The sequence below is a fragment of the Notechis scutatus genome, chromosome 2 (assembly GCF_049901735.1).
Source record: "Notechis scutatus isolate UNSWTSFEM ecotype Mainland chromosome 2, rNotScu1.2, whole genome shotgun sequence".
Lineage (NCBI taxonomy): Eukaryota > Metazoa > Chordata > Lepidosauria > Squamata > Elapidae > Notechis > Notechis scutatus.
In genome coordinates this window covers 11,517,337-11,580,782 of record NC_142010.1, presented here as the reverse complement: position 1 = coordinate 11,580,782, position 63,446 = coordinate 11,517,337, and the positions used below count along the sequence as shown (strand labels likewise).

At 43.8% G+C, this 63,446-nt stretch overlaps 2 protein-coding genes across 2 annotated transcripts; both read left to right on the top strand.

Moving 5' to 3' along the window:
• The first annotated feature begins 19,391 nt into the window (after positions 1 to 19,391).
• Positions 19,392 to 34,946, top strand: LOC113425112 (uncharacterized). Its single transcript, XM_087958830.1, is given in 7 exon segments — positions 19,392 to 19,717; positions 22,138 to 22,758; positions 25,828 to 25,976; positions 27,341 to 27,423; positions 29,699 to 29,825; positions 31,808 to 32,600; positions 32,824 to 34,946. Coding segments are annotated over 6 exon segments (2,025 nt in total). The 5' UTR covers positions 19,392 to 19,717; positions 22,138 to 22,258; the 3' UTR covers positions 33,197 to 34,946.
• A 2,729-nt stretch (positions 34,947 to 37,675) lies between these two features.
• Positions 37,676 to 48,946, top strand: LOC148131751 (uncharacterized). The gene is made up of 4 exons (XM_087953061.1): positions 37,676 to 37,801; positions 39,233 to 40,094; positions 42,024 to 42,141; positions 44,345 to 48,946. The coding sequence occupies exons 2-4, from the start codon at positions 39,360 to 39,362 to the stop codon at positions 45,283 to 45,285; spliced, it is 1,794 nt and encodes a 597-aa protein (XP_087809187.1). The 5' UTR covers positions 37,676 to 37,801; positions 39,233 to 39,359; the 3' UTR covers positions 45,286 to 48,946.
• Positions 48,947 to 63,446: the final 14,500 nt, after the last annotated feature.

The window sequence follows — 63,446 nt, the reverse complement described above, 5'->3', positions numbered from 1 at the left end:
AGAAAAAAAGGGCCGTCTTCCTGACACACTGCGGGCCCACAGTGTTTAAAATGGCGAAAGCCCTCGCGAAACCTGAGGACGTGAAGGCGATGGACTGGACCGACCTCGAACCACTGCTACGAAGCCACTATGCTCCCGCCGTGCCCACCCTCATCAGACGGCACGACTTCTACTGGCGTGACCAGAAACTGGGCGAGAGCATCAGCGATTTCGTGGCAGACCTGCGAAATCTGGGAGGCATGTGCGGCTTCACGGACATGGACGAGGCGTTACGAGATCGCATCGTCCTCGGGCTCAGGGATCCTGTCCTACAAAGCCGGCTGATGGCTAAGGGCGACATCTCCCTCACCGACGCCCTTGCCGAGGCCACCGCAGCCGAGGCAACCCAAAAGTCAGCGGCCCGAATGCGGAGACCAGACACCAGGGACCGAGCCGCAACCTCCGAGGCGACCCCGACGGCCGAGACGCACCCAGAAGCAAGCCGCCGAGCGACCACCACCACCCACCACGGCAACCTCGACTCCGCCTCCAACACCACGGACGAAGAGGAGGACATCCATCGACTCCAAACAGAATGAGACCGGCGCGAGCGGCGGAGTCGTAAGTCGGGACTCCAATGTGCCGGGTGCGGGGGCGACCATCCTCGATCGGAGTGCCGGTTTTTCGACGCGATCTGCCGGCAATGCGACAAGAGAGGCCACATCGCCCGAGTCTGCCGACTAAAGAGAGCCTACAGCCCTCGACGACGAGACAACAGCGGCCGGAGATGGGACGGCACCCCCCCCAGGGCAAGGGACCGCCAAACCGAGAGTCGTTGGAACCGGGACGGACGGGGCCGACGGAACGGCGAGAACCGACAGAGAGAGGAGACCCACCAGACGGTCGTCATCGGCCATTCATCTAGCGCTGACGCCCGAAAGGTATATGTGGAAGTGGGCATCGAGGGCAAGCCATGCAAGATGGAGGTGGACTCCGGGTCCTACCTCTCCATGGTTGCATGGCGGGAAATCAAGCGCCTGGTGCCCGCCATCCACAAGAGGGGGCTGGAAAGCCAGAAGTTAATCCTAAAGGACTACCAGGGGAACCGCATCCCTGTAGTCAGAACAGGACACTTTGAAGTGACATTCAAGGGGCGCACAGCAAGGCTTCCCCTGACAGTCATGGACAGGGACCGACCCAGCCTTTTGGGACTACAGTGGTTCGTGCCGCTCGGGATCGAAGTAACGGGCATCGACCACGTCGCAGAGGCAGACTGGGAGGAACAACTCACGAGGGACTTCCAGTAAGTGTTCGACGGCACCCTAGGCAAGTACCGAGGGCCCCCTATTTCCTTCAGTTTAGACCCCAGCGTCCCCCCGATACGCCTAAAACCACGGCGGGTACCTTTCGCACTCCGGCCCAAGATCGACGAGCAGATAGACAAGCTCATCAAATAGGGGGTCCTAGAGCCAACCGATCACGCCCGGTGGGAAACCCCCATAGTCACCCCAGTCAAGCCCGATGGGTCGGTGAGAATCTGTGGGGACTATAAGGCCACCCTAAACTGCGCCTTACAACAAAGCGCCTACCCCGTTCCAGTAGTGCAGCACCTTCTACACTCACTGGGGGGAGGCAAGGTTTTCGTGAAACTCGACCTGGCGCAAGCCTACCAACAACTACCGGTCAATGTGGAAACCGCCGAGGCGCAGACCATAGTAACCCACCGGGGGGCTTTTCGCTGCAAGAGGCTCCAGTTTGGAGTCAGCGTAGCACTGGGAATTTTCCAGAGCCTCATGGAGAGACTCCTGCAAGGAATCAAGGGGGTGGTGCCCTACTTCGACGACGTGTTGGTGTCAGCGGCCAACCAAAAAGAACTGGAGGGTCGCCTGAGGGAGGTACTACAAAAATTCAAAGACGCAGAGCTAAAAGTCAAAAAAGAAAAATGCCAGTTGCATACCGAGAGGGTCGAGTTCCTAGGATATCTCCTAAACCGGCACGGAATTCACCCAACCGAAAAAAAACCCAGAGCCATCAAAGAAGCCCCCAGGCCAAGGAATAAAACGGAACTGCAGGCATTTCTCGGGCTGATTAACTTCTATAATGTTTTCCTACCCCAAAAGGCGACCACGGCGGAACCGCTGCATAGGCTGCTGGATAAAACAGCCACCTGGACCTGGGGGAAATGAGAGGAAGCCGCTTTCAACCAAACCAAGGACCTGCTCACATCGGATGCCGTCCTCATCCAATACAACGAGACCCTCCCATTGACAGTCACGTGCGACGCATCACCGTTCGGGATCGGGGCGATCCTCAGCCACACACTCCCGAACGGAAATGAAGCACCCATCGCCTTTTACTCGAGAACCCTATCAAAGCCGGAAAGGAACTATAGCCAACTCGACAAGGAAGCCCTGGCAATCATTGCCGCCGTCAAAAGGTTCCACGAGTACCTCTACGGCAGGACATTCACCATCATCACAGACCACAAACCGCTGTTGGGCATCCTGGCAGGAAACTAGGCCACCCCGAACATTCTATCTCCAAGAATGACAAGGTGGTCTGAATTCCTCGCCGCCTACAGTTACCGGCTGACCCATTGACCCGGCAAAACAATCGCACACGCAGACGCCTTGAGCCGCACCCCGCTACCCGACCTGGACGCCGACCCAGCACCCACAGCATCCACCCTGAGCATCGAGGCCATACCCAACCTCCCCCTAACCGCGTCAGACATTGCCCACGAAACAAATAAAGACAAACGTCTGGTGCGGGTGTTGCAAAGGACGGAGAAAGGGTGGCCGGAAAAAGACAACGACGAGACATTCAAGACTTTCAGGAACAAACAAATGGAACTTTCCACACAAAAGGGTTGTATACTGTGGGGGGACAGGGTTGTCATCCCAGAAAAATTACAAAAAAGGTTCTTGGACTTGTTACACGAGGGGCACCCGGGCATCGTCAGGTCAAAAGCCCTGGCCAGAAGCTACGCATGGTGGCCAGGGATGGACAAACAAATCGAAGCCTGGGTGGCAAACTGTAAGCAATGCCAAGAATCCAGGCCAAGCCCACCCGCCGCCCCAATCCTGGAATGGGAAACCCCCAGGGGACCATGGTCCAGGATACACATAGATTTTGCCGGACCCACAAAAGGACCCACATTCCTCATAACGGTAGACGCTTACTCCAATTGGCTGGAGGTAAGCGACATGAGAACGACCACCACCGAGGCCATCATCAAAGAACTAAACAGACTATTCTCAACCCACGGCCTCCCAGATGTAATTGTGTCAGATAATGGGCCACAGTTCACCGCACTGGAATTCAAAAAATTCCTAGTGGAACGGGGAATACGGCACGCCCTGACAGCGCCGGCACATCCGGCGGCGAACGGTAGGGCGGAACGAATGGTCCAATTCACCAAAAAAACAATTCAAAAAATCAAAACCGGGGACATGCAAAAGAAAATAAATAAACTACTTTTTATCCAACACGTAACACCAAACACAACGACCAACAAGAGCCCCGCAGAGCTACTAATGGGGAGGAAACTAAGATCCCCCCTAGATAGGCTGCACCCCACGTACAACCCCGAAAAACCCACCGACTCATCAAGCAGGTACCGAACATTTACACCAGGAGATGCAGTATACGCAAAAAACCTTAGAGGGGACCCCCTCTGGATACCGGCAACGATAACCCAGGCAACAGGTCCCCGCTCGTACCGGCTACAAACAACCGATGGACGAGCATGGAAACGACACATCGATCAAATAAGATCGAGAACAACCACGGGAAACACAACCGACACGTAAACAGACAGAGAATTAAACCCTGAAATGGAAAAGAACCACCCCAGCACCGACCAAGAGGGGAGGGAAAGCCCCGGGAACCAACCCCAACCAGAAAGAAACCAGGAATACTCACCAACCGAAGCAGAAATAGACAGCCAGCTCGAAGCCTCGCCAGGAAGAAACAGCCAAGCCAGCTCAACCAGCCCGGAAAGACCGGGCAGGAGCGGCAACACCAGCAGCTCGACCAGCCCGGGTAGACCGGGAGGAAGCTGCGACGAAAGGCCCGGTTCACCCTTCCAGGCGGTTCCATCTACGAGGCAGAGAGCAGCACAGAACCCGCCCGAACCGCCCGAAGGCCAGACATCAACTAACCTGCGCAGGTCAAGTAGGCAAGTACGGAGCCCCGCCTACTTACGGGACTACGTCACGTAGGACCGTACCAAGAGGGGAGGGGTGTTCTGTACGATCCATTAACATACTTGTAAACACCGCACCCTGATTGGCCAGGGCGCACGGCGACCTGATTGGCCGAGCGAGCCGCACTGATTGGCCCGCCGTGAATCCCCGCGATTGGTGGAAACTAATCGCGGAAGATTCAAAGCGGTGCCATTGGCCGCGGCCGCCGCGGCCAGGGAATATAAGCCGCCGCCGATCTCCTGAACCCCGAGTCGATCTCGGGACTAATAAAGAGCTGAAAACTGGTCACTGACTCCCGAGGCTTCTTCCAACGGCGAATATAACAAAGACAGAGGCAAAGAATGAGTTAAGCAGTTCTGCTTTCTCTCTGTTGCCTGTTACTTCCTTGCCATCTTCTCTCTTTAGTGGACTGGCTCCTTGATTTTTTTCTTGTTATTTATATATTGGAAGAAACTTTTTTTTATTATCTTTGACTTTTGTTGCAAGTCTTTGTTCGTTCTGAGCCTTTGCTATCCTGACTTCGTCTTTGCAGATTCTGGCTATCTGCTGATATTCTGCCTTAGTTGTATGTCCTTCTTTCCATTTTTTTGTACTTGTCCTTTTTTTCTTTCGATTTGCCAAAGAGATCTTTGTGTAGCCATGCTGGTTTCTTCTTGGATGTCTTGTTTTTCTTTCTCAGTGGTATTGTGCTGGTCTGGGCTTCTATGATCATACTTTTTAGAGTTTCCCAAGATTCTTGAATTGTTTTCCCCTTTAGGATTTTCACCCATGGAATCTTTCCCAAGTTCCCTCTGAGTTTATTAAAATCAGCTCTTTTAAAATCCAAGACTCTGGTGTCATTATGTTCTATTGCTTGTGTTTGTGTTATGTTGAATTCTAGTATGACATGGTCACTCTCACCCAAGGTTGCTGCAGTTTCAACTCCCTCCAAATACAAACCAAATTCAAGCAGAAAAAAATGAAAGAAATAACAGAAAAAGCTAAAAGTGCAATAAGAAAAATAGAAAAAAAAAGTAGTAAAAGAAAAATACATAAAGAAAGATATTAAGGTATAAAAATCCTATTATTGACAGAAGTTACAGAACAAATATATTTTAATCTCTCTTTCTCCCTCTTTCTCTCCTCCTTTCTACAATTTAGCTGCCTAATCGGCAAAACCATAAATCACAAGGTTTTTTTTTCATTTTTACACAAAACATCCATAAATGGTTTCCAATCACCAATAAATACAGATATTGTGCTTCTCTAGTCAAAGAAATTAATGTATCCATTTCGGCAAAAACATCAGTCATTTCTCCATAGTGGATAGTGTCAGATCTTTCCACCTCTGTGCATACAGCAAACTCATAGCAGTAATCATATATTGAAATAATCTTCCATGGCTTTTTTCCCCCCGTTTAGCCATCAATCCTAAAAGGAAAAGTCCTGGCTTCGCGGGCAACCAGAATCCTGAGCTATTTCATCACGCTTTCTGCCCTTTTTTTTTCCCCTCCCTGATTTCTTCTTCCTTTTCCCCAAAAAGCCACTGCATCGTCCCTTATTTGCTTCACTTCTATCTATCCAATTGGGAATTTTGCTTTCTTTTCCCCCCATGCCCTTTGCACGGAAAGACCCTTTCCCAAGCAAAAGTCCTGCATGCAGCGCCTGGGCGCCTCCTCCGAACAGCTGACGCTGCTTGGCTTCCTGAGGGTTAAAACCACCGAGCAGATGATTCCCTAGAGGAGATGGGATTGGGAAGGAAGCGGGAAAGCCTCCGCAGGAAATGCGCTTCCCCATCAATGACTCCCCCCCTCTCCCTCTTGCGCCAAAGAGGGTTCCTCCTTCCTCGCTTCTGCCTTGCATTGGTTGCTCCCCTTTTTTTGGAAGGACTGTTGAGCCCCACTGCCTGGCCCCATAGGGTGGGTTCCCGAGGCTGCAGGAGGAGGGGAAGGGCACATCAAGATTAAGGCGAAGGGATGCTGGGCAGAGGGAGCTGGAAAGCTCAAAGGGACCATAAGGAGACACAGACGATTTGGTCCTGTCCTGCCCAGCGACATATAAAGTTACATTTAGGTCTGTTTTGTGGAGGTTAACGTTGGCTGAAATGGCTTACCTATTTCAAAGATAAAACACCTCACTAATGTTGTAGCAATATATTAATCAGTATTCAACTAGAGGGGATAATAATCTCTCTCTAAAGAAAAGCGAAATACCACTCACGCATCATCACAAAATCTCCAGAACCATAAAAGCCTACAAACTTGAAATTTGGCACATATATTCCTCTTGGCTTCTAGGTGCTCACTAAGAAAGGATTTTTCGAAATGACCATGAGAGCATTAGTATTTCCTATATTATCAACACGCTCTGATGCTAAGGAGTTCTACTCCCTCTCCCCACCTGAACAGAATGCAAAACACAAGCAGAACAGAGGAGTTTCAGTTTTAGTTTCACAGCACCAAGCAGCTTTAGTACAGAACAGTTGAGCTAAGCCACGCCCAGGCTCCATCCTGTCTCCTTGCTCACACAGCAGATACTGTTTCAGTTTCCAAACAGCCCTCAACTCTCTCACACTGACAAGACACTAGCCAGATGAATACTGATGGATGCTGGTAGGCAGAGGCAGAATTTTTTTCTCCTTTATTTTCCTCCCCAAAAACTAAGCCCAATCACATAGTTTTATAGCGAAGCTCGGGGATAAGAGCTAGTATATATAGTTACATTTAGGTCTGCTTTCTGGAGGTTAACACTGGCTGAAATGGCTTGCCTATTTCAAAGATAAAACACCTCACTAATGTAGCAATATATTAATCAGTATTCAGCTAGTGGGGATAATGTATGGGGTTTCTTATGCACCTTTAAAAAAATGTTTTGATTGTTTTATGTTTTGTGTAGGAAGCCCCACCTCCTAGATAATGAAATATTTTGGGGAATAGTAAAAGAGGTTTGTCTGCCTGTCTGTCTGTCTGTCTGTCTGTCTATCTATCTATCTATCTATCTGTCTATCATATATAATCTGTCTATATCTCTATCATCTATTATCTGTCTTTCTGTCATCTATTTTCTGCCTATATCTATTTTTTATTTATTTATTTGATTTGATTTGATTTGCCAATCGTTTACAAGATAATAGGTATAAGTATATACATAGTTATGAATACATGAAATGGGTACATATAAGAAAAATAAAAGAACAGAAATAAAAATAAAAGTAAACAAAAATAAAAGAATAAAAGGACAGGGACGGTAGGCACGTTGGTGCACTTATGCACGCATCTATCTATCTATCTATCTATCTTATCTTATCTTATCTTATCTTATCTTATCTTATCTTATCTTATCTGAACATACACCACAATATAGTAATCCAATTTAGTATGAACAACGTTTAAACTTCCCTCCATTCATTCATTTCTCTGTTTCCTCTCCTTTTTTCCATTTTCCTTCCCCCCTTCTAGCAGGGTCTTTTGATTTCTGGAAGAAAATTGGTATTAAAGCTATCGATGCATATCAATTAACAGTTATAAACAGTTGCTTCCCCCTTTCTCCCATGTTGCATTTAGCAAAGAAACCCTTCTTATTTTTATACTGGTGTCAAACTTAATACTGGTGTAAATTTAAAAAAACACAGAAAATTTAAAATAATCTTAAATATATAGTTGGATATAAGCTGGATGGTATGTTAATATTGTTAGAAAAATGTGAACAAATTGTTTGAAATCCCTTTTCCTTGTTCTTGCTGATATTTTCCAGTAAGGCAACTCCGGAGTACAATGGATTTGCATTTTACTCAGAAATAAAGTAGCTTTAAAAAAAAACACCTGCTACAATTCTACTTCCTCCTTCCTGGGTTTTAAGACAATAGTAAAAATCCAGCATTTTTATATAACCTAGGAGGAAGTTATGTTTTGAATGTTAGAATGTATTGGTGGGCACTTTGATTTTTTTTTTTAAAATAAACTGCTTACGATGCTGAGATTTTTGTTGTTTTCAATGGGTTTAATTTTATTGAGGGCTTTTATGACATTTCTGAAGGGGAGCTCACATTTTAATCAGAATAGAGCTGGAAGGACCTTGAAGGTCTTCTAGTCTAACCCCCTGCTCAAGCCGGAGACCCTATACCCGTGATGGCGAATCTATAGCACACATGCCACAGGTGGCACGCAGAGCCATTTGTACCGGCACGTGAGCTTCAGGCGAATTTACCTCACTGCGTATGCACGTGCCTCGCAGGTGATTTTTGGCCGGTTTGAGGCCTTTTTCGGCCTCCCAAAGGCTTGAGGAAGGCTTCTGCAGGCTTCTGCAGGTTTTGCAGGCCGAAAACTAGCCCCGTTTCGTCACTTCCTGTTTTTCTGAAAATACCGGAAGTGATGAAATGGGGCTAGTTTTTGGCCTGCAAAGCTTGCAGAAGCCTGCAGAAGCCTTCCTAAAGCCTCTGGGAGGCCGAAAAGGCCCCAAATGCTGAAAATCAGCATGCTGCAGGCACGCTGCAGCGGCAGCGGCAGGGGTGGGTGGGGATTGCGCATGCATGAGTAGTGGGCATGGGGGGGGCACGCATTGCCTTATGGGTGCTGGCATGTGAGCGTGCAAGCGTGCGCACAGTTTTTGGCACAGGAGCCCCAAAAGGTTAGCCACCACTGCCCTATACCATTTCAGACAAGGGGCTGTCCAGTCTCTTCTTAAAAACCTCCAGTGGTTTTAAAGAAAAGACTGGATAATAGCCACATGTCTGAAATGGTGTAGGTCAAGGGTCTTCAAACTTGGCAAGTTTAAGACTTGGGGACTTCAACTCCCAGATTTCCTGAGCTAACATGACTGGAGGAGGAATTCTGGGAGTTGAAGTCCACAAGTCTTAAAGCTGTCAATTTTGAAGACCCCTGGTATAGGGTCTCCTGCTTGATGCACTAGACTAAAAGACCTCCAAGAGCTGCTCAGACCTTTATAGATGAGCAGCATACGGATATAATAAATAAGTAGCTATGGGTTCTTCTGAGTGTTACATGTCATACCTAAATGAATTTCTTTGAGAAATCCAGCTTGGAGATTGAATTAAATACCTAACTTTGAGAAGTAACTGTCCCTACTTGGTTATGTGTCCCCAAGGGAGTTAGTTATGACCTGACACTTCTCAAAGAGTGGAAGATAAATTGAGCTATGCAAGTTATCATAGAATAACAAGAGTTGGAAGGGACCTTGGAGGTCATCTAGTCCAACCCCCTGCTTTTTTGAACGATCCTTATTTCTCCAAGCCTTTGAATCCACTTGCTTTTATTTCCAGAAAAAGCTCTTCTTGCTAATGATAGCATGATTTTTCAATGAAAGTGTTTTTTGTTTTTGTTTTTTTGTATTGCGGTTTCTCTGTTGCCTTGAAATGGAATTGGATAGGAGAGAGGGGCATTTTGTTAGCATCGCTGATGTTTCCTTTGGTGGGAAATCCAGAAATGAACACACAAGCCAATACATGGTCCTAAAGGAATAAGACTGCCAATTGTCTCAAGACTAGGGACCACATTTGTAAAAGGGCAGGGCAGAAGGTGAATACACTTCCTGAGTCATGACCCCAGAGCAATCAAAATTCCAGCAGTATCTGATCAATTTCCCAAGCATCTATGATAGAATATCATATTACCAATATATATATATATATAAAACCATTGAGAGAAAAGAATTATAAGTTACTCTTTTATAATGGAATTTTTATGTAGTTAGACCAGAAGATTCTTCTTTGCTCTTTCTGATGCTTTTCTGTTAGCTTCCTCTTTTTCTTTTTCTGTACAAAACCTCCACCCTAAAACCTAAAATGTATTTAGTACAAGTACATCATACATTTTATTTATTCATTTTTATTTATTTGATTGATTTGATTTGTCAATCGCTTACAAAATAATAGGTATAAGTACTGTATAAACATGAGTAAGAATACAGAAAATAGGTACGGTTAAATGGGGACAACAGGACAGGGACAGGAGGCACAATGGTGCACTTATGCACGCCCCTTACAGACCTCTTAGGAATGGGGTGAGGTCAATAGTGGATAGTTTGATGTTAAAGGAGTGGGGGTTTGAGGATATAACTACAGAGTCAGGTAGTGCATGCCAGGCATTGACCACTCTGTTGCTGAAGTCGTACTTTCTGCAATCAAGTTTGGAGCGGTTAACATTGAGTTTGTATCTGTTGTATGCTCTTGTATTATTGCGATTGAAGCTGAAGTAGTCATTGACTGGTAGGACGTGGTAGCAGATAATTTTGTGTACTATGCTTAAATCCAACTGTTGGCGGCGTAGTTCAGGATTGTCCAAGCCCAAAATTTCAAGTCTGGTGATGTAGGGTATTCTGTTGCGAGCAGAGGAGTGTAGTACTCTTCTTGTGAAATACTTCTGGACTCACTCAATTGTATTTGTGTCTGATATACAGTGCAGATTCCAGACAGATGAGCTGTATTCGAGTATTGGTCTAGCAAAGGTTTTGTATGCCCTGGTTAGCAATTCAATATTTCCAGAGGACAAGCTTCGTAAGATTAGATTTACAACTCTTAATGCCTTTTTGGCAATGCTGTTACAGTGAGCTCGTTGTTATGAGGGACATCCTCCCCAGGTAAAGCCCAGCTGTAAAACAAGATAAGACACTGAAACACAGAAAACAATGTAACGCTGACTCTCGAGCTTATAGTTTATCTCATTTTAGAATATAGAGAATAATGGGTGTTTGGGGAGGGCTTCTTAGGCATGGCGTGTTCTGTGCAGGGGTATAAAATGTGTTGTTTGAATATGGAAGCTTGCTCTTCTTGTACCCAATCCACTTTGGAAGGGACTTGAAGGCCCGTTTGCAAACGCTTATTTTCTTTAATCAACCTTTGAATTGTGAACCAGACCTGTTCATGTGTTGTGAGTATTGAATGATTTGGTTCTTACATCTCACACCATCATGATTTGTCTCTTTCTCTTCTGAAAGGGCATTAGTGGCCCAAACACTTATTTTCTGATTTTTTTTCCTTAGATATTTTCCAAGATATTTGATTTCCCCCCACCCCCAGATATTTTCTGATAACAAATTGCCAAGTGAATTTTTGTGGCTGGAGAATTGCTTTTTTTATTTCTCAACTGGAGTTTCCAAGTGTGGGAAGAAATATCCATCTGGTTCCATTCCGAGCCGGGAGAAAGGCACTGGAGACAAAATGGAATTTGGAGACCGATTTGGAAAGAGGGTCCATCTCAGAGGTGGGTATTCAGCAGGTTCTGACCAGATCTGGAGAACAGGTAGCGGAAATTTTGAGTAATTCGGAGAACCGGCAAATACCACCTGTGACTGGAGACCTTACAGTATCCTTCCCTTGCCACGTCCACCAAGCCACGCCCACAGAACTGGTAGTAAAAAAAATTGAATCCCACCACTAATCCATTTATTGATGAACAGAACCATCAAACACCTGGTTCTGGTGCAGATGACAAAATGGAGTTGAGAGTGAGGGTTTTTTATATCTTCTCTTGGGCTTTGCACTTGAACTTCCTCTTCCTGTGCAAGAACGTGTATTCTGTTGGCTGTTGTCAGACTCCCATGGGGCCATAGGGGTTATAGCTGGCTCTATAGGCAAAGTGCAAATCCTAGGTGTTTGTGTGAGCTCCCAGGTTTGGTTGACGTTTGGACTGCTCTGAGATGATGCAATGAAGGGGTTTGTGTTTTGAAAGGGTGTTGGGCAACTCCTATTGTGGCTTAATGGCTTTGCCCTTTGTCGGATCTTGAGTGACAGCTAATCCTACCATTCTGCCTTTGTCTCAAAATATCCTGTCTTGAAAGGATTACCAAATCTGCATTTCTAAAAGCTGCCCTCAGTATCTGCTGGGGGCAGGGAGATTGAGTCTGCTTCCTGTCTTTTAAGAGCATGTTTTTCCATTTCTCCTTTTGGGAAATATAATAATCTGCCCTTTTTAAAAAAAAAATTCCTTAATTTAATTTTTTTAATTTCTCAAAATATTTCATTCTTCTAGGAGGGCGTGGCTTCCTACAATAGCATTGAGTTCTGTTTGGTAGATTTGGAATTGTATAATTCGTCAGGGGGAACACCTTTCAAATCCTCTTTCTCAACTTTGTTCAGATTTATACGTCATTTTCAAACATTTTTCTTTTTTTCCCTAAGCTAAGAAAAGCTCTAAAGATGAAAAGCTCTTCAGAAGGAAATTATAGATAGACATCATCAGGCTTAATGGACATGTAAACATGCTAAAAATGATTTCAAATACATACTTTGATACAGAGGATTTTGAAGATCAGTAGTCAGTTGAAGGCATAACTTTCCCTTTTTGGATTAATGGATAAACAGATTGACTTTTAAATATGTAATCTGGAATGATCCAAATCTGTTTTGGTGTTTTACAGTAGGGTTCATATTCCAAAATTTGCAACATTTGTAAAAGGAAAGCTGTATACCTGACAAAAGGCTTTCCCAGCTGTCTGAATAGATATAAAATCTGGAAAGATCTGTAAAGTCTGGCTTTAATTTAAGATGACAATGTGCCAAAAATGAACTTAAGCAGAGGCTTTGAAGAACAAAATCTAACTTTAATTGATCAATAACATTAGGGTAAGACCTATCCTCACATACACACAGGGGTGGGATTCTACCAGTTCGCACCTATTCGCTAGAACCGGTTGTTAACATTCTAAGCAGTCAGGAGAACCGGTTGTTACAAGGAATTACTGGCCTAATCCTGTAAGGAAGGCAGGAAGGAAACATTCTGGTGTTGCTTACAGAAACTGCCTCTCCATTAACCCTTATTACATTCTTGGCAGGACTAGACTTCCTGTCTCAGGAACCTCTCTGGAGTTTTTCCCCCCTCCTTTGCTGGTACTTTGCTTGTGTGGAGTGACCATTGAAAAAAGTGACTTATGACCGTTTTTTACACTTGTGACTGTTGCAGCATCCCCACACTCACGAGAGGCCAGGCGAGGAGATGCGTGCCTCTATGTGAGTGATGTTGAGTTGGCCACGCCCAGCCAGTCACATGACCACCAAGCCATGCCCACTAACTAAGCCACGCCCACAGAACTGGTTGTTAAAAAATTGAATCCCACCACTGCATACACACAAGATGTGAGGAAGGCTACAAAGCATATAGAGCAAGCAGAATCTTCTTATACCTTTAAGATCCTTTAGAAGTAGAGTAACTTCCGCTTCTCACACACACACTCTAACTCTCTTACTTAGATTTGCATCTTTCCTTCAAAAGACAAATGTCCTTCTGGCAGTTTACCTTTCTTTATCCCTTCTCCTATTGTCCTGCTAATTGATCACAATTGACCACTTAAGGAGGCTATTAACAGCATACTTCAAAGGTGTGGATTCCTCCGAATGGAGGTACAATACATTCCCAGGGGGTGATGTTGGGGTGAAATATATCAATCCAGGAAAACAGGTGGCTTGAGATTGATTTAGATAGGACAATCATGTGCCTTAACGGGAGAGAGATGTAACTGATTGCAGGCATGTATTATAATGGTTTTATAACAAATGAAAGGTTAAGGAAACCTTTTCTATAACAGCAAGATAAGAAATGCCGATAGAGTGATAAATGCTGAACAGAAATACTTCTACATATACAAGGAAACAAATGCCTATAGAGTAACTCTCTACTTAATGCTATAATATATTCCACTACATTTATTTATTTATTAACCTTCAGATGAAAAGCTGTTTGCTTGAGTCCCAGTTATTTCTTATTTCTGCCTCTCTGGGAATAATATTGACATGTCCCACTGTTGGCAAGCCATAAGCTTTGGGCTGAACAAGATACATTTTTTTCACGCATCATCTCTCTTTTAATCTTTATGTAGTATCAACCAGGGTTTACATTTTCTTACACAAAGAGGATTATTATTTTTAATTACACTAAAGCATTTAACCCAAAGAAGAAACTGCTGTGTATATTAGGTGAAATGAAAGTAGAAACAGTGCCCGGTTTTTAGAGGCACACCACACAACTGGGTTTTGTATTTAACTTTAATTAAATGATTAAGTAGCATCGAGTCAGTGTGTTAGGCATTCCGGAAAACCTCAACTCCAATAAATAACTCCGAGACAGAAATTTTCTCAAAGTTTCCTTTTATTAGAGTAGTAAACTGGCACACTTGGGAAATCCCGAATCTGAAAGTTCCAGGTTTCCCTCCAGTAAGTAAAAAAATTACAAATCCACCCCTTGCGCCCATCATTCATCACATGCCCCAATCACCATCCGTCCCAACTTGAGATGTCCCCTCAACCACTCCTCACCCAGGTGCAGAAATAACATGACCTTGACTTTGAAGAAGAATGCTATTATGTCTAACCACATACTTCCACAAAATTCCCCCTTCCCATTTTCCCAGGCTCAAGAATGTAGCAGTGTGGAAAGATCTTGTGTCAATATGGCTTCCAAAGCTTAGCGACACTCTTCAACGTGATTTTCAATGGTGCTGTCTTCATTGCTAGCCTAATGAAATCCATGGACCTCATCTTTCCCTTTTTCCTTCCATTTTTCCAAGTATTACGGACTTCTCAAAGAAATCGAGTTTCCATACAGTGACAGAAATATGCCAGCCTGATGGTCCTTAATGCTTCAAATCGCAATTTGGGTTCAATGGGTCCTAGTGATCCACTGAACAATTGAGGGCAAAAGTGTTCTGACCCAGGCTTCATTCAAATTAAGAAAACACACGCGGTGTGTAAAAGCAAACCTTTTTTAGGGCAACACTGGGAATTATTTGCATTCCCAGCCAAAACTTATTAAACACAATTGTCTGAGATAAGAGCATGCCTTTCAGGGTTGTAATAGGCTGGCAAGAAACAGGTGTTCACTTCATTAGCAGATAAACCGACAGAAAGTTCCAGCAAAGACAAACCAGAGTTCGCAGGGCTGCGATGAGGAATCGGAATCTAATGAACTTCTTTGCTTCCTGCAAAGCTTTTTATCATCTTTTCACCTCCCAGCCTTACTCCCGCAGTCATCTCTGCTTCAGCTCTCTCTCCTACGAACCACAAAAAAAAAGAAGAAGAAGAAGAAGAAGAAGGGGCAGCCAGAGAATGAGGTGGCTGGATGGAGTCAGTGAAACTGTCGGCATGGACTCCAGAAGATGGTAGAGGACAGGAAGGCCTGGAGGAACATTGTCCATGGGGTCACGATGGGTCCGACACGACTTCGCAACTAACAACAACAAAGTGATCCATTATTTGTTTTTCTGGTTTTCTTGTGAGATCTTTAAAAGCCTTCTCCAGCAGCAACATTCAAAGGGGCTGCTACAGAACCTTATAGAAACAATAAAGAGTTATCGCCACTTTATTCACACAGAGTAATGTTCATTAATTTTGCACACACGTCCCCACAGGGGTGGGATTCAATTTTTTTTAAGCTGCCGGTTCTGTGGGCCTGGCTTGGTGGGCGTGGCAGGGGAAGAATACTGTAAAATATCCATTCCCACCCACTCCTGGGGAAAAGTTACTGCAAAATCCCCATTCCCTTCCCACCCCATTAACCTGCTTTCCAGCTCCATTCTCCTGTGCAGGGCAACCAAAAAAGACCCAGCCGATCAGCTGGGACTCGGAAGGCAGAGAATAGATGGGGGCGGAGCCAGTCAGAGGTGGGATTTGCCGGTTCTCCGAACTACTCAAAATGTCCGCTACAGGTTCTCCAGAACTGGTCAGAACCTGCTGAATTACCACCTCTGCCTCCCCTGCACTTCCATGCTACTAAGAATGAATTCTCACAGGTCAGGGCAGGGGTCTTCAAATTTGGCAACGTTCAGACTTGTGGACTTCAACTCCCAGAATTCCTCAGCAAGCCATGCTGGTTGAAATTGAAGTCCACAAGTCTTTTAATCATATCTGATATCTGATATTAACACAGTGGAGAAAGTCCAGAAATATTTCACCAGAAGAGTTCTCCACTCCTCTACTCGTTGCAGAATATCTTATGCCACCAGACTTGAAATTCTAGACCTAGAAAACCTAGGACTACTCCGCCTTGGGTCCGATCTAAGTATAGTATATAAAATTATATATTGCAATGTCCTACTTGTCAACGAATACTTCAGCTTCAACCACAACAATACAAGAGCACACAATAGATACAAACTCAAAGTAAACCGCACCAAACTTGATTGCAGGAAATACGACTTCAGCAACAGAGTGGTCAATGTCTGGAATACTCTACCTGACTCTGTGGTTTCTTTCCCAAACCCCAAAAACTTTAACCTTAGACTGTCTACTATTGACCTCACCCCTTTCCTAAGAGGTCTGTAGGGGGCGTGCATAAGCGCACCAATGTGCCTACCGTCCCTGTCCTATTCTTTCTTTTATTTTTCTTATATGTATCCATGTATTCATAACTATGTTTATACTTATACCTATTATCTTATAATCGCTTGACAAAATAAAATAAAATAAAATAAATAAATAAAGTTTGGAGACCCCAGTCATAAGGGAATAATCCTACAAATTCAGGGCATGTTGAAAACAGGTTTAAAAAAAAAATCACTTTCCTTTGCAATTCAGTCACTATCCCTAAAGGATTCTCTGCAGAATCATCTTATTGCACGGCAGGTGATCCTAGACATACAACAGTTCGTTTAGTGGCCATTCAAAGTTGCGACGGCACCGAAAAAAGGGACTTAGAACCGTTTTTGCAGCATTCCCCACGGCCACATGATTAAAATTCAGAGGCTTGGCCACTGGTTCATATTTATGACGGTTGCAGTGTCCCGCGGGTCGTGTGATCCCCTTTTGTGACCTTCCGACGAGCAAAGTCAGAATCACATCACCACCGTGTTGCTACCTGTTAAGCCTGGATTCCCCAACGGGTGTTAAGGAAAACAAATTAAACAGGGCGTGCAGCGAAGACAGGTAAATGTGTGAGATAAGTTTTCTAGTTAACACGCAGTTATGCTTGTGCTATCAAAAATATTGTTTATTCCATTTAAGAATTATAGCATAGTCAAAATAACGGTCCATTAGTCATATATCAATTTCAGTCTAATCTTGTCGGGATACTCTTTTTGCAAAGTCCGTGTTAAATAGCCAATGTCAGTTCACTTACAATAAATCAGTCCAATCTTTATCTTCTCTCTGTTGAGAAAATCAACACTCCCTTTTCTCTCCCGTTTCAGCAAGAACGCGCAGTCATCAATCCATCCAGTAATTAGGGATCAGTAAGCCAGAGAGAGAGCTGCAATTGCCTCGCTTATATAGTGCTTTTACAACCACACCCTTAATTACATTCTTGCAGTTAAAGTTACACACACTTTAACTAACAAACCATGATACCATATTTATTATTTTTACCCAAACCAGTTAGGGTAAACAATATTATCCCTAACACTACCAATCAACTAATCAGAATAGACTTGGAAAAGGACCTTGGAGGTCATCTAGTCCAACCCCTTGCTCAAGCAGGAAGTAAGCAGTGGGGTCCACAACGTTCTGTTAGGGTAATAAATAAAAGAAAGAAATAAAAAAAAATATTATAGAGAGAGTGGAGAGTTACTCTATAGGCATATTTTATCTTGATGTTAGGCAGTTGTTTTCCTATGTATATAGAAGTACAGTATTTATCTCTATAGGCATTTCTTATCTTATCCTGTTGTGGAAAATATTTCTCTAACCTTTCACGTGTTGTAAAACTAGCCTGCAATTAGTTACATCTTTCTCCTATGAAGACACATGGTTATCCCATCTGAATCCATCTGGTTTAAATCTAAATTAGAGTGTTTTACAATGCAGTTACTCTACTTCTAAAAGAATCTTAAGGTATAAGAAGAGTTACTTTCGTCTGTGTGCTTTGCAACTTTCCTCACATATCTGTGTGTATGAGAGGAGAGCTCTTACCCTTTTATTGATCAATAAAAGTTAGATTTTGTTCTTCAAAGCCTCTGCTTAAGTTCATTTTTGGCACAGCGTGATCTTAAGTTATAGCCGAACTTTACAGTTCCGTCTTAGGCCCAGTATTCTTCATTAATGACTTAGATGAGGGAATAGAAGGGGAACTTACCAAATTTGCAGATGATACTAAGCTGTCAGGAATAGCTTAACACCCAAGAAGATAGGCTGAGATCCAGATGGATCTTGACAGACTAGAACACTGGGCCATATCTAATAAAATGAAATTCAATGTAGAGAAAAGTAAAGTCTTACACTTAGGCAAGAAAAACCAAAAGTACACATATAGACTGGGTGAAACCAGGCTCAATAGCAGTAACTGTGACAGGGATCTTGGAGTCTTAGTGGACAACCAGCTAAATATGAGCCAGCAGTGTGCAGCAGCCTCCAAAAAAAGCTAATGCATCCCTAAGTTGCATTAACAGAGGGATACAATCAAGATCAAGTGAGGTACTAATACCACGCCTTAGCAAGACCACACCTAGAGTACTGCATCCAGTTTTGATCACCACATTATAAAAATGATGTTGAGACTCTAGAAAAAGTACAGAGAAGAGCAACCAAGATGATTAGGGGACTGGAGGCTAAAACATACAACGAACGGTTGCAGGAACTGGGTTTGGCTAGTCTAGTGAAGAGAAGGACCAGGGGAGACATGATAGCAGTCTTCCAATATTTGAGGGGCTGCCACAGAGAGGAAGGGGGTCAAGCTATTTTCTAAAGCACCCGAAGGCCAGACAAGGAATAATGGATGAAACTGAACAAGGAGAGATCCAACATGGAAATAAGGAGAAACTTTCTGACAGTGAGAACAATCAACCCATGGAACAGCTTTGCCTTCAGAAATTGTGGGAGCTTCATCACTTGAGACTTTCAAGAAGAGATTGGACTGCCATTTGTCAGAAATGGTGTAGGGTCTTCCGCTTGGGCGGGGGGGGGGGGGTTGGACTAGATGACCTACAAGGTCCCTTCCAACTCTGATTATCTGCTATCTGTTACCCTATACCCTTTCAGATAGATGGCTATTCCATTCACTTAACTGTGGCGAGAAAAGTCGTAAAACAGGGCAAACTTACTTAAGCAACATAACCATTGTCTCACTTAGCAACATAAATTTATGTTTAGCAAGAAGATAAAGTTATGTTTCCCCTAGCCACATCAATGTTGGGCTCCGGCGTGGTCGTCACTCGAGGACTAGCTGTATTGAATGAGTGCAAGGGATGCGCCCCTCGGCTCTGTTTGCAGTCCGCCCTTCAAAGGGTTAAAGGAAGGTGAGCCACTGCCTAGAAAGGCCGGAAGTCGGTGGAGGAAAAGGCGTAGTACCTTTCTCAGTGGAACAGGCTTCCTGCCGGAAGATTCAATTGTTGGCCTGCTGTCAGTCAAAGGGGCTTTGACCTCCTGAATCTGCCTGGGTGGGGGGAAGTCTCTTTTGGGGATTAGGGTGACACCCCCCCACCCTCCTCTCCACGTCCCCTTGGAATGGAGGGAGTTGCAGGGGAGCACCTGACTGACTTGCAGGTTTGACACTTGGGGTCTGGGTGGGGAGGGGGCTTGCTGAGAATCGGTGAGAGTTGGGCTGAGCTTCCAGCATTACGAAGAAACAAAAACGGGGGTTCTTCAATGATCGTTGCTGCATTTCCACCCCGATAACGTAAGTCTGCAAGAATATATTTTTTTTGATTTCTTGCAACGTTTGCCTTGTCTCTTTCTGGGTAGACGGTTGAACAGAAAGCCAGCTGGCCAGAGGGTGGGGGAAAAAAAAAAAAAACTATGGTTAGGCAAAGGGAGATGATGGCAGGCAGAGAGAGCGATTTCAGCACGTTCTAAAGAGACAAGGAAGGATTAGTTGTGTTGTTGAATGCTAAGGCACTTTACTTCCTAAAAAGATCTATGGATTAGATTTACACCAAGACAAATCCCTTGTGTGTCCAATCACACTTGGCCAATAAAGCATTCTGTTCTATTCTATTCTATTCTATTCTATTCTATTCTATTCTATTCTATTCTATTCTACCCTATTCCTATTCCATTCCTATTCCATTCCTATTCCTATTCCTATTCCTATTCCTATTCCTTTCTGTTCTATTCTATTCTATTCTATTCTATTCCATTCCATTCCATTCCATTCCATTCCATTCCATTCCATTCCATTATATTATATTATATTATATTATATTATATTATATTATATTATATTATATTATATTATATTATATTATATTATATTATATTATATTATATTATATTATATTATATTATATTTACATTACATTACATTACATTACATTACATTACATTACATTACATTACATTTCACCCTATTCCTATTCTATTCTATTCTATTCTATTCTATTCTATTCTATTCTATTCTATTCTATTCCATTCCATTCCATTCCATTACATTCCATTACATTCCATTACACCCTATTCCTATTCCATTCCTATTCCATTCCTATTCTATTCTATTCTATTCCTATTCCTATTCCATTCCATTCCATTCCATTCCATTCCATTCTATTCTATTCTATTCTATTCTATTCTACCCTATTCCTATTCCATTCCTATTCCATTCCTATTCCTATTCCTATTCCTTTCTGTTCTATTCTATTCTATTCTATTCTATTCTATTCTATTCTATTCTATTCTATTCCATTCCATTCCATTCCATTCCATTACATTCCATTACATTCCATTCCATTCCATTACATTACATTACATTACATTACATTACATTACATTTCACCCTATTCCTATTCCATTCCTATTCCATTCCTATTCTATTCTATTCTATTCCTATTCCTATTCCATTCCATTCCATTCCATTCCATTCCATTCATTCTATTCTATTCTATTCTATTCTATTCTATTCTATTCTACCCTATTCCTATTCCATTCCTATTCCATTCCTATTCCTATTCCTATTCCTATTCCTTTCTGTTCTATTCTATTCTATTCTATTCTATTCTATTCTATTCCATTCCATTCCATTCCATTCCATTCCATTCCATTCCATTATATTACATTACATTACATTACATTACATTACATTACATTACATTACATTACATTACATTACATTACATTACATTACATTACATTACATTTCACCCTATTCCTATTCTATTCTATTCTATTCTATTCTATTCCATTCCATTCCATTCCATTCCATTCCATTCCATTCCATTCCATTACATTACATTACATTACATTACATTACATTTCACCCTATTCCTATTCCATTCCTATTCCATTCCTATTCTATTCTATTCTATTCCTATTCCTATTCCTATTCCATTCCATTCCATTCCATTCTATTCTATTCTATTCTATTCTATTCCATTACATTCCACCCTATTCCTATTCCATTCCTATTCCATTCCTATTCCATTCCTATTCCATTCCTATTCTATTCTATTCTACTCTACTCTATTCCTATTCCTATTCCTTTCTGTTCTATTCTATTCTATTCTATTCCATTCCATTCCATTCCATCCTATTCCTATTCCATTCCTATTCCATTCCTATTCCATTCTATTCTATTCTATTCTATTCTATTCTATTCTATTCTATTCTATTCTATTCTATTCCCATTCCATTCCATTCTATTCCTATTCCATTCCATTCCATTCCATTCCATTCCATTCCATTCTATTCTATTCTATTCTATTCTATTCTATTCTATTCTATTCCATTCCATTCTATTCCATTACATTCCACCCTATTCCTATTCCATTCCATTCCATTCCATTCTATTCTATTCTATTCTATTCTATTCTATTCTATTCTATTCTATTCTATTCTATTCTATTCTATTCTATTCTATTCTATTCTATTCTATTCAGGCCTCCTGTTGCCATCTTTGGCTGGGCACCCAAACCTTTCAATTCAAAGATAAAACAAAGTCTGCTTGTTGCTTGTCAGCCTGCAGAATTTCATTTCTGGAGAGTTTTTTAAGCCAAGACTGGAACAGCCACCTATCTGAAATGGTATAGGGTCTCTTGCTTAACTAGAACGACCTCCCAGGTCCCTTCCAGCTCTGTTCTGATTGATTGATTGATTGACTTCTTTCAGCCTGAACACTACACGCCTGTGGCATTGCGCTGTGTTAAGGCCAAATTGGGAAGGCATAGAGTTCCTTTGGACTTGCTAGAGGTTCTCCTGGGGCATTAAAAAAAAAAAGAGAGAGAGAGAGATGGAGGAACAAGGCTCAGCTGGCTCTGAAGGAAAAGAAGGCCACCATCCCACCCTGTCCAAGAGCAGTGAAGCGTGTCGGAAAAGGATCGTGTGGGAGATTTTGGAGAAGGATCCGGAGGTCCATCGCCGGTGTTTCAGGGATGTCTGCTACTGGGAGGCGGGAGGTCCCCGAGAGGTTTGCAGCCGCCTCCACCATCTTTCCCGTCAGTGGCTGCAACCGGAGAGACGCACCAAGAGTCAGATGCTGGATCTGGTGATCCTGGAGCAGCTGCTGGCCATCCTGCCCGAGGAGATGTCCACCTGGGTGAGGGAGTGCGGAGCAGAGAGCAGCTCGCAAGCGGTGGCCCTGGCCGAAGGCTTCCTCCTGGGTCAGACGGAGTGGAAGAAGCCGGAGGAGGAGGAGGAGCAGCAGCAGCAGGTGAAATCCCACCCCCCAGGACGCCTTCAAAGGGCCACGTATTCATCCTGCAGGGTGGAAGTGGGATTAAAAAAATCCCAGTAACCGGTTCACTGCCCGGTTGCTGGGTGGGCGGGCCCTGAACTTCCTGTTTCCAGCTTCCGGTGGAAGCTTCCGGGCCTGCGAGAGGCTGTTTTTGCCCTCTCAAGGGTCCAGAGGCCTCTCCCGGGCCTCTGGGAGGGCAAAAATGGCCTCCCCCGGCCTCTGGAGGCCCTCCTGAAACCGGAAACAGGCCCGTTTCTGGACTTCCGGAAGGCCCGTTTTTTTCCCCCTCCCAGAGCCTCTGCTCCAGAGGTGGGTATTCAGCAGGTTCTGACCAGTTCTGGAGAACCGGTAGTGGAGAACCAGTTCTGGAGAACCTGGAGAACCAGTTCTGGAGAACCGGTAGTGGAGAACCAGTTCTGGAGAACCGGTAGTGGAGAACCAGTTCTGGAGAACCAGTTCTGGAGAACCGGTAGTGGAGAACCAGTTCTGGAGAACCGGTAGTGGAGAACCAGTTCTGGAGAACCGGTAGTGGAGAACCAGTTCTGGAGAACCGGTAGTGGGGAACCAGTTCTGGAGAACCGGTAGTGGAGAACCAGTTCTGGAGACGTAGTGGAGAACCAGTTCTGGAGAACCGGTAGTGGAGAACCAGTTCTGGAGAACGAGTGAACAGTCGAGGATGGGAACCAGTTCTGGAGAACGTAGTGGAGAACCAGTTCTGAGGAGTGGGAACCAGTTCTGGAGAACCGGTAGTGGAGAACCAGTTCTGGAGAACTAGTGGGACCATTGGAGAACCAGTTCTGGAGATGGGAACCAGTTCTGGAGAACCGTAGTGGAGAACCAGTTGGAGAACCAGTCTGGAGTGGAGAGGAGACAGTTCTGGAGAACAGTCTGAGTGGGAACCAGTTCTGGAGAACGGTAGTGGAGAACCGGTAGTGGAGAACCAGTTCTGGAGAACCGGTAGTGGGGAACCAGTTCTGGAGAACCGGTAGTGGAGAACCAGTTCTGGAGAACCGGTAGTGGAGAACCAGTTCTGGAGAACCGGTAGTGGAGGGAACCAGTTCTGGAGAACCGGTAGTGGAGAACCAGTTCTGGAGAACCGGTAGTGGAGAAGCCAGTTCTGGAGAACCGGTAGTGGAGAACCAGTTCTGGAGAACTGAGTGGAGAACGTAGTGGAGAACCAGTTCTGGAGCCAGTTCTGGAGAACCGACTAGTGGAGAACCAGTTCTGGAGAACGTGTAGTGGGGAACCAGTTCTGGAGAACCGGTAGTGGAGAACCAGTTCTGGAGAACCGGTAGTGGAGAACCAGTTCTGGAGAACCGGTAGTGGGGAACCAGTTCTGGAGAGACCATGGAGAACCGTAGTGGAGAACCAGAACCATTCTGGAGAACGTAGTGGAGAACCAGTTCTGGAGAACCGTAGTGGAGAACCAGTTCTGGAGGAGAACGGAGAGACCAGTGGGAACCAGTTCTGGAGAACCGGTAGTGGAAAACCAGTTCTGGAGAACCGGCAAATACCACCTCTGACTGGAGATTTTACAGTATCCTTCCCCCTGCCACGCCCACCAAGCCACACCCACAGAACTGATAGTAAAACAGTTTGAATCCCACCTCTGCTCCACGTGGCCCTGCACTTACCTCCATTGACCATGGGCCACGTGGAGACTCCTGGGAGGAGAGGGGCCAACCGGTTGGTTGAAATACCAGTTCGGCAAGCCAGCTGTAACTTTAACATCCGGTTTGCCTGAACCGGTCAGAACCAGTAGAATCCCACCCCTGCCGAATGAAACTACAGGGAGTCCCTGGCTTATGTCCACAATTTTTGATCCCCAAATGTCTGTTGCTAAGTGAGACAGTTGTTAAGTTACATTTGAACAATTCTGTGTCAAGCGTTACTTATATACTTAAATACAATATTGACCTTTTTTTCTCCATATCAAACCTTATTTCTCTTATCTAACCATGTATATAACATTTCCGAAACCTCGTAAAACTCAGACTCCTCTTTACCTTTTAGTCTGTCCATCTCGACACAGTCAAGTATTTTATTTATTACCATATTTTCTGAAGATACATCATCTATTTTCCAGATTTGGGCATAAGCAATTCTTGCCGCTGTTAATATGTGTTGTACGATGTATTGGATATGTTTCTTCGGGTTTCCTTTAAATAGCTTCTGGCTTAAATTCAATATCATACCTTGTAATTTCTCTTATCCATTTTTTTTTCAATTTTTAAGTGAGTTAAGTTGTTAAGGAAGTTAGGTTGTTAAGTGAGTTTTGGCCCAATTTGACCACCTCCCTTACCACAGTTGTTCAAAATGAATTACTGCAGAGTTGTTAAGTTATAACACAGTTGTGAAGTAAATCTCGCTTCCCCATGGACTTTGCTTGTCAGAAGGTCGTAAACATGGATCACGTGACCCCCCCGGGACACTGCAACCATCATAACTATGAGTCAGTTACCAAGCATCTGAATTTTGATCAAGTGATCATATGGATGCGGCAATGGTCGTAAGCATGAAAAAGAGTCATAAGTCATTTTTCCCCAGTGCCGTTGTAACTGTTCTGTCCCCACTACACATTAGTCTGTGTGCAGCTCGACATGCAGCTAAACCCACCTATCCTCTAATAAAACAGACCATGTGTGTAGATGCGGATGCTTTATTGAAAGAACAGGATATGGTGAAAGTGGGGAAAATAGGGATACATACAATGAGAACCAAATGTAAGACAGGCAGTATTGAGCTGAACGTAACAATTAATAAATACAAGCAATTGAAATCTCACCAGCGATGCTCTGTGTGGGATGTGGGTTTGTCCTTGGATGACCATGGGTTTCGGCCTTCTCCAAATGCTAAAGGAAATGAAATCTGGCTTCCCAGCATGCACTTGGTTTGAGAGTGCGCGCTGATGGATAAAATGAGTTGGGTCAGCTTCAAAAACAATATACTTGGGGCATATTTGTCTCTCCGGCCAATAGATGGGGCTAGAGGGCCACAAGAGTATATAAAGCTATACGGTGTGGCATGACAGTAACTTTGAAGGGTCATTTAGAAAAACCGTTGTAAGTCGAGAATGATCTGTATTTGTCTCGTTCTTCTTTTCCAATCCTGCTCCCGTTTCTAAGTCACGGATCTTTGTTGCCATTTCAGAGAAATCACTCCTTTATAAAAATGGAATGCGATTTCCCAGAGGCTCCCCTGCTGGACACTGTAGTAAGGAATCCTTTGCAAACAGGGATTCCGCAAGAAGATGCCAGAGGAATCGTGTTGCAAGGTAAGAATTTGTGACACTGTTACGTATTTCAGCTTGGCCTTTCAAGATCATTAATACCAAGTGAGGTATTGATACCTCTCTATAAAGCCTTAGTAAGGCCACACCTAGAGTGCTGCATCCAGTTTTGGTCACCACACTATAAAAAAGTTGCTGATACTCTAGAAAAAGTACAGAGAAGAGCAACCAGGATGATTAGGGGACTGGAGGCTTAAACATACAAAGAACATTTACAGGAACTGGGCTTGGCTAGTCTAGTGAAGAGAAGGACCAGGGGAGACATGATAGCGGTCTTCCAATATTTGAGGGGCTGCCACAGAGAGGAAGGGGTCAAGCTATTTGCTAAAGCACCCGAAGGCCAGACAAGGAATATTGGATGGAAACTGAACAAGGAGAGATTTAACCTGGAAATAAGGAGAAACTTTCTGACAGGGAGAACAATCAACCAATGGAACAGAAGTTGCCCTCAGAAGTTGTGGGAGCATCATCACTTGAGACTTTCAAGAAGAGATTGGACTGCCATCTGTCAGAAATGGTGTAGGGTCTCCCGCTTGGGCGGGGGGTTGGACTAGATGACCTACAAGGTCCCTTCCAACTCTGCTGATCTGTTAAACATCTGTCTTCCCGGCCCATGTCAGAAATGCTGGACTATTTTTTTTGCTCCATGGATCTTTGGGATAGAAAAACAAGCTTACCTTTACCTTGTTCTCAAATGCTCTTATGTTAAAGATGATTAATATTGTTATCAAATTAATTGATTTGAGGGGAAAGGGGTTGCGGGGGTGGGAAACGGGATTCCAACACCTTTTCCACACTGTTTTAATTTTTAACTCTTTTAAGACTGGTATCTTTAGAGTGTCTATGGAGATTCTTACTCATCCAGCTCATGATTGTCCCAAAGTTGTTGTTTTTTTTTCAAAAGGCAACTGGACTTTTTGGTTTTTCTTTGAATACGTTTTGCTTCTCATCCAAGAAGCTTCTTCAAGTTCTAATTGAATGGTGAGGAACGGAAGGATTTATGACCCGCTGTCTGCAAGGCGTATAAATCCTTCCATTCCTTACCATCCAGTCAGAGCTGAAGAAGCTTCTTGGATGAGAAGAGAAACGTCTTCAAAAAAAAGACCCCAGAAAGTCCAGTCCACTTTTGGGTATCTTTAGAAGTTTTTCTAATGTTTAAATGAACGATGTGTTATATCTATGGGGATTTGGCTTGCCTCCATTGCGCCGGAAATTATTTATTGTTACTCAGAAATAAATCCTAATGTACCCAAGGGATTGACTTCTCTGTAAAGATGTTTAGCGCCATAACTTGGCATTTCTGAGGCTAGCAAATGCTTCAGTCTTTCCACCATCTTGTCTCTTTGTAGGGAATGAATTGATGCCGGCAAACAGTACAGAGTCTCCGGTTTTTCTCTGCGGTGGAATAGAAACCGTGGTTGACCCAGATCAGGTAGAGGCAAGGATATTATTTGTTTTGCTTGTTCGTTTGTTTGTTTCTATGATTTATTTAGACGATTCAGGTGCCCAGTTTACCATCTTTTTTTTGTCATGGCCGTTAAAGAAATCCCTGCAGCTGTTAAGCAAAGCATGCAGCCGTTAAGTGAATCTAGCTTCACCCATTGATTTTGCTTCTCTGAAGCCAGTTGGAGATATCATAAAATCACAATCCTATGACTCCAGGACACGGCAACTGTTGTGCTGCCTCACTCACTCATACACACATGTGTGTTTTGGAGAGTTTATTAATGTTCCCCAGCAGTTTCCTTCACCCAACCTCAGAATTGTCCCAAATAAATCCAGCCACAAGCAAGCCAAGATTAGTTGACAAGGCAATGGCCAATAGTCCATAAAACAATAGACCAGTGATGGCTAACCTATGACACGCGTGTCACTCGTGACACGCCGAGGCACTTTGACTGACACGCCTGTTGGTGTGGGGAAAACCTGCACATTTAGAGGCTGCCTGTACTCTGCTCCAATCCCTGCTCCCTGCTTGTTGCGTGGAGGCGTGGTGTCACCGCTGCCGCAAGATCTTTGCAGCAGAGAACCAGTTTTAACCGCCATAAACTGAGGTTTGTCAGTTTCATTACCTCAGGAACGCTACAGGAGGAAAGGAGATCCATGAGGTTCACAGCCCTGTAAGGTGGCCTTCCGATCCCCACATCCTGCACCTGCAGCCCTGAGACCAGGGAGACGAGTTTCACAGCCCTGTGTGATCACCCCAGCCCAGTCCGTCATAAACCAAATTATTGATATTTCTTGAAGTGACACACGACCCGAGGAAGGCTACACTTTTTCCCGATTTTCGACATACCAAGCTGAAAAGGTTAGCCATCACTGCAATAGAAAGTTCCTCCAACCAGTAAGCCCACCAAACAAACCTAAATCCACCAGGCAAAACTGAAAGGACATTCACGAGAGTTCCCTTGGCAAGAGAAGTTCAGACACTACAAGGCACCAAATCAAGCAGGAAGCATGAACAAACACACAGCCAAAAACCCAACACATTGTTCCCAGCAACTCCTCCCTCTGCCTGCCATGATAAATAGTTTTTCGATGCAATCCTAAATTGCATTAACAGAGGGATAAAATCATGATCAAGTGAGGTACTAATACCACTCTATAAAGCCTTAGTAAGATCACATCTAGAATACTGCGTCCCGTTTTGGTCATCACATATATAAAAAAGATGTTGAGACTCTAGAAAAAGTGCAGAGAAGAGCAACCAGGACGATTAGGGGACTGGAGACTAAAACATATGAAGAACGGTTACAGGAAGTGGGCATGGCTAGTTTAGTGAAGAGAAGGACCAGGGGAGACAGGATAGCAGTCTTCCAATATTTGAGGGGCTGCCATAGAGAGAAAGGGATCAAGCTACTTTCTAAAGCACCTGAAGGCCAAACAAAGAATAATGGATGGAATCTGAACAAGGAGAGATTTAACCTGGAAATAAGGAGAAACTTTCTTGACAGTGAGAACAATCAACCAACGGAACAAGAGTTGCCCTTGGAAGTTGTGGGAGCGTCATCACTTGAGACTTTCAAGAAGAGATTGGACTCCTATCTGTCAGTAATGGTGTAGGATCTCCTGCTTGGGCAGGGAGTTGGACTAGATGACCTACAAGGTCCCTTCCAACTCTGGTTATCTGTTAAGGTGGGACTTTTTCCTGAGTAATCTGGCAGATCTCCTTTGCTCTTGTCTTTTCTCTGCCCTGTGTGCTCTTGGATCCATCATGGAAGGCAGCTCCTCCACGTCACTGACCTGCAAACTGTCCCAGCCGAAGCCTCCTGTAAATATCTTTCAGCCGGCAGTTCAGAGTCATGAATTAACCCAGTTCCTGATGTGCCATGAATGAGCTCATCCTCATCCTCCCTCGAGCCAACCTCCGAGGAAGACTCAGAGGAGTTGTCCAAGGGAGATATCACAACTGTTGTAAATACATGCCGGTTGGCAAGTGCCCCAGTGTTGATCATGGGACAGCGGGGAATGCTGCATTGCTCATAAATGCAAGGACCAGTCATTTGTCACATTTTCAGTGCCCTTGTAACTTCAGAGTCACTAAATGAATAGTTGTAACTTGAGGACTTCCCGTAATTATAGCTAACTGCCATTGGCTATTGATTATTTGCGCAGTAAGAAAACAGATGTCAGATGAAACCACACATTTAGTGTGATTCCATGCACTGTGCATATGATGATGATGATTTTTTTTCTTTTCCAATCAGGATCTGGCCACTATCGAAGAGCTGGCTGTGTATTTCACTGAGGAAGAGTGGATTCTGTTGGATCCCGACCAGAAAGCTCTCTATAAGCAAATCATGGAAGAGAATTTTGAAATTGTGACTTCTCTCAGTAAGGTTCCCTCTTTTCTTCATTGATGAATAATCATAAAGTTAGTATTTTAGGACCAGTTCCTGCGAGGCAACATATATATATATAATATAATATACATATTATATCTTGGCCAAGATACTTCCAATTTTTTTACGTGGGAGAAAACCCGAATAACCAAAGATCCATATATATATATATATATATATATATATATATATATATATAGATATAGATAGATAGATATAGATATAGATATAGATATAGATATATATAGATATATAGATATATAGATATATAGATATAGATATATATATATGGTGCACTACATCAGATCAAACAGCACTGGTCTAGCACAAAGTTCTCCAAACTTGGCCACTTTAAGACTTGTGGAACTTCAATTCCCAGAATTCCTCAGCCAGCCATTTCTGTAATATGTGTACATTCTCACAGGTCTACACAATTGCCAAGTGCCTCGTCCTGTGTCGGTGAAAGTTTCCAGGCCAAAAGTCATTGACAACCCTACATAAAGCCATGTATAATTAAAGTCAGTGTGATGACCCGGAGTGTAACACAAACGTAACAAAATCCAAAAGGTAAATAAATGTCCTTTAATGCCTCCAACTTGGCCCCACTGTTCAGTAATTCTCAGTTGGAGATAAAACTTATTCAAAAATAGTCTTCAAAAGAAAGCAATACAGTCCAAACTTAATGAGCAGATAGAGGTGAAATAAAAAAACAAAACAAACTGTAAAGAAGGAATTTCCACAACGGACCAGGATAAGTAATTGCCAACTTCAAAGAGATAACAAGGCACAGTCTGTTGGAAGGATGCCAACCAAGATAATTTCTGCCCAAAATAACACACGTTTTGCTTCTGGCAACACTGTCTCTCTCATATACTATTTTCCCCAGTTGCAATCAATGAGAGGGATCATGGCCGCTTCCTCTCTCGTAAGCCAAGTTGTTTTTTTCTCCGTTCCTCCCTGCATGTCCTAGGATGAAGAGGGGATGGGCCTGGTTCTTCCTCTGACTGCCCAGCCGGCCTCTGCCCTTACCCAGCCTCCTCCACAACCTCTGAAGCCACACCTCCACTCCCTGTCGGCTGCTCCTTCTCTCCCTCAGAGTCCGACTCTAACAAGGGCATGACAGCCAGTTTGATGTAGTGATGAAAGATGCTGGCTTAGAAACCTGGAGACTGTGAGCTCTAATCCCACTTTAACTATGAAAGCCAGCTGTGTGACTTTGAGCCAGTGACTCTGTTAGGGATATACACCCTAGCAGAACGTGCAACGGCAGTCTAGCAGGCAGGCAGATATGTGAGATAATAACGTTGTTGTAGCTTACACTCAGTAAGACAGATACACTGTGCAAGTTAAATAGTTTTTATTCCAGCAAGAGTTATAGCATAGTCAAAACAGTCCATATATCATACACTAAGTTCAGTCCATCCGGGGGTTATTCAGTTTGCAAAGTCCAGTGTCGAAAAAGAGGTCAGTAAACTTACAATCAATCAGTCCAGTGATATATCTCTTTTGCAGTCAGAGATATGAAGAAAATCAAACCTCCTTTCTTCTTCTCAGCAAACACGCAGTTTATCACCATCAATCCTTCATTGTCAGCATTCCAGTAAAAGCCGAGGCAAACAGTGAGCTCTCTTGCTCCCTCTTATGGTGATTTTACAACCGCACCCAAAAACTTGGTTTACAGTTTAAAGTGATACATACACTTAAACTAACTAACATAGTTTATATATTATTTTACCCAAACTAAGTTAGGTAACCAATGTTATCCCTAACAGACTCAGCCCAACTCACCTCACAGGGTTGTTGTTGTGGAGAAAATAGGAGAAGGAAGGAGTATTAGATATGTTTGCTGCCTTGATTTACTTATAAAGTAATAAAGGTGGAATGAAACTAATAAAAAAAATGGCTCAGTAAATTTCTCAATCTCTTCTCAATAGGTCATCCAATCAATCTCTAAATGTCTTCTCTTTGTTCCAGGACGTGACCGATATAAAACAAAAGAACACCTGACGGGGACAAAACCATATATGTGCTTGGAGTGCGGAAAAAGTTTTGGTTATAAAAACCACCTTACCTGTCATCGAAGAATTCACACGGGAGAAAAACCCTACAAATGCCTGGCGTGCGGAAAATGCTTCAACCGGAGTTCCAGCCTCCTTAAGCACAAACGAATTCACACGGGCGAGAAACCCTATGCGTGCCTTGAGTGCGGAAAGCGCTTCAGCCAGAGTTCGAGCCTCACCAAGCACAAACAAATTCACACGGGTGAGAAACCCTACGCCTGCTTAGTGTGCAGCCGGAGCTTCGTGAAGAAGATCAATCTCACGTCCCATCAGAGAATTCACACCGGGGAGAAGCCATACGAGTGCTCGGAATGCGGGAAGACTTTCAGTCACAAAATAAATCTCCTTTCTCACCGGAGAATTCACACCGGAGAGAAACCCTATCAATGTCGGGAGTGTGGGAAGAGTTTTAGCCAGAATACGGGCCTGACGAAACATCAAAGGACTCACACGGGCGAGAAACCTTATAAGTGCTTAGAATGTGGCAAGACGTTTGGTCATAAGACGAATCTCACCGCTCACCAAAGAATTCACACAGGGGAGAAGCCGTACCTGTGTTTGGTGTGCGGGAAGAGGTTCAGTTCCCGGACTGGTCTGACTTACCATGAAAGGACCCACACCTAGAGGAAGCCATTTAAATGCTTAGAGTGCGGAAAGAGCTTCACTCAGAAGATCATTCTCGTGAAGCATCATTTGGAAGAGAAGGGGTTCTCTTATTTGGAATGTGACAATCCAGCCATGTATCTCGCTGCGCACCAAAGCATCTTCAAACACCCAAAACCGCATCAGTGTCCGCAGTGCGGGAAAACTTTTAGTCAGAGCACGGGGCTCCGGAATTACCGGCTCATTCACGAAGGCGGGAAGGAGTGCGCTTGCTCGGTCTGCGGGAAAAAGCTTCAGTCACAAACTCATCCTCAGTTGTCACGAAAGGATCCACACTGGGGAGAAACCGTACAAGTGTCTGGAATGCGGCAGAAGCTTTAATCACAAGAAAAACCTCTCGAGGCACCACCGAATCCACACAGGAGAGAAACCATACCGGTGCTCAGACTGTGGGAAGTGTTTCGGTCAGAAAGTAGACCTCACCAAACATCAACGGATTCACACCGGAGAGAAACCATATCAATGTTCGGAGTGTAGGAAGAGTTTCAGCCAGCGTACCAACCTTTTCCAGCATCAGAGCATTCACACGGGGGGGAAATACACCCGCTTAGAATGTGGGAAAAGTTTCAGTCATAAGAAAAACCTGATCAGACAATCAAAAAAATGCACACAAGGGAGAGATATTATAAATGACAGGTGAGGGTCAATGAATGTTGGTAGGAAGGAAAATAGCTCATCAATCAATTTACATGGGGGAGAAACCCATATAAATGATTTGTTTGGAATTTGTTCAAATTAAATTTTGATTCTCAGGCAAAAATTAGAGGAAGAAGCATGCAATCATGGGAAGAATCACACAGCAATTGGTCATCTCTCATACCAGTCTTGATTTTTATTGCGTTTTGGTATTGTTAATTTTTATTGTCTTGTTGTTCATTCATTTGTCCACATCAGAGCTGGTATTCAGCAGGTTCTGACCAGTTCTGGAGAACCAGTACTGGAAATTTTGAGTAGTTTGGAATACCACCTCTGACTGGCCCCGCCTACATCTATTCTCTGCCTCCCGAGTCCCAGCTGATCGGCTGGGTCTTCTTCTGTTGCCTTGCAAAGGAGAACGGAGCTGGAAATCAGGTTAGTGGGGTGGGGAGGGAATGGGGATTTTACAGTATCCTTCCCCTGCCACACCCACCAAGCCACACCCACAGAACCAGTAGTAAATAATTTTGAATCTCACCTCTGGTCCACGTTTTTACAAACTGCCATTCATGTAAGGATAATTAACATCTTTTGATAACAGATTCTATACTTTCAACATAGACTAAGAATGCCCTGTGATTATCTTGGATTCCAGAAAAAAAGATCTCAATTTTCATTTTCTCCACGTCCCTGTAATATTCTCAGTTGCCTGTCTACTTCCTAAACCTCTTTTTTAACCTTGGCAACTTCAAAGTCGTGTGGACTTCAACTTCCAGATTTCACTAGATGGCTGGGGAATTCTGGGAGTTGAAGTTCGTCCATCCTAACATTGTTAAGTATTCTGACTTTTTGTCCCCGGGTAAGTGAATTTTAAAGGAGGAAGGCATTTGAAAAAAGGTGCTATTGAAATCTACAAAGCAATCAAGTTTTTAAAACAAAGTATTATGAATACACAGAACGAAGAATTGAGACAATGAGGATAGTAGGCCTTTTAGGAACGTGTGTGTGTTTGTGTATGTGTGTAAAATGCACGCATTCCTCAATACCTTGATGTGTACCTTTAGAAGAATGTGGAAGAGAACAGATTATCTCTGTCAAATTGTCCTTCACTGGAAATCTGATTTAAACTGTTGAAAAAAAACATTTACAATCATTTTTTTAGAAAAATTTACATTTCAATTAGGGAAAGGCAGTGTACATATGAAGCACATATACCCATACACACAAATACACACATCTACAACCTTGACAATAGTTGACATGTGTTATTGTAGTTTATGATATTTTCATTAGAACTTCTTATCGCATCCATAATCTTCCATTACTTTCCATCTCACTTCTGTTCTTTAGAACAATTTTGGTCCTCACATTATCCTATTTCTGATATGCAGCAAACGTTTTAAATCACTGGTCAATTTAATTGTTTTAATTGTCACTTGTTTTAAAGTATATATATTTTGATATATATGTTTTCTTAAGTTTTTGCGGGTACTTGCATGTATGGTATTCAGCTTTGTTCGGGTATTTTCCCACGTCATAGTAGTTGTGCTTTTAAAGTTGTAGCAACGTTTCGGCAGAATCTCATCTGCCATCATCAGGCTTCTGTATTTTGATATATACTGTATATATTTGTATGGTGCTCTTTGCTATTGTATTTGTATGTGATGAAGTTGGTTGTAGACCACCCTGATGTTCCCCAAAAGAATGAAGGGGAACATAGGTCATTTTAAATAATAAATATGTTTCAGACTTTTTTTTTCCTTTTACTTGATTCTGAGAAAATAAGTATCCAAGAAGGGATTTGGTAAAAATAGCTGAATGCTGGCTGATGGAGACATTTGAAGGTAAAAAAATCCAGATGTGGGATATTTTCCCTAAGCCTTGTAAAAAGAAAGTTGTCAGACCTGCCTCATCTCGAACCCCTAAGTAAGAATGATCCTTAATTCCATTCGCTGAGAAAGGTCGCGTTTACTACAAGTGAATTGCAGTAGTGCACTTGACTTCTAGGAAACTATACCTTTCTCAACAAATGGAGTTAAGGATTGTTCTTAGAGGTTCAAGCTGAGGCAGGCCTGACAAAAGTCACATTTTACACTGAAATCTGCAACTTTCGAAACTCCTCCCTGGATCATAGTGAGCAAAGTCAAATTTGTGGGTGGTTGTGGTACTTCGAAGAACTGAGTTAATGCGCTTTTGGATGCATCCTTGTACTGTCCCGTGCCACATTCTCTTCAATTCAGTGAGAGACTCAAGTTTGAAGTTCAACTGAATCTACGTCCCAAAAGTGCTTGTTCAAATGGCAACTGGACTTTCTTGGGGTTTTTTATTTATTTATTTTATTTTATTAGTCAAGCAAGTATTAGATAACAGGTATAAGTATAAACATGATTATGAATACACAAAATGGCTACCAATACAATAGAACAGAATAGAATTCTTTATTGGCCAAGTGTAGTTGGACACACAAGGAATTTGTCTTTGGTGCAAATACTCTCGGTATACATAAAATAAATTCGTCAAGAATCATCAGGTACAACACTTAATAATAATCATAGGGTACACTAAGCAATCAAATCATACTAGGAAACGGTCAATATAGATCATAAGGGTACAAATGACAAAGTTACAGTCATACAGTCACAAGCAGGAGGGGATGGGTGACAAGGAGTGATTAGAAGATTAATAGTAATAGTAGTGCAGACTTTGTAAATAGTTGAAAAGTGTTGTGGGAATTATTTGTTTAGCAGAGTGATGGCTTTTGGGGAAAAAATGTCCTTGTGTCGTTTTGAGGGAAGGAGTTGAAACAGTTTATGTCCAGGATGTGAGGGGTCCGTAGATATTTTCACAGCCCTTTTTTTGACTCGTGCAGTATACAGGTCCTCGATGGAAGGCAGGTTGGTAGCAATTGTTTTTTCTGCAGTCCTAATTACTCTGTGGAGTCTGTGTCTGTCTTGTTGGGTTGCAGAACCAAACCAGACAGTTATAGAGGTGAGGATGACAAACTCAGTAATTCCCCTATAGAACTGGATCAGCAGCTCCTTTGAGCTTTGTGAGTTGGCGCAGAAAGAACATTCTTTGTTGTGCTTTTTTTTAATGACATTTTTGATGTTAGGTGTCCATTTTAGGTCATGTGATATAGTAGAACCTAGAAATTTGAAGGTCTCTACTGTTGATACTGTGTTGTCTAGTATTGTTAGAGGTGGTAGTATGGGAGGGTTTCTTCTAAAGTCTACCACCATTTCTACGGTTTTGAGTGTGTTCAGTTCCAGATTGTTCCAGTTGTACCACAAGGCAAGCTGTACAACCTCCTGTCTGTATGCGGATTCGTTGTTGTCTCGAATTAGACCAATCGCTGTTGTGTCATCAGCAAACTACAGTATTTCAACAGATGGATCGTTTGAGATGCAGTCATTGGTATATAGGGAGAAGAGAAGTAGAGAAAGCACACAGCCAGAATTGTACAGAATAAAAGGAACATTAGGACAGGGACGGTAGACGCGTTGGTGCGCTTATGCACGGCCCCTACAGGAAAGGGTGAGGTCAACAATAGACAGTCTAAGGTTAAAGTTTTGGGGGTTTGGGGAAGAAACCACAGAGTCAGTTAGTGTATTCCAGACATTGACCACTCTGTTGCTGAATTCTCAATCAACCAGGTCCTGGTTGTGTCAACTCAGAATATTTCTCTCCCTTTTCACTCCATAATAGCTTAACTCTACTTAGAATTCCCATAGTCCTCAATTTACGACCACAATTGAGCCCAAAATTTCTGTTGCTAAGGGAGACATTTGTTAAGAGGGTTTTGTCCCATTTTACGACCTCACTTGCCTCAGACGTTAAGTGAATCGCTGCCGTTGATCAGTCAGTAAATCGGCCGTTCAGCGAATCGGGCTTCCCTGCCAACTTTGCTTGTGAGGTCGCAAAAGGGGATCACCCGATCCTGGGACACAGCAACGGCCATAAGTATGAACCCGTTGCCAAACCTCTGAATTTTAATCATGTGACCCTAGGGATGCCGCAAAAGGTCATAACGGTGAAACACAGTCAAAAGTCACATTTTTCAGGGCCTGCTGTCGTAATTTCGATCGGTCACCAATGAGGCAAGGACTACCTAGATTTCGTTCATTTCTTGAGATCGGTTTCATTTGGAAGGATTTTTTTTTTTTAAAAAGCACCAGGGGTCTTCATACTTGACAGCTTTAAGACTTGTGGACTTCAACTCCCAGAATCCCTCCTCCAGTCATGTTAGCTCAGGAATTCTGGGAGTTGAAGTCCACAAGTCTTAAAGTTGCCAAGTTTGAAGACCCTTGAAGTACCATATTATTACAGAGACACCCGGAACGGGTTAAATTCATCGAGTTGAACACTCCTAGAGTGGGGGGAGCAAAGGAGAGCCCTCCACCTCGCTTGGAGAAAACTACCGGAAGTGCCGTGTAGAAGAAAGGGGTGAAGCCACTTCCGGTGCCCTTTTTCCCCACCTCTTCCTGGTGGGAAATCTCATTTTTGAATACAAGCTCTGGATCTTCTTAGCTTGGGCGGCCCTCCGCGCCTGTGGGAAGCGTCTCCTCTGGCTCAGAGGGCGGAAAGGCATTGCATTGCATTGCAGGGAGAAGTGAGTTGATGGAAACGGGGGATGTTTTGGCTGGAGGAGAGCAAGAAATATTCCAGAGGAAGAGAGGCTATAAAAGAAAAGCAGAGGCGACTGGAGAGAAAATGCTGCTGCGGGGGTGGACCGGGAAGAAGCATTCCAGGGAGGACCGGGGGGGCAGGCGATCTAGGAAAGTGATGCATTCTTTGCATCCGAAACTTTATGGTAGTCTGCAGCTGGATCTGGAGGTTCTTTTAATTTAGGGCAGGGATCCCCAAACTTGGCAGCTTTAAGACTTTGTGGACTTCAGCTCCCAGAATTCCTGAGCTAATATGACTGGAGGGGGAATTCTGGGAGTTGAAGTCCACAAGTCTTAAAGCTGTCAAGTTTTGAAGACCCCCTGATTTAGGAGATGGTGGTAGCACAGCTGCCTTTCATTTTACAGGCGTATTGATTGGTCCTATTGTAGCCAGTCTCTGATTTGGGTACCATAACAATAATATTTGCATTTTTTTTTTTGATTGATGTGTGCCATTATGAGTCTCTGTGGCGCAGTGGTTAGAGTGCAGTCCTGCAAGCTACTTCTGCAGCCAGCTGCCTACAATTTGGCAGTTCCAATCCCACCAGGCTCAAGGTAGACTCACAGCCTTCCATCCTGCCGAGGTGGGTAAAATGAGGACCTAAATTGTTGGGGACAATAGGCTGACTCTGTAAACCACTTAGAGAGGGCTGTAAAAGCACTATCAAGAGGAATATAAGTCTAAGTGCTATTGCTATAAAGTCTCCTAGCGACACATAGGTAGATTTTCACCATCCTGTTCTTCTACAGTGACTGTCTTTTCTTGGAAAAAAATAAAGAACAATTCTGAACAGGAGACCAATCTAATAGAGATCCATAAAGGTTTTTTTTTAAATAAGTGTTTATGTTTACAAGTTTGTTGTGCAGAGGAAAATTCAAGAGCAAAACCGGGGGGAATATAAGGGATAGCTTTCTGAAATAATGGATTATCCTTTATAATAAAGGACATATGATATCCCTAGATAGATCTATAGATAAATAATAAATAAATAGATAGATAAATAAATAAATAAATAGATAAATATATGGATCGATAGATTGTTCAGGTCTTCCAATTATGCTCCCATCACCATTGACTTGTCGAAATAAATAAATAATAAATAATAATAAATAGATAGATAAATCTATGGATCGATAAATTGTTCAGGTCTTCCAATTATGCTCCCATCACCATTGACTTGTCGAAGCCAATGGGGAAGGTCACGAATAGCGATCACATGACCGCAGGATGTTGTAACTATCATCAATGCGTGCTGAGGTCCGAGTGCCCAAATCGTGATCATGTGATGGTAGGGACTGGTCATAAAACGAGCCATGGGTAAGCCAGGATTCTCTGTAGCCTCCATGATTGAAAATATCTCTTCCTCCCCACGCAGGTCGATTAGAGAAGTTCCTGTCATTCGCCAGCTAGCTGATCTGGGCCACCTTCAGAAGAAGTGCTGAGAGACTAGAAGACAAGACAGTTGGAAGAAAAAAAGACATCGTCCCATTTTCCCCCCCTCGATGGATGAGCAGGTGGCCGCAGGACTGAGTGCTTGGGAAAGAATAGAGAATCTTTCCAAAGCTCCGCTGGTTGCACAGATGAACAGCTCCGAAGAGCTGCTGATGGAGGCACCACCACATCACGTGAAGGAGGAACCCGCCGAGGGTTTGCAAGATCCCTGGGAGAACCAGTGGCAGGAGTTCCTCAAGACCTTGAAGGCACCAGACTTGGAGTGGGGGGCTCCACAGATGCCTGATCGGCTCACTCCCTGGGACGATGCCAGAAGCTTCCTGGCCTCCTTTGAACAAGTCGCAACCGCTTGCCGATGGCCTCGGGATAAGTGGGTGGCCTTTCTCCAGCCAGCCCTGAGTGGAGAGGGCAAGCAAGCCTTCGGCCTCCTCCGTGTTCCAGAGAGAGCAGACTATGAGACGGTGAAGGCCGCCATCTTGGAAGAAGAGGCTGCCGCCAGGGAGAGGCAACGCCAGCACTTCCGGCAGCTCCGCTACCGGGACACGGAAGGCCCGAGAGGCGTTTGTGGGCAACTGCGGGCACTCGGCTGTGGGTGGCTGAAAGTCGAGAGACGCACAAAAGACGAGATTTTGGAACTGCTGATCCTGGAGCAGTTCCTCAGTATCCTGCCGGTGGAGATGCAAATTTGGGTCAGGAAACGTAAGCCCGGCAGCTGCACCCAGGCAGTGGCCTTGGCTGAGGACTTCCTGTCGAAGCAGAAAGAGGCCGCAAAATTGGAAACGAAGGTGGGAGGATTTTAGCACCCCTAAAACAGGGTTGATGACCGGGGCGTGGCACAAAGGCAACACAGTCACATAAGTAAGAAGAGTCCCTTTAGTACCTCCAACTTTGCCCCCAATGTCCAGGTTACCTTTGGCTGGAGAAAAAACTCTCCCAAGAGTAGAGGAAATTCAGTCTGAAAACAAAGTACATTACAACTGTAAATAAAAATCCACACAAACCACACTGCAGTAATTAACTTGACAGGGCAGGAGAAGGAATTGCAGACTTGAAAGGCCAGCAAAACACACACAGTTGGGAAGACGCCAGGAACCCAGATAAGCCTCGCCGATACCAGATAAATTCACGATTTGCTCCCAACAACTTTGCTGTATGCAGCTTCCCTTTTTAAACACAGCTGCAGCTAATGAAGGGAGTCAGGGCCCTTTCCTCCCCCGTAAGCCACACAATCCACATTGCTCCTTTCTCCATTCCTCCCTGTGTGTCCTAGGATGAAGAGGGAGTGGGCCTGGGTCTTCCTCTGAATTCCTTCTTTCCTGCTCTACCTCTCCCCTGTTCTGCCCAGCTGGACTTTGCCCTTCCCCAGTTTCTTCCACAGCCAACGGAGCTCCACCCCCACTCCCTGTCAGCTGCTCAGCCTCCCCCTCCGAATCAGATTCCAACAGGGGCATGACACAGGGAGAGGGGAGGTTGGATGTGTTAAAAGAGGCCAAGGGGAGTTGCAACCATCTGCTCAAAGTCTCTCTCTTTACACAGGAGGTCCTCGACTTACAACGGTTTGCTTAGTCACCATTCAAAGTTGCAATGGCTCTGAAAAGAGTGACCGATGACCGTTTTTCACATTTATGACCATTGGAGCATCCCTGCGGCCACGTGACTTATGCTTGGATGCTTGACTCACTTTTATGACAGTTGCAGTGTCCCGAGGTCACATGATTCCCCCTTTTGCGACCTTCTGACAAGCAAAGTCGGTGGGGAAAACAGATTCACTTAACAACTGCAGTGATCCGCTTAATAAAGGTGGCGAGAAAAGTCATAAAAATGGAGCAAAATTCAGCGAACACATTTCTTACTTAGCAACATAAATTTGGGTCATAAGTTGTGGACTACCTGTATCAACTTTGGCAATGTTAACACTTCGACATCTCAGGGTCTACCATCTTGTCAGTTTTGACCAAACCCTCTCTGTCTCAGTAGTCCTTGACTTATGACTGTATGAAGTCTGTCCGTTGCAGTCATAAGTCTAATGATGGAAACTGATCAAGGAGAGATTCAACCTGGAAATAAGGAGAAACTTTTTGACAGTGAGAACAATCAACCCATGGAACAGAAGTTGCTCTCAGAAGTTGTGGGAGCGCCATCACTTGAGACCTTCAAGAAGAGATTGGACTGCCATTTGTCAGAAATGGTGTAGGGTCTCCCGCTTGGGTGGGGGGTTGGACTAGATGACCTATAAGATCCCTTCCAACTCTGATTATCTGTTATCTGATTTTATTACCTTGTTTGCAGTCGTTAAGCAAACACTGCAGTCGTTGCATGAACCCAATGATTCACTATCAGTGCAGATCTGCCAAAAATTGGAAGTATGTACCTTTTTTTCGGCAGAACCATCGTAAAATGCAGCCACATGACAGTGGGACACTGCAAACGGCCCTACAGGTTTAGTCATGTGACTCCAGGGGTGAGCGACCATTGGAACTTCACACCTGGGTCGTAAGTAGCTCCAAGGTTGGTCCATCGTAACTTGAAACGGTTGCTAAGCAGCAACTGGTCGTAAGTCAAGGACTACCTGTAGACACTGAGCATTCCTAGACAAGTTCTTTTCATTCATCCTCAATGGGGAAAAAAAATCTCACTGGTCTCTGGGCATCGGCTCCCTCCCTGCGTTCAAGCCCCTACCGTCTCAATTAATCCTCTCTTGGATGCTCTTTTAGGTGCCACCGACAGAGGAGTCTGTGGAACCTTCTGAGACAGGACAAGCTCTGGATTGCTGGGCTGCCCAGCTCAGCAGAGACACCAAGGAAGGCGAGAGCAAAGAGGCAACATGGCTGTGTAAGTGTAATGACCCGGGGCATGATACAAAAATAAAACCAAGTCACAAAAATATAATAAAGTTCCTTTAATGCCTCCAACTTGGTCCCAATGTCAGATTATCCTCGGCGGGAAATCAAACTCTTAAAAGAGTTTACGAAGGGAGTAAATGCAGTCTGCACCCAAAGTAAAGTTAATTCGAAATTAAAAAAAATCAAACACAAACCACACTGAAGAAATTACTATGGCAGGCATGGATGATTAATTGCAGACTTCTACTGGATAATGCAGCCACCCCAGTTGGGAGGAAGCCAAAAACACAGATAATCTCCGACAAGAATAAAACATGCTTTGCTTCCAGCACTTGGCCATACAGTTTGTCCTTATAAACAGTCCTCACAGCTGCAGCCCATGAAGGGGATCAGGGCCCCTTCCTCCCCTGTAGACCACACCATTCATGTTTCTCCCTTATCCTCTCCTCCCTGCATGCCCTAGGATGAAGAGGGGATGGGCCTGGGTCTTCCTCTGACTTCCCAGCTGGCCTGTGTCCTTCCCCAGTTTCCTCCACAACCTCCAGAGCCACACTCCCACTCCCTGCTGGCTGTTCCTCCTCTCCTTCGGAGTCAGATTACAACAGGGGCATGACAGTAACGTTCTGTGTTTCTTAGAAGGGTCAGCTTCAGTTTCTTTTCTTCTGTTGCTGCTGAGACACAACAATTTTGGACTAAGGCCTTCTTCAAATGCCACCAGTGTGGTGCTGATCTTTTTACTCTTAAATATCTACTGCCAAGCCTGTTGACTTTGGCCTGTTTTTAAAACCGCATTTTGGGCTTCTGAAGTAAAGGAGAGGTGTTTCTTCAAACAAAACTTTTAAACATCCAAAGATCCTTTTAAAAGACGCAAGCTGCTTTTAGATGAAGAGTACAGTACATAGAGGCTTTTAAGACATGCTCTACTTTATTGTAAGGCTACATTAGCAGAATCTTGCAAGTCTGAAAGTACAGGTAGTCCTCGACTTACAACACTTCATTTAGTGACTGTTCCAAGTTACAACAGCACTGTCTCCCGTGGCTGACCCCCTCCATGACCAATCAGATTTAAGCAAGATGTTTTAGGAACATTCACTTCAAGCGTAGGTTGGTATGCAGCTGCCTTCTCCCAACCGGGTGACCTTGAAGCAGCATCTCAGGGAGATAGAGCAGTTACTTTCACTTTTCCACAAGCATTTGCCCTCCCATCCACCCTCCCCAAAATTCATGGCAGATTGTCACCATGTAGTAGCACATAAGCCAGCATAAGTTGGAAGCTGACCCACTGCTTCTTTGAGTTGTTTTATGCTCTGGCTGGTGTAAGTGTTGATGGTATCCCGCCACCACGTTCTTTGACGGGCTGGTTGCCTTTTACCGCTAACTCTTCCAAATAATAATTGCTTTCTCCGGTAAATTCCTCTGCATGATGTAGCCAAAATAAGTAATATGCAGTTTTGTGATTTTGCCTTCTCGATCAGGGGGTCGCCAACCTTTTGGACCTCAGGGACCACCAAACTCATCATTTTAAATCCCGCGGACCAGAGACCCTGGGAAAATCACCCCCAAAGTCTGCAGGAAAATTCCCCACTCCGTTTTCCTACCGATCGATCATTCTTTATTTGGGATCGCAGGATACCGTCTCCAGCTCCATTCTCAGGGGGAGAGAGAGAGAGACAGAGAGAGACTTTTGGCTTCATGCAAGGAAAGCAGCAGAAGCAGCAGAAGTCTTTCTTTCTCTCCCCCCAAACTCCTCCAGAAATGAGTCTTTGTGAGACTTGTTGCACCGGTGCAGCCTCTTGGAGCAGGAGGCCTTGCAGGGTCCCAAAGACTCATTTCTGGAGGAGTTTGGGGGAGAGAAAGAAAGACTTTTGCTGCTTTCCTTGCCTGCAGCCAAAAACAGAAGAAGAAAGAAGCGGAAAGAAGCAGCCCGGTGGCCAGGCGTGGGGTGAGTGGGGCAAGTTCTCTTCTTCGCCCTTTCCCCCCTCCCCTCACTACCTCGTGTTGTTCGCAATGCAAGCGACGCAAACCTTGTGTTCCCACGCAGCCTGGATTAATTGCTTTGGGAGGTGCTTTGGGGATGACACTTCGCTACGGACCACCAAAATGTTCTTGCGGACCACCAGCAGTCCCCGTCCCACTGGTTGGCGACCGCTGTACTAGATCCTGAATGAGAATGTCTTGTTTCCTTTCTGCAGGTGATGAGCAGGTATGGGAGAAAGAGGTGACCTCCATTCATCCCAAAGGACAAGAACAGAGGGCTCCCAAGGATGTTTCTCTGGAAACAAACAAGGATTTCCCATACTGTAAGAATGGTGCGATGTTGGAAGGTCCAAGAGAAAGGGGGAACGTGCCAGCAACGGGCCTTGAGAAGGGGGTGGACCTGTCTATGTTGTGCATTCATGATCCGAGCAGTGCTTCAGAACAGCAGAAATTCCTGGGTGACCAGGTGCAGCACCCCAAACTGGAGGTTCCCAGAGAGAACTTTGGACAAACCTCGGATCTTCTTCCGCGTCAAAGTACAGATACGGCTGGGAAATCGTATCCATCTTCACAGGGTGGGAACAGCGTGATATCGAGCCAGGCCTTTATAACCCAGTCGGGAGTTTACGCGGCTCCGGGAAGCATGAAATGCTCCCACTGTGATCAACGCTTCCACTCTGCTTCAAGGTTCAAGGAGCATTTGAGCATCCATAGCGGAGGGTCTTCATTGAACTGCTGTTATTGCGGAAGAAACTTCGGGTCCTGTTCAGTCTTACAGGAGCATCTCCGAGCGCACGCGGCAGAGAGGCCGTACCGATGCCCGGACTGCGGAAAGCGTTTCAACCAGAAGCATTACTTGACCATCCACGAGAGGCTGCACAGCGGAGAGAAACCCTACCAATGCGTTCACTGCGGGAAAAGCTTTCCGGAGAGATCCCGGCTTCTCATCCACGAGCGGATCCACACGGGCGAGAATCCCTTCCTTTGCTCTGAGTGCGGGAAGGGCTTCAACCAGAAGGGGAACCTCATGACCCACATGAGGCTGCACACGGGAGAGAAACCCTACAAATGTGCGCTTTGCGAGAGGCGGTTCAGCCAAAAGGCAGGCCTCAGCGCCCACGAGAAAACCCATGTAGGCCTGAAAAGGACATTTTGATATAGGCTGCTTGGCTGATACCTCGCATGGATGAAACTTGTTTTTCTGACCCACGCCCTTTTCCAACAAATCAAACACAAATCGAAAAGGAACAGAAACCTTGTAATGCTTTTACAAAATAATTAGCTGTGATAAGCACAAGCCTTGCCAAATTGTGCGAGACTTGCCAAAAGATAACAGACAATAAATAATTTGCAATATAAGAATCTTCAAATACAAACTCAGGATACTGGAATGTCCACAAGGCTGGAGTTTCAAAACGTCTTTGCCTTCTGCAAAGTACGTTCGTTTCACAGCTGGCTTTTATCTTCTTGAAGGAGGGGCCATTACCTTGCAGCCTTACTCCCGAGTCGCCCGTGCTATTGTAGCTGCTTTTTCCTCCAAGGAGCCCTGCGCGCACTTGGCACAGGCTCCTTGGGAACCCCCTCATCGCTGCTGCCAGCCCGCCCCCAATCCCTGAAGGCAGCAGTCCACTCCCTAAAGGTCCTGGCCCCTCATCTGAGTCCTCGCTCTCCTCAGCCCTCTGCACCTGCTGCCGGCTAATCACAACAGTTTTAGAGGAATATCACAAGCCTTGCATCACCTTCAGAATTGCAGCGAGATAGCTAGGAAAGTGTAATTCCAAACCTGTGTTTCTCAACCATGGAAACTTTTAAGATGCTTGGACAATTCCCCAGCCAGCATGGCCACTGCTAAAAAAGATTAAGAGTTGATGTCCAGTGTCATAAAACTATTTCAGTAAAAGAGGAACACAGACAAACCACAAGCAATAAGTTCTACTTTGAGATCAGAGGTTTTATTTCATGAGCAATTTGGAACATGAGCAGCCATCATAACACAAATTATATCAAACAATTCATTGCAATAAAGTCTACTGACATGGTTGAGTCCGGCAAGGAGTAGCCATGGCCAGTGGCCCTGAACATATCCCAAGACATTCTTTTTATACTTTTCTGCACGCATTTTACAACTTACTTCTCTGTTCTTTCTTCCTGACAGTCTCCACATACACCCGTGAACATCTAAAGCCTCTATCCATCGGCTACTTTCTGTTCCCTATTCCTCACGGTTTTCAAAACTACGTGCTTTGCAAAATCACAATCCACAAAACAGCAGGATTACAAATAGTTCTGGTACATTTTGAAATCGTCCTGTCTAAAACTTTGGTTCATGTCTCTTTTATTCTGGGGTCTGCTATCATCCAAGGGCCTTGTTGAATCTGATAGACCAATAGCCTATTTTTTTATTCCCGTACCGGATATCTTAAAAGTTGCTACGGTTGAGATATACTGCCTTAGAAGCTTAGACAGTTTAGCTGTCATGCCCCGGTCGGAGCCCGAGCTCGGAGCCTGAATCTGCGGGGGAGGATGAGCCGGAGCTAGAGCTGATGGAGATGAGTGGCTTCATTGGCTTCCGAGGGATGTGGGGAGGAGCAGGCCGAGGCAGCCCAGCACCCCTCAGGATTGGGATGGGTTGTTAGCAGGGAGGAACGGGGGCAGGATGATCGAGAGAGGGCAAGCAATGGGTAGGAGGAGCAACAGAGCTCAGGCGATGAGCAAGGACCGCCCACTCCTGATCCCTGAGCACGGAGAGTGGAGAGCAGGCTGGAACAGCACAGGCCAACCTGACGACTCGGGAGGAGAGCGCCCTGCCCCTCTTCACTATGCACACCTGGGGACAGAGATTTAAGGAGAGTGCTGTGTGCGGAAGGGGCATTTGTCAGGTACAAATGCTGAATTGGTAGAGTTTGGTGTGCCGATACAGACATTTGGAGTTTGCGGGACTGTTCGCTTCTTCCTGACTTGTGGACTCCTTGTTTTCTTCTTGACTTCGTGGGCCCTTGTTTGTTCCTTGTTTCGTGGACTCATTTCCATGTTCCTTTGCTTTGCTGGACTGGGCGCAGTCAGAGGCTGCCGTGTGTGAGTATGTGAGTGCGCTTTGCCCTGGGACTTGCCAAGAATGTGGGAGCGTTTGAGGGTAAATTTGGAGCGTTAAAGGGGGAGTTTGAATGCTCAGCTGGCTGGGTGACTTTTGTGCGTTCTCCCGGGTCATCACAGCAGCACCTTTTTTCTCTGTAAATGGAAGTTGCACTTCCATTGTGGAGACATCTGGGAGCAGCTTCCAAAGCAGCTTTGGGCAAAGCTAGGAGAAATTTGTGGTTGCCTTTAAAAAGACATTTTAGTGCAGAGGTCCCCAACCTTGGTGTGATGACCCAGGGTGTGGCACAAAAGTAACAAAGTCACAAAAGTACGTAAAGTTCCTTTAATACCTCCAACTTGGCCCCCAATGTCCAGTTATCGTCGGCTGGAGAAAAAACTCTCCCAAGAACAGTTTTTAAAGGGAAGAAATTCTGTCCGAACCCACAGTACATATAAATTATAAATAAAAACCATCACAAACCACGCTGCAGCAATTAACAAGACAGGGCAGGATAAGGAATTGAAGACTTCAAAAGATAATGAAACACATACAGTTGGGAGGACGCCAGAACTCAGATAAGACTTGAGAAACCAAAATAATTCATGCTTTGCTTCCAGCAACTTTGCTGTGCATAGTTTGCCTTTTTAAACAGTTTTCCCAGCTGCAGCCAGTGAAGGGGATCAGGGCCCTTTCCTCCCCGTAAACCACGCAACTCACGTTGCTCCCTTATCCATTTGTCTCTGCGTGCCCTAGGATGAAGAGAGGGTGGGCCTGGGTCTTGTTCTGAATGCCCAGCCAGAGTGTGCCCTTCCCCCGTTTCCTCCACGGCCACCGGAGCCACACTCCCACTCCCTGTCAGATGTTCCACCTCTCCCTCGGAATAAGATTCCAACAGGGGCATGACTCCCGGGCTGCGGCCTGTTCAAAACTGGGCCACAGGAAAATTGGGCAAGCACACGCACACGGAGCTCCACTTGTGTAAGCAGAGGGCGCTTGCTGTCATGCACGAAGCTCCACTCACGTGAATGGAGCTTCAAGCACGAGTGACCTCCATGCAAGCTTTGCACGTGAGCACAACCGCCCTCCATTCAAGCCCCTTCCGCTTGCACGCAAAGCTCCAGTTGCACATAATGGGCATGTGCACCGTTCACCCAAATGGAGCTGTGTGCGCATGCGCACACCTGCCGCTCACATGCCTTGCCACCCCCACATGGCTGGGCCTCCAACCTGAAAGGTTTTTTTGGGGGGGGCACTGTTTTACTGCATTCTGAAGCATCTCTTTCTAAGAACATCGTGTATGTGTGTCTCTTCAAGTCAGACTTGACTCCTGGTTATATTTCCTGGAGAAAGAGAGTAGCCAACCACTTTTATATTGCAATAAAATTGAATTTTAATAGGTCCTTGAAATTCCCAGGAGTTGAGATTGACTGGACAAAGTCTGTATTTTTAAATAACGTGATAACCGTGATTGATGATGATGATGATGTTATTTCAAAGCGAGAAAACTCAGTTGTGCAAAAGTGAACGTTGGTGCCAGCCTGCCTTGAAACAAAACCCAGATAAGGTTGTCCTCCAGGCTTATTGCTAACCGTTTGGTTGAAGCATTTTCCTAGTATGTTGGTTCCCAAAATCAGAGTTATACAGTAGCTATTTCTGATTGTCTATTTAGATTTATGCATTTCCCTCATTGAAAAATTACTTTTTTTATTTTATACTAAATATCAGATAATTTTGTAATTACCCTGATGTCTTGTCTTTCTTTCTTTTAGTGCACACATAGATACCAATCACTTTGTTCACTTTAGTGGTTAGGGACATTATCCAAAGTACAGGGGGAAAAAAGAAATATTCAATTTGATTTCCTACAGCCTTTAGCCATAAATAAAACTGCAACAAAAGGAAAAGACAGCGTCAAAATAAAGAAAAAGAGATAAACCTATACAGTAGAACAATCCATTTTAAATCTTACCATGCATCCCCTAAAACAAAACTTTGTAACATTGGGACTTGGAAAGAGCACAGAAAAGAACAACAGGGGTGATCAGGGAACTGGATGCTAAAACATACAAAGAACGGTTGCTGGAATTGGGTATGTCTAGTCTAGTGAAGAGAAGGACCACGGGAGACATGATAGCAGTCTTCCAATATCTCAGGGGCTGCCCCAAAGAAGAGGGAGTCAAGCTATTCCTCAAAATACCTGAAGACAGGACAAGAAGCAACGGATGGAAACCAATCAAGGAGAGAATCAACCTAGAACTAAGAAATGTCCTAATAGTTAGAACAGTGATGGCTAACCTTTTTGGGTTCTCGTACCAAAAATTGTGCGTGTACTTGCACGCTCGCGTGCCAGCACCCAGAAGGCAATGCATGCCCCCCCACCCCCCCTACGCATGTGCGCACAATCCCCACCCAACCCGGTCGCCCCCTTACCTGCACTGCGCCTCACAGCCGGTTTGAGGCCTTTTTCGGCCTCCCAGAGGACTTTAGGAAGGCTTCTGCAGGCTTTTCAGGACAAAAACTAGGCCCGTTTCATCATTTCCAGTATTTCTGGAAAAACAGGAAGTGATAAAACGGGCCTAGTTTTCGGCCTGAAAAGCCTGCAGAAGCCTTCCTAAAGTCTCTGGGAGGCCGAAAAAGGCCTCAAACCAGCCGAAAATCACCTGTGAGGCACACACATGCACAGTGAGGTAAGTTTGCCTGCAGCTCGCGTGCTGGCACAAATGACTGCGTGCCACCTGTAGCACGGGTGCCATAGGTTCGCCATCACAATTAACAATTATCCAGTGGAACAGCTTATGTTCAGAAGTTGTGAGTGCTATATTTCCCCATATCTAACTGTTTGTTCCTTCTTATATATTATAGGATAAGAAAATGCTTCTATAGTCGATAACCAGAATGAAAAGGGTGAGCTTAAATCAATGCAAAATCTAGAGGAACAAGGTATAAAGATGAATTGGTTTTCATATGTGCAAATACATTCAAGTTATGATAAAGATCTCAAAACAGAAGGATTCTATGATAAATTGACTGACTTAGATAAGATTTTGACAGGTACTGATGAAAAGGTGATTAAAAATCTGTATGGTTATTTATTAGAAATTAAACTAGAAGAAGAACAAGTTAAAGAAACTATGATTGCTTGGGGGAAGAATTTTGGATATGGGATTGATTTAGAGAAATGGCAAAAATTGTGGTCTCAAAATTATAAAATGACAATGTCAACAGCATATAAAGAAAATTTGTATAAGATGTTTTACAGGTGGCATTTCCCCCCGACAAGAATAGCAAGAATGTTCAAGAACAAATCCGAAAAATGTTGGAAATGTCATCAGATACCTGGCTCATATTACCATATGTGGTGGACTTGTGCAGATGCTAGAATATAATGGACCAGAATCCACATGTGGTTGGAAAAAATGACAAAAAACATATAGATTTGAAACCAGAGATATTTTTATTGGGAATTTTACCTGATACATATAGCAAAGATTTGAAATACCTGATTGTAAATGTATTAACAGCGGCTAGGATTGTATTTGCTAAAAACTGGAAAAATGAGAAAATACTATCGCAGGAGGAAATTATTAAGAAAATATTGGAATGTGCTGAAATGAGTAGATTGACATTTGAAATCAGAGAACAAGAGGATAAACAATTTTATAAAATTTGGGATCTTTTCTATCAATGGTTAGATAATAAAATACAATAATGAAATATGTAGAATCTTAGAAAATAATGAATATATAAAGATGTATTTTTTTTTCTTTTTTACTATATAAATTTTTTTTAGGATAGATTCGGGAAGATTATATGAATTGTTATAAAATGATACTAAGTAAATTATAGTTATCTTGCAAAATATGAATGAATAAAATTATTGTCAAGTGATTGATTAATAATGATATTAGGGTACTTAATTTCTGATTGAGAATATGAGTTATTATGCAATGTAACTGTAATTGATGACTGTGAAATGGATGCACAAAAAATTTGTAAACCAACCGGCATACTGCTTGTATACTCATGGAAGAAAGGTTGATGTTTTTGTGTTTTGTTTGTTTATGTTTGTCTTTAAAAATCAATAAAAAATTTTTTAAAAAAGAAGAAGTTGTGAGTGCTATGGAATAGAATACAAAAAGGAGCATGAAATTGAGTTTTGTGTCTGTATAAAGAAATTCAACCCGGGACCATGCTATTTTCAAAAAAGATGTTTTACTTGTATTTTGCATGTGTGAAAACCCAAATAAAACTTTATTAAAAAAAAGAAGAAGTTGTGAGTGCGCCAAGATGAAGTTTTTAAGAAGAGATTGTCTGAAATGGTATAAGGCCATGATGGTGAACCTATGGCACATGTGCCGGAAGTGGCGTGCAGAGCCATCTCTCTGCACACACCAGCCGTTGCCTGTTGCTCTTCTGGGTTCCAGCATGTGCTGGCCAGCCACCTAGCCTTCCGGTTTCTAACGCGCAAGCGCACGCAAAGACCAAGCAGCTGGTGCGCATGCTTGTTAGAAACTGGCCAGCCACTGGTTTTTGTGCGCGCGTGTGCATTAGAAACCAGAAGATCAGGGGGCCAGTGTGCATGCACACGCTGGGAGCTGCTCTTCCAGTTTCCGTGGTGCATGTATGCACCATCGTTTTGGCACTCGGTGCCTTTTCGCTCCTACCATCACTGGTATAAGCCATCACTCTGCTAAACAAATAATTCCCTCAACACTGTTCAACTATTTACAAAGTGTACACTACTATTACTGTTAATCTCATCACTCCTTATCACCCATCCCCTCCCACTTGTGATTGAGGACTATAACTTCGTTGCTCGTATCCTTACGATTTATATTGACTGTTTCCTAGTATGATTTGATTGTTGATTGTACCCTATGACTATCATTAAGTGTTGTACCTGATGATTCTTGATTCTTAACGAATGTATATTTTCTTTATGTATACTGAGAGTATTTACACCAAGACAAATTCCTTGTGTGCCCAATCATACTTGGCCAATAAAGAATTCTATTCTATTCTATTCTATTCTATTCTATTCTATTCTATTCTATTCTATTCTATTCTATTCTATTCTATTCTATTCTATTCTATTCTATTCTATTCTATTCTATTCTAAAGTTTCCAGCTTGAGCAGGGATTTGCACTAGAAGGCCTCCGAAATCCCTGCCAACTCTGTTATTCTATGTTGTTCATGATAACGTCATAGATTACATAAAACATCTGCAAGCAGAAATCAACACAGAAACTGTCCAAATCTCCAGGGGTTGCTGCTAGAAGTGGTGACACAAGATTTTGATGTAACATCGTACAAAACCTGTGATGGAAAAAAACATGTCTTGATTCTACCTCTTGTGTGCAGAGACAATCAACCAGGGGGAGTTTGCCATATCTGTTAGGAGTCACTGTGTCGTGGCCCATCAGCTGCCAGCAGAGCTAGCTGCAGAGTCAGATGAGGAGGAGCTGAAGGGAGAGCTTCGGAGCCTTTGGAAGACTCAGATATGGAAACGGCATCAGAGACAGAGCTGGGGCCTTCCGTCCTCTCCCAGGTTGAGAGGCAGCTGTCTTCAGGGCCTGAGCTGAGTGAGGGGGAGGAACAGTTGGGGCCCATCCCAGATGCGTATATGCATAGAGAGGAGAGGAGAGCAAAGGAAAGCAATAAGCCGGATCTCAGGGAGAAGCATATGCAAGCGATAACCAGCGCTTCCCCTGGCTGGGAAATATATAGGAGGAGTTTGGGAGTAGCTGGTTATCACAGACAACCATTCATTTCTAGTATACAGCAAACAATTCAGATATCTTGAATAAACCTAGGTTTGTTGGGACTAATCACATTTGATTTTTCCTTTATCCCTGTGAATAAAAGACTGTTACTGCCCTGTTATAAAAAGGAGGTTGTTTTACTGGGGGGAAAAACCACCCCAAACCCCAAGACGAATGTCCCTACCGCTGGAATCAAATACAGTAGAACCTCTCGTCATGAATGCTTCTGACCACGACTAAATCAGGTGACGACCAAAAATTTCACCAAATGTTTGCATCTGGTCGCGAACAAATACTCGGGTGGTGATCTAACACAGCCGCGGCAATCTCCCCTTCTGTGGCGATTTTCCCTTCCGCGCCATTTTTTTTTGTACGCGCATGGGCAGTCCGTCTTGCTTCCCGTCACGACCAAATTGGGTTGTGACCAAAGTCATGGAACGGGTTACGGTCATGACCGGAGGTTCTACTGTAAATCATTAGAACCGTCATTTTAAAAAAGCACAACAAAGAATGTTCTTCCCACGTCAACTCAGAAGGCTCAGATTGCCTGAGGATCTGCTGATACAGTTCTATGGTGGAATTATTGAGTCTGTCATTTCTACCTCAATAACTTATCTGGTTTGGCACAGCCACTAAACAGGAAAGTGATGGCGATCCTATGGCACGCATGCCGGAAGTGGCACCCAGAGCCACTTCTGCCAACATGGGAGAGGTCACCTGGAAGAGCCCCACTGCGCATGTGCGTGTGTCTCCCGCCAGCCAGCTGATTGTTGGGTATCTGCCATGCATAGGGGTTGCATGCACAGAGGTGTGCGGTGTGTGTGGGGGTCACAGGCATGTGCAGAGTGTGTGGTGCACGTGCAGGGGGTTGCACACGCATGCACGGGGAGGCGGGAGGAGTCGCACGCACATTACATCATGGGTGCAGGCACGGAGCGCATTTTTGTCAGGGTAGGTGGAAAAGGGTAGCCATCACTGGTAGAGACTTTAATAGATAGGGGTTTTTTTTTGTCCACCCACAGAGAGAAGGCTTTCCTAGGATCAAATCGTTCACTTCTCTCCACAACCAGGAAAACATTCAGAATTAACAGATTTAACAGATTTTAACAGATTTGAGAGATTTTAACAGATAATCAGAGTTGGAAGGGACCTTGTAGGTCATCTAGTCCAACCCCCCCCCGCCCAAGCAGGAGAGATGACACTATTTCTGACAAATGGCAGTCGATTCTCTTCTTGAAGGTCTCAAGAGATGGCGCTCCCACAACTTCTGAGGGCAAAGCTGTTCCATTGGTTGATTGTTCTCAGAAAGTTTCTCCTTATTTCCAGGTTAAATCTCTCCTTGTTCACTTTCCATCCATTGTTCCTTATCTGGCCAACAGGTGCTTTAGAACAGTGGCCCCCAAACTTTTTCGAATCAGGGACCGGTTCACGATTATTTATTCTTCCACGGACTGGTACCTGAGTAACGTGAGACTCCACCGCCATCGGGACGGCTCTTCGTTCGAAGCTGTCGAAACAAGATGGTGGCGCCCAAGCTTTGAGGCCCGGTAAGAAATGATCCACGGACTGGTACCGGTCCGGGGACCGGTGGTTGGGGACCCCTGCTTTAGAAAATAGCTTGACCCCTTCCTCTCTGTGGCAGCCCCTCAAATATTGAAAGACCGCCATCATGTCTCCCCTGGTCCTTCTCTTCACTAGACTAGCCAGGCCCAGTTCCTGCAACCGTTCATTGTATGTTTTAGCCTCCAGTCCCCTCCAGGCAGTTCCTCCAACAATTAAGCTTTATGAATGACATTACTTCTATATCTATTGAGTAAACTGGAGTATTCCATTTAATATCCATTTACAGAAATCCGGCCAACCTATTCACAAACAAAACACCTTCAGCCACAGCTCCCCCAGGCTGGAGTTGACCGGATGAAGAATTTACATCCCACCCACCCAAATTCTAAGGGCAGGACACAATGGGATTAACCCACCACCATTGAACTAGCAAAAGACACAAGGTTCACTGCAGTTCACAACCCCCTGGACCATCCCAGTCACCAAATCCCAGACCTTATAAAAATCCATCCACTCACTCAGCCATTTTGTCAGCCACCCCAGAAACATGCTGCTGTCACTGAAATTTCTGGAAAACCAAATAAACAGACACCTCTTTTCCTTGCAGCCAGCCTCCATTTTATTTCCAGAGGTTTGTTTTTCCTCCCGGCTTGAAACGGGACTGGATTTTGCTTCCAGTAAGTGCAAACTACTTCTTTCCTGTTGCAGATAAATTAGCTAGAAAGGTTTGTATCAGTAGTGAAATTCAATTTTTTTTACTACTGGTTCTGTGAGTGTGGGTTGGTGGGTGTGGCATGGCTTGGTGGGCATAGCTTGATGGGCATGACAGGGGAAGGATATTGTAAAATCCCCATTCCCTCCCCTCTCCTAGGGGAAGGATACTGCAGAATCCCCATTCCCTCCCCACCTCACTAACCTGCTTTCCAGCTCCGTTCTCCTGTGCAGGGCAACAAAAGAAGACCCAGCCAATCAGCTGGGACTTGGGAGGCAGAGAATAGATGGGGCAGAGCCAGTCAGAGGTGGGATTGGCTGGTTTTTTGAACTATTCAAAGTTTCTGCTACTGGTTCTCCAGAACTGGTCAGAACCTGCTGAATACCACTTCAGGTTTGTATACTTAATTATCAGCCTTATAATTTAGGGACAGAAGGCCAGGACTGCTATATTTTAGAAATGAACCACCTTCTGGGAGGACCATCCTCTGTGAATATTTTATTTCTCCTTGCCTATTGCTGTTAATAATCACGGGCCTTTGTTTCCCAAAAGCGTATAAAAGCTATGCTGTGTATTGGGAGATCTCAGTTTGTGACATAAATCCACCTCTTTGTGCTGCGCAGAATAAACAGGTTGCGGTTTCCTGCCTTGTGTGATAATTGGCTACTTCCCAAATTCAGCATTTGGCTGGGGCCAATTCAAGTTTTGGCCCTCACGTTGGAAGAAAAAAATCATATCCGTTTCCAAGGCGGCTTTATTTGAAAGAATGCCAGATAAAAACAGTCGTTCGAAGCAGAAGAGAACGTTATTTAAGAGAGCACAGTACAGGCAAAGTGCCGGATTAGTTATCTGAGATGGCCCCTAGAGTCAAATTTCCTTTGGTGATTTCTTTTATAATTTCTTTGTTCTTTGAAAGCCCGTGAAATTTAAGTATTCTTAGAAAATGTAATTGACTGGTTGTTTAAAAAGGCAACACTCTAGGGACCGACATTCTGGCCAGGTGTAGTTTGTCCCACTTATTTCCTGTGTAATTAGAATATAAAATAGAAGCGATTATCTTTTGTTGTTTAACGGGTGGAAACTCCATCACCCTGAATGGAATATTCACCTGAATAGGCTGGCACTGTTTGGCCAATTTCAATCCTTTTTTGTCAAGTTTGTTCCCTTTGTTTCACATTTAATTCTTACCCTCTTTGAGCTGGAAACGATGGGGAGATTTAAATGAAGTGGAACGAAAGATTGAATGTTAGGAGAGGTTTTCTTTCTTTCTTTCTTTCTTTCTTTCTTTCTTTCTTTCTTTCTTTCTTTCTTTCTTTCTTTCTTCTTTCTTTCTTTCTCTTTCTTTCTTTCTTTCTTTCTTTCTTTCTTTCTTTCTTTCTTTCTTTCTTTCTTTCTTTCTTTCTTTCTTTCTTCTTTCTTTCTTTCTTTCTTTTTTCTTCCTTTCTTTTTTCTTTTCTTTCTTTCCTTTCTTTTTCCTTCCTTCCTTCCTTCCTTCCTTCCTATTTCTTTCTTTCATTCCTTCCTTCTTTCTTTTTCTTTCTTTCACATTTCATATGAAGAACCTGCAGCCTTGTGTTTGGCAAAGGCTAAAACATATGAAGAGTAAAACATACGAAGAACGGTTACTGGAATTGGGCCTGGCTAGTCTAGTGAAGAGAAGGACCAGGGGAGACAGGATAGCAGTCTTCCAATATTTGAGGGGCTGCCACAGAGACGAAAGGGTCAAGCTATTTTCTAAAGCACCCGAAACAATGGATGGAAACTGAACAAGGAGAGATTTAACCTGGAAATAAGGAAAAACTTTTCTGACAGTGAGAACAGTCAACCAATGGAACAGCTTGACTTCAGAAGTTGTGGGAGCATCATCACTTGAGACTTTCAAGAAGAGATTGGACTGCCATTTGTCAGAAATGGTGTAGGGTCTCCTGCTTGGGTGGGGGGTTGGACTAGATGACCTAGAAGGACCCTTCCAACTGATTATCTGTTATCTTTTAAAGACATTTGTTAAAAGCTCTGTTGCTCTGTGTAATATTGTCCATTCCAGAGTCCTATGGTGAGTGTTAAACTCCCATAAAGGTAAATCATGCATTGTCCTAAGGCATGTACAGAAACCCAATGAAATTAGGAGCCGAGCTGATAAGTATATTTCAGGATAAATAAACTGTCAGCCTGTGGGACATCAACCTCAGTATTCCACCTCCAAACAGTGACTGACTATAAATCCCTGAATGTTCACTAGCAGGGCATGAAGGCTACTCCAAATAGTCCCCAGTTTACAACAATTTGTTTAATGACCATCCAAAGTTACAACTGTACTGAAAAAACATGACTTATGGTCAGTTTTCACCCTTACGACTGTTGCATCATCCCCATGGTTACATGGTCAAAATTTGAGCGCTTGGCAACTGACGTGTATTTATGACCGTTGCTGTGATGACCCAGAGTGTAACACAAACATAACAAAATCCAAAACGTAAATAAATGTCCTTTAATGCCTCCAACTTGGCCCCACTGTTCAATAATTCTCAGTTGGAGATAAAACTTATTCAAAAATAGTCTTCAAAAGAAAGCAATATAGTCCAAACTTAATGAGCAGATAGAGGTGAAACAAAAAACCAAAACAAACTACAATGAAGGAATTTCCACAACGGACCAGGATAAGTAATTACCAACTTCAAGGAGATAACAAGGCACAGTCTGTTGGAAGGATGCCAATCAAGATAACTTCAGCCCAAATAACACACGCTTTGCTTCTGGCAATGCTGTGTTTTAACAGTCTCTCTTATATACTATTCTCCCCAGCTGCAACCAATGAGGGGGATCATGGCCGCTTCCTCTCTCGTAAGCCATGTTGTTTTTTTCTCCATTCCTCCCTGCATGTCCTAGGATGAAGAGGGGATGGGCCTGGTTCTTCCTCTGACTGCCCAGCCGGCCTCTGCCCTTCCCCAGCCTCCTCCACAACCTCCTGAGCCAAACCTCCACTCCCTGTCGGCTGCTCCTCCTCTCCCTCAGACTCCCACTCTACCAAGGGCATGACAGCTGCTGCATCCATGATCACCATTGGTAAACTTGCCAGGCAGTTTCCAATAAGCAAACTCCACGGGGGAGCTTGTTTCACTTAATGACTGTATGATTCATTTAATGTGCAGTGATTCACTTAAAAACTGGGGCAAAAAAAGTTCCTAAAATAAGGCACAACTCAAATTAACAACTGCCTCATTCAGCAACAGAAATTTTGGGCTCCATTGCGGTCGTAAGTTGTGGCCTAACAGTATTGAAGTTGAGATGTATTGCTTTGTGTATTGAGATGCCATGTTCCATGATCTTCAGGAAGTCCTCAACTTACGAACTAAAAAAAGAGCCTGTCATTTCTGTTGGTAAATGAGGTGGTGGGGAAGTGAGTTTTGCTCCATTTTAACAACTTTTCTTGCCACAGTTATTTAAGTGAATCACTGCAATTGTTAAAGTTGTAAGATGGGTATTCATTGAATCCATTGACTTTGGGTGGGGGGGATAGGACTAGATAGATAGATAGATAGATAGATAGATAGATAGACAGACAGACAGATAGAAAGAAAAAGAAAAAGAAAAAGAAAAAAAGAAAGAGAGAGAGAGAGAGAGAGAAAGAAAGAAAGAAAGAAAGAAAGAAAGAAAGAAAGAAAGAAAGAAAGAAAGAAAGAAAGAAAGAAGAAAGAAAGAAAGAAAGAAAGAAAGAAAGAAAGAAAGAAAGAAAGAAAGAAAGAAAGAAAGAAAGAAAGAAAGAAAGAAAGAAAGAAAGAAAGAAAGAATTCTTTATTGGCCAAGTGTGATTGGACACACAAGGTATTTGTCTTGGTGCAAATGCTCTCAGTGTACATAAAAGAAAAGATACATTCATCAAGAATCAAGAATCATAAGGTATAACAATGATAGTCCTAGGGTACAATAAGCAATAAATCATACTAGGAAACAGTCAATATAAATTGTAAGAATACAAGCAACAAAGTTACAGTCATACAGTCACAAGTGGGAGGGGATGGGTGATAAGAAGTGATGAGAAGATTAATAGAAGTAGTGCAGACTTTGTAAATAGTTGGACAGTGTTGAGGGAATTATTTGTTTAGCAGAGTGATGGCATTTGGGGAAAAAACTGTCCTTGTGTCTAGTTGTTCTGGTGTGCAGTGCTGTTATAGCAGGGATCCCCAACCTTTTCGACGCCACGGCCCGGTTCCGGCGTCAGCTGGGCGCCGCGGCCCGCTTCGGCGTTAGCTGGGCGCCGCCATCTTTTTGACGAAAAATCACTTCCGGTGACGTCATCGAGTGATTTTTCGTCAAAAATGGCGGCGCAGCGCTCCGGTGAGCTTTTTCGGTAGAAATGGCTTTCTACCCGGAAAAGCTCATCGAAAGGTTGCGCCGCCATCTTTTTGACGAAAAATTGCTATTTTTACCAAAAAGATGGCGGCGCCAGCAACCAGCGGCCCGGTAAGGCTTGTTCCGCGGCCCGGTACCGGTCCGCGGACCGGCGGTTGGGGACCCCTGCTGTATAGCATCGTTTTGAGGGGAGGAGTTGAAACAATTTATGTCCAGGATGTGAGGGGTCTGTAAATATTTTCACAGCCCTCTTTTTGACTCGTGCCGTATGTACAGGTCCTCAATGGAAGGGAGGTTGGTAGTAACTGTTTTTTCTGCGGTCCTAATTATCCTCTGAAGTCTGTGTCTCTCTTGTTGGGTTGCAGAGCCAAACCAGACAGTTATAGAGGTGCAGATGTCAGACTCAATAATTCCTCTGTAGAACTAGACTAAATGATCTACAAGATCCCTTCCAACTCTGATTATCTGTTATTATCTGTTATCTGCTTGTCAGAAGGACAGAAAAGCTAATCACGTGACCCTGGGATACAGCAACCGTCATAAATACGAACCAGTTGCCAAGCGTCTGAATTTCGATCACCTGACCACCGGGATGCTAGAACGGTTGTAAAATGTGAAAAATGGTCATAAGTCGCTTTTTTCAGTGCCGTTGTAACCTTGAATGGTTACTGAATGAACTGTTACAAGTCGAGGACTACCTGTTTAGAGCATCCATGAGTACTTGAGTTTTTCATGCCTTTAAAAGGCAGGGGTCATTCTTTTGAAGGCAGCAAAGTCCACATTTTGGACGGAGAGGACCGCTGGTTTGAAAGAGGGGTCGAAGAGGCCATCTACGGCATCATCTACCTCCAATCCACAACACGGTCCTTTCAGCAGTTCCAAAAAGGGCAGGGCAAGAAGCCATGGGTGGAAACTAATCAAGGAGAGAAGCAACTTAGAACTAAGGAGGAAATTTCCTGACAGTGAGGACAATGAATCAGTGGGACAACTTGCCTCCAGAAGTTGTGGATGCTCCAACACCGGGATTTTTTAAGAAGAGATTGGACAACCATTTGTCTGATGTCGTGTAGGGTTGCCTGCCTGGGCAGGGGGTTGGACTAGAAAACCTTTAAGGTCCCTTCCAACTCTGTTATCCTATTCCTATTCCTATTCCTAATCCTAATCCTAATCCTAATCCTAATCCTAATCCTAATCCTAATCCTAATCCTAATCCTATTCTATTCTATTCTATTCTATTCTATTCTATTCTATTGTTGGAAGAATTATCCTTCTGGGTTCAGTTCCAAGTGGGGGAAAAAACATTGGAAACATGGAGGCTGTTTGGAAAGATGGTTTAATGGCGGACAGGACCACATGGCTTGGAGCTCCAAAGAAGGAAGGGCTGAGGTGCTGAAAATACCTGGTTTTATACCCTCTGTTGAGATTTGAATTTGAGCTTGGATTCTGATTGGTGGTGAGACTCCCATGGGTCCATGCAGGGGCAACTCTGTAGGCTGTCCCGAGTCCCAGGCTTGGTTGAGCCTTGCTGGATGTTGATGTAATGAAAGGGCTTTGGGCAATTCCTATTATAGTTCTACCTGGAGATCTTTGTTATGTAAAATAGGCTGGCCTAGGCCAGAGTAATGCAAAGGTGTGGGGGTTTCTGCTTCTGAGTTTCTACTCTTTTTTGTGGGGGGAATTTTGACTTTTTAATATTTCCTAGAATATTTCATTTTTCTAGGAGAGGGGTGGGTGATAACTTCGTGTTGTGGCTCCGATTCCCGAGCCTGTGCTGTTAGAGGAAGAGGACTCGGAAGATGAGGAGGAGGAATTGGGAATGCCTTCCTCCCCAGGACCTTCCTCTCTGGCAATGCCTTCCTCCCTGATAATGCCTCAGGTTTCAGCAGACAACCGAGAGGAACAGCCTGAGATTAATCAGGAGGAGGAGGGCATATCGGAGCAGCCTCTGACAGGGAGTCAAGTAGACGAATGTTGGCTTGATCCTAGGCAGCGTCGTAGGAAGAAATGTGAGCTGCAACGTAGGAGGCGTGGGCGAATCAGAGAGTGAGCTGAGTCATTGAGACACACCCCACAGGGGATAAAACTGGGTGTGTTTTCTCCGGAAACTTTGTACGGGACAAAGTTTTACTTCTCTTCCAGGTTTCGTTGTGACTGTTTCTTGTGGTCTGCTTTGGAATCTTTAGTGAGTTATTTTTCGTGTTATCTTTTCGGACTTGGCAGGCAGAGTGTGTTGGACTGCCAAGGACATTGTCAGTATAAAGGATTAACTCTGTAAAGACTGAGTCAGCTTGCCTGCCTGTGTTTGGATTCTTTCATCTTTCTCGGAAAGAGGAAAGGTGAGACTTAACAACTTCCTATTTCTATTCTATTCTATTCTATTCTATTCTACTCTACTCTACTCTAAAGCACCACACCCATTTGCACAACTCAGGTGACTCTGAAGACACAGATAAACCTGCAGATGGCCTTAAATGACTCCCTAAAAGGATGCAAATGACCAGCTGTCTGCAGGGAGTATAAATCCTTCCATTTCCCCACCATCTAGTCAGAGTTCATCTTGGATGAGAAGCGAAACGCCTTCAACGGGGGGGAAAAAAACAAACCCAGAAAGTCCAATTGCCTCTTGGAAAAAAAGCACATTTGGGATATCGGTTGAGCTTTCCCTCCGGCCTCCAGGTGGCGGAATAAAAATAAACACACATTATTGTTTGGTCCTCTCTGTCTCCCTCTCCTCTATGGTGCCTCTGCTAGGATGCACGCCAGTTTCGCAAGGAGTTTGCAAATTGCGCCCGGTGTTTGCTGCCAGTTACCTGTTTCCATTGTGAAAGCGAGCCGCGGCTTTTGCTGCTGCTGCATCCCATCGTGGACGGAAGGAACCCAAAAAAGGTATTTCCTTTCTTTTTGAAGCCTCGCCTCTTTTTTCTTTTCTTTTCTTTTCTTTTCTTTTCACGGGCTATGGCTCCCCCTAAACAGGGTTGCAGCATTATTTCAAGAATCATTCCTGATCAGAAAATTGAAGGTGATGCGATTTGAGCATTTGAACGGCTCTTAGAAAGATATCTTGCTTTTTAATTCGAAGGATGGGAATCAAAGCACGATCCCTCTTTTTTTTATTTTTATTTTTTAAAGTTTCCAGTCCTTAAGATGGCTCTTGGTCTGATAAACGGGGCTGTCTCCTGGGGATGGATATCCCCAGGTTGTAGAGTTGAGAGTTGATTGCTTGCCAAGGAAAAAGCTCTTTGTGTTTTACATAAATATATTTGTGGCTAAATTGGTTTTACCAAACAAACAAAAAAGGAGATTAAATAGTATTTCTGTTAAAGAAAGCACAGTCCAAGTCTTTTTATATTATAGGTCAGTTCATATTTATTGTTTGTATTGTTTGTATTTCCTAGTATGATTTGATTGCTTATTGTACCCCATGACTATCATTAAGTGTTGTACCTTGTGATTCTTGACAAATGTATCTTTTCTTTTATGTATACTGAGAGTATTTGCACCAAGACAAATTCCTTGTCTGTCCAATCACACTTGGCCAATAAAGAATTCTATTCTATTCTATTCATATATTGTACTAGTCCATCGTTTTAAGTTAAGTTTAGTGAACTGTGTCCATGTAGCTGGTTGTGGTTTATGCAATAAGCTATGATAATTCTTGCTGTAGCCCATGTGTATTAATCAGATTAATAGTGCAAGAATATCTTCATTATACTGAAGCAATGTTTTACAAACTGCTAACAGCTATACATAATTTCTACTCTAATTGGGGTTTTTTTTCTTTCCTCTAAAATAACTTTTTAAAATTGTTCTCCACTTTTCCTTCTTCCACAAAAAACGTGTGAAAATGTAATAG

Bases quoted from the DNA above. Each gene is read 5' to 3' on its own strand.
- LOC148131751 (XM_087953061.1), top strand. From the start codon at position 39,360: ATGGATGAGCAGGTGGCCGCAGGACTGAGTGCTTGGGAAAGAATAGAG. The intron at 40,095-42,023 runs GTGGGAGGATTT...ATGCTCTTTTAG, and splicing joins CCGCAAAATTGGAAACGAAG to GTGCCACCGACAGAGGAGTC. The intron at 42,142-44,344 runs GTAAGTGTAATG...TCCTTTCTGCAG, and splicing joins CAAAGAGGCAACATGGCTGT to GTGATGAGCAGGTATGGGAG.